This window comes from Carex rostrata, chromosome 18 (assembly GCF_964058835.1).
Source record: "Carex rostrata chromosome 18, lpCarRost1.2, whole genome shotgun sequence".
In the NCBI taxonomy this organism is placed as follows: domain Eukaryota; kingdom Viridiplantae; phylum Streptophyta; class Magnoliopsida; order Poales; family Cyperaceae; genus Carex; species Carex rostrata.
In genome coordinates, this window is record NC_135935.1 from 1,198,844 (window position 1) to 1,269,328 (window position 70,485).

At 34.2% G+C, this 70,485-nt stretch overlaps 7 protein-coding genes and 2 long non-coding RNA genes across 13 annotated transcripts; 7 read left to right on the forward strand and 2 right to left on the reverse strand.

Moving 5' to 3' along the window:
• The first annotated feature begins 2,567 nt into the window (after positions 1-2,567).
• Positions 2,568-4,031, forward strand: LOC144569456 (uncharacterized). The gene is made up of 2 exons (XM_078319813.1): positions 2,568-2,857; positions 3,542-4,031. Exons 1-2 carry the CDS (start codon positions 2,652-2,654, stop codon positions 3,747-3,749), a joined length of 414 nt encoding a protein of 137 aa, XP_078175939.1. The 5' UTR covers positions 2,568-2,651; the 3' UTR covers positions 3,750-4,031.
• A 2,088-nt stretch (positions 4,032-6,119) lies between these two features.
• LOC144569823 (putative germin-like protein 2-1) lies at positions 6,120-7,084 on the reverse strand. The gene is made up of 2 exons (XM_078320297.1): positions 6,900-7,084; positions 6,120-6,700 (listed from the first exon to the last, which is right to left on the reverse strand). The coding sequence occupies exons 1-2, from the start codon at positions 7,009-7,011 to the stop codon at positions 6,162-6,164; spliced, it is 651 nt and encodes a 216-aa protein (XP_078176423.1). The 5' UTR covers positions 7,012-7,084; the 3' UTR covers positions 6,120-6,161.
• Positions 7,085-29,658: 22,574 nt separating this feature from the next.
• Positions 29,659-36,202, forward strand: EMB2279 (pentatricopeptide (PPR) repeat-containing protein). Its single transcript, XM_078319529.1, has 9 exons — positions 29,659-31,712; positions 32,366-32,557; positions 33,156-33,237; positions 33,620-33,811; positions 34,013-34,126; positions 34,211-34,301; positions 34,603-34,760; positions 35,065-35,460; positions 35,747-36,202. Exons 1-9 carry the CDS (start codon positions 29,983-29,985, stop codon positions 36,077-36,079), a joined length of 3,288 nt encoding a protein of 1,095 aa, XP_078175655.1. The 5' UTR covers positions 29,659-29,982; the 3' UTR covers positions 36,080-36,202.
• A 582-nt stretch (positions 36,203-36,784) lies between these two features.
• Positions 36,785-37,693, forward strand: LOC144569765 (putative germin-like protein 2-1). Its single transcript, XM_078320237.1, has 2 exons — positions 36,785-36,899; positions 37,100-37,693. The coding sequence occupies exons 1-2, from the start codon at positions 36,785-36,787 to the stop codon at positions 37,648-37,650; spliced, it is 666 nt and encodes a 221-aa protein (XP_078176363.1). The 3' UTR covers positions 37,651-37,693.
• A 2,994-nt stretch (positions 37,694-40,687) lies between these two features.
• On the forward strand, positions 40,688-44,299 carry LOC144569457 (3-isopropylmalate dehydrogenase 2, chloroplastic-like). 2 transcript variants are annotated; one of them, XM_078319816.1, is made up of 11 exons: positions 40,688-40,967; positions 41,529-41,658; positions 41,734-41,845; positions 41,947-42,022; positions 42,104-42,192; positions 42,312-42,398; positions 42,508-42,624; positions 42,710-42,817; positions 42,910-42,963; positions 43,072-43,224; positions 43,916-44,299. In XM_078319816.1, exons 1-11 carry the CDS (start codon positions 40,751-40,753, stop codon positions 43,997-43,999), a joined length of 1,227 nt encoding a protein of 408 aa, XP_078175942.1. In that variant the 5' UTR covers positions 40,688-40,750; the 3' UTR covers positions 44,000-44,299. The 2 variants fall into 2 exon arrangements, with proteins under 2 accessions (XP_078175942.1, XP_078175943.1); XM_078319817.1 differs by lacking the exon at positions 40,688-40,967 and adding an exon at positions 41,005-41,180.
• A 2,271-nt stretch (positions 44,300-46,570) lies between these two features.
• Positions 46,571-47,102, forward strand: LOC144569493 (uncharacterized). The gene is made up of 2 exons (XR_013516074.1): positions 46,571-46,625; positions 46,845-47,102. It is a non-coding gene; the product is annotated as an uncharacterized LOC144569493 (long non-coding RNA).
• On the reverse strand, positions 46,970-50,928 carry GSNAP (gamma-soluble NSF attachment protein). Its single transcript, XM_078319864.1, has 9 exons — positions 50,672-50,928; positions 50,144-50,211; positions 49,972-50,056; positions 48,844-49,002; positions 48,517-48,654; positions 48,171-48,249; positions 47,991-48,070; positions 47,730-47,859; positions 46,970-47,301 (listed from the first exon to the last, which is right to left on the reverse strand). The coding sequence occupies exons 1-9, from the start codon at positions 50,716-50,718 to the stop codon at positions 47,200-47,202; spliced, it is 888 nt and encodes a 295-aa protein (XP_078175990.1). The 5' UTR covers positions 50,719-50,928; the 3' UTR covers positions 46,970-47,199.
• On the forward strand, positions 48,960-49,392 carry LOC144569492 (uncharacterized). Its single transcript, XR_013516073.1, has 2 exons — positions 48,960-49,172; positions 49,276-49,392. It is a non-coding gene; the product is annotated as an uncharacterized LOC144569492 (long non-coding RNA).
• A 5,939-nt stretch (positions 50,929-56,867) lies between the features above and the next one.
• LOC144569475 (transcription factor PHYTOCHROME INTERACTING FACTOR-LIKE 13-like) lies at positions 56,868-60,078 on the forward strand. 4 transcript variants are annotated; one of them, XM_078319845.1, is made up of 8 exons: positions 56,884-57,013; positions 57,440-57,600; positions 57,703-57,836; positions 58,323-58,427; positions 58,578-58,643; positions 58,754-58,819; positions 59,598-59,828; positions 59,926-60,078. In XM_078319845.1, exons 2-8 carry the CDS (start codon positions 57,459-57,461, stop codon positions 60,013-60,015), a joined length of 834 nt encoding a protein of 277 aa, XP_078175971.1. In that variant the 5' UTR covers positions 56,884-57,013; positions 57,440-57,458; the 3' UTR covers positions 60,016-60,078. The 4 variants fall into 4 exon arrangements, with proteins under 4 accessions (XP_078175970.1, XP_078175969.1, XP_078175971.1 ...); XM_078319846.1 differs by having other exon boundaries at positions 57,440-57,555; positions 57,664-57,836; XM_078319844.1 differs by having other exon boundaries at positions 56,868-57,013; positions 57,440-57,836; positions 59,601-59,828.
• Positions 60,079-70,485: the final 10,407 nt, after the last annotated feature.

The following is a 70,485-nucleotide window of genomic DNA, read 5'->3' on the forward strand; positions in this document are numbered from 1 at the left end:
AGATTTGGATCTGATTTTTTTCAAAAGAATTTGTCAGCCAGGGTATCGTGCATGGCTCCCCTGCAATTTTCGAGGTAGATCGAATTTCCAAACCTTGCATAAAATTTACTTTGTACTAAACATGCTAGCTTCAACTAAAATCGTTCTATATATACGATTGACTAATTAATGATCTCATAAAAAAACTAAAATTAATGTGTAACTGTTACATTGGAATTCAAAAACTCAATGCCTCGTGTATTACAGAGGAGTGTAGTTAATATGATATCAGCATCATATAATACTGATTTTGAAAACCTAATGGAGAGACTTTAAACGACGAATCAAATCGACCTAGCTACTTCATGAGTAATGCTTTTATATGCAAAATTTATAAATTTTTGAATTATTTTAGTATCAAATGAAAAATAAATGCATTAAAGTTAACTTAAGAAAACTCTACAATTGTCTGTTTGATTTGATATTAAATAAATTAATTCAAAAAGTTATAAATTTTGCATGTAACAAACCATTTATTAAGTAGATCGATTTAAATAGTTTGGATTCGTCATTTGAAGCATATTTGATTTTGAAATCAATATCATTTAAGTTCATATGAGACCGATGTCTGAGTGTGTAGTGTCCCACTAAGTATATCGTAAAATCAAAGCCCACTATTGAAACTTGGGCTGATTTATGACATGTTTTTTCTTCCTATAAGTTGACCTATGTCATTACTACGTATTATCAGCATATTATTGAATAAAGGTTTGATATAGTATATATATATACACATTATTTTCTTGTGTATAATGGAATTAGGTCATCAAACCATTTACAATACCATAGTGCTTATCCTTCGATTTTTTTTGCCATAATAGTGCTTATCCTCGGTTGAAGCAGCAGCCTAGTTGGGAACAAAGGAAGTCGGCATAACTCTTTGAAATCAATTAGAATAATAGGCGATATTTTCTATGGCAGCCACCTATGTGACTAGATGTACAGAAAATGGCTGTATAAATGTAACCCGTGAATGGTTTCTGTCATTGCTGGTGGTGAAGATATCAGGTTGTTCGAGGATGTGGAACTCTCACAAGTTGAATATTCTTTTAGTAAAAAAATTAAAAATAGAGATTTCAGACATCAGACATCAGACTTAGAATTATTTACAGGGTTAGAACCAGAGAGAAACAAAGTATACGTAAGAATTTTGTCTTTAGCGGCGGCGCCGGCTTCGGACCTAATTAACAAATAAATTCTCAGCTCCACAAGTATTATATGAATATGACCATTTATTTTGCTGTAGTAGTAGATAACTTTACATGACACGTATCGAACAGAGATTCTGCTGTAAGCCTGTAACTACGAGATACTATTTTGTAGACTCTAGTAGGGAAACTGGGAAGGGTTCCAGAAATTTTAAATTTTCTATTATTAGCAACGGGCTTAGGCCCAATTATCAAAATGGATGGAATCCACCAATGATGCCATTTTTTTTTCTTTCAAAATGGTAAATTACAGAAGCCAATGATGCCATCTTTTTTTTCTCTCTCAAAAAAATTGCATCATTGTGTTTGAAGTTCCATTGATCTGTCCTTTTAAAGAGATTCATAATAAACTGTTAACTATGTTGGCTATCATCTTGGAATGTGGTAACTTGTTTGGTAAGCCTGAAACTTGATTAATCATATATATTTTTATTCCAAAACTAATGCCTTTGGAATTGAATACAATTCACGAGAGGTCGCTCAGCTCTGCCTACTATCCTCATGCATGCAATATTGATTTGTCTGATGTCAGTCTCTAAAATTTAATTTTTATCCAGATAGATCGTTGCCTCCATATTAATTTCAATATACACACACCATTTTTTTTTTCAAAACTAAAAAATCGGGTATATCAATCTATAATAAACACAGACCGATCTATAATATAATATTCATATATATCATAGTAACCTCACTCCTAAAGCTATCAATCATTGTTGTTGGATCATACTTAACCGGTTCAAAATTTATAATTATACTTAATCACAGATACTATTCTTAATTCTTAATTAGCATGTAATTAAGCCCCAACCATAGTTATTTATTTTGTGTATATATCCTTGCAAAAAAATTATACACATAATCTGAGCAGCGTTTTGTACTAAGTTAGTGCACAAATTGCAACAAATTATATGTACAATTCGATCAACGTTTTATACTACAAATTATATGCAGAACTGAAAAAAAAATTTCAAACAATTCAAAACATAACTAAAAAATAAATTTCGGTGCACATACTAAGGATGCGCACCAAAAAGTAAAAAATAATAAAAAAAATCAAATTTGGTACGCAGTGTGCAAAATGAATATGCGCGGGTGATAAAAACTCAAATTTGAGAAATTAGATGGTAGTTATTTAATTCTGATTTATTAGAGTGCTAACTAAATTTTTTTTCGGAAATTGTGGCCGCACTGCTCGTTTATAGAGATTACAAAGTGAAATTGTGAGAGCAGGAATTTATTACAATACAAAATCTCAAAATTTAGCAGGTGAGGTCAGGTCCGTCAAGAGATAAGAAACGAATGGGCCAGAAAATTACACACTACTAAGCTATCAACCTAAAAGAGGAAACAAGTTCAGGGAAGTGAAATCTCTGTTTTATTTTGTTGGAGAGGTCGAGCCCAATGGCCAGCCCCGTTCTATCACAACGCACCTCCGCCGCTTTTGTTCTTTCCTCTTCTTCTTCGTTATACACCAAACCAAAGAACACAAGTCTGCGGTTTGTGAGAGTAAGAGCGCAAACAATGGCGACAGAGAAGCTGGGTATTATTGTCGAGAAGAACCCTCCCGAGTCTAGACTCAGCGAACTCGGCGTCAAGCAATGGCCCAAGTACATGTTCCTTTCCTTTAAGATTTTTAAAATTTTGTTCCTGCGGTTGATTGTTCATAGACGTATAACCCCATCTAAATAAAGCATAAGATTATATGCATAATCAATCGATCCTTAACTAAATGGTCTCAATTTTCTTTTAAAAATGGTTCCTGAGAAGGAAATAGGTTTATTGGTCAAGTATGAAGAAGAGAATTCTTTTAGAAATTGGTCAGTGAGTTGAAGTTGCTTTGGTCCCTGGATGGTTATAATTTATTAATGATAAATTTCCTATTACACCCCCTGTAGTGACAGAAATATTACATTATGTAATCTTGAAGTTTTGAAAGTTTTTTTGCTTATTAAGAGTGGAAAAGATACCAACCAAAATTCGTAGTGCAGTTGCATTTAACTATTTATTTTTGCTGATGAAAGGTTTATTTGCAAAGATTGACACAGAAATTGTTTTACAACTAAATGCTTCAAAGAGTGGCAAACTTTGGAACTTGTTCATTGTATATTAATTTTAATTGCTGATCTCCTACTATCCATCTAGAATAAATCTCCTTGTTACATTTCTACATTTAATTCAATACACTTATTAAGTGTAAGCCTCGAGCTTGAGTCTACATTTGGGGGCAATAGTCTATCTTTTCTTTCATGAGCTTTAAGAAAGTTGCTAATTTTAAACAACCAAACAAATAGGTGGGGATGCCCCCCGAGCAATTTTCCGTGGACATACGATGCAAAAGAGACTTGTTACCTCCTTGAAGGAAAAGTGAAGGTATATCCTGAAGGACACAACAATGAATTTGTGGAGATCAAGGCAGGAGATTTGGTGGTATTTCCTAAAGGCATGAGTTGCACCTGGGATGTATCTGTTGGTGTCAACAAGCACTACAAGTTCGAGTAGTTTTTCTTCTTTTTAGCTGGAGTTAAAAAAAAGAATAAGTCCTGCTTATGGTCTTAATATATATATATATGCAAGTGGAGTGTGGAACACACTAGTTGAGTGAATGGCCTTTATATTATATTTTGACCATTCTACCACTAGTTGCTGATGTCTGCATATTACCAGAAACATAGCATTATCCAAGCATGATGTGCTGTTGAGCAGATAATAATTCCACAAATGCTACTTCTATGCATTGTGGCATTAATCAGACAATATGGATCTGGCTTCTTAATTCTGTGAGTACGTGTTATATGTCTTTTTAATTAACGACTGAGAAAACTATCAGAAAAAAATGTACCAGTTTGCTACGAAACAATGCAATTGCATCCATCACTGTTGTCATCTAGCTAGTGTTAATTGATAATTATATTTGGTAATATTGCATAGTTTGAGCTACATGATAAATTAATAACTAATATTTTATACCTAAGTGAAGAAAAAAGCTGAAAGGGTAAAAGCACAAAGACTAAAACGGTTATACGGAGTAAATGTTGATGGATCCTAGATATTAACCTATGATGATAAAATAGTATGCTATCCTTGACACTATGATAGATATTAATCGGTAGCGCGCCTATTGTGTTCAAGTGGAACAAAGATGAGGTATTTAGTTATTAGACGTAACATCTTGTTAGTATTATACCATAATTAACACATAAAATCTAAAAAATGATTGGTTGTTTACTTCATTTGCCTTCTTGCAGACATTATTTACATAAGACTATACATATGCATGTAGAAATGCGATTGAATAATGCTGAAATAGGTGCTCTGAATAAACAGTATAACAAATGTATTATGACCACAATAACCAGTAGCCTGGATCTGGACCCTGAATATAACCAGAGAAGGCTACAAAAACCTTACAACCGTATGCACTAAAATCGGAAATTGTTCCAAGTGCCTAGCTAGCTAAAAGATGAGTGAGACAGAGTTATGCAATGAGAACAATTTTGATTTCTTTCATTGATACTGTAATCAAAATTTACATGGCTTTATATATATAGAGCAAGATTACGTTGTTTGACTGTGTCAAATCTAGCCTAATATTCGTAACTAATTATGTTGAAGACTTCTAACTAATCTTCTGTTACAGTGTGCCATTCTGGTATGAATAGAGATTGCTTGTAATATTTCTTGATCTCTCCAGTTTTTACAGCTAATATATGATCATAATAACCAGCAAGTATCCAGAATGGAATCAATAGAGGCTGAATGCCAACAAAACCAGCGACAATTAATCTTATTATATAAATACCGAGGCTAAAGAACAAAATAATAAACTAATATTATTTCACTCATGCAAACACATTTGCTTATTGACTACATAAATAGATCACACAGTAATATCTGAATTACAAAGCAATAATGATGAATATATATATATATATATATAGAGAGAGAGAGAGAGAGAGAGAGATGGGCTATGGTGCATTGCAATGCATAGAGGGGTTTGTGCATTGGACCATAAATCTAAAATTCAAAATTCGAATGGCCGATCCAAACCGTTCATCTTGTTCTCCATATTAATATGTGCTTGGAGACCAAATTTTACATTTTTCTGAATTTTTTTACTATTTATTAAGTATTTTACAAAATTATTGATCCAACGGTGGCTTAACAAAACAGTAAAATCAGCAGCCACCGTTGGATCAACAATTTTGTAAAATACTTAATAAATAGTAAAAAAATTCATAAAAAATGTAAAATTTGGTCTCCAAGCACATATTAATATGGAGAACAAGATGAACGGTTTGGATCGGCTATTTGGATTTTGAATTTTAGATTTATAGTCCAATGCACAAATCCCTCCATGCATTGCAATGCACCATAGCCCATCTATATATATATATATATACAGAGAGAGAGAGATGGGCTATGGTGCATTGCAATGCATGAACCCTCTTATGCATTGCACTATAAATCATGGATTTAAAGTCCAAACGACCAATCCGAACCGTTCATCTTGTTCTTCATATTAATATGTTCTTGGGGACCAAATTTTACATTTTTTGGAATTTTTTTACTATTTATTAAGCAATTTTGAAAGTCGCTGATCTGATGGTCCAGAAAATTTTACTGTTTTTTACTGTTCACAGCAAAACAACAATTTTCAAAAATGCTTAATAAATAGTAAAAAAATTCCAAAAAGTGTAAAATTTGGTCTCCAAGCACATTTCAATATGGATTAAACATCTAACGGTTCGGATCGGTCGTTTGGACTTTAAATCCGTGATTATAGTGCAATGCATAAGGGGGTTCATGCATTGCAATGCACCATAGCCCATCTCTCTCTCTCTCTCTCTCTATATATATATATATATATATATATATCACATGAAGATATATAATTATGAACTAGTTGCTACTTCAGAACTGAGTCTGAAGCCAGTCAACAATATTCTTATCAAGCTGGAATGCCTTGGCTAGCACATCATCTGAAATAGGTGGGTTTGATCCGAAAACCACTTTAGCAATAGTAATTAAACCTGGATTTTGGCTACTCAAACCTGCAAAAGCAATGGCCGGGTAAGCTCCAATGTTGAATTGGAAGTAGATGAGTCCCTTGGGAAAAACAAATACGTCACCCTTGTTCAACACCTTGGAAAAGAGCTTGAAGTCCGGGGCTGATGTCACAAAACCAACATAGAGAGTGCCCTCGATGACGGTGAGAACTTCAGTCGCTCTAGGGTGGGTGTGTGGTGGGTTGAGACCGTTATCGGGTGCAAAGTCAAGACGGGCAATGGAAATTCCAAGGGTGTTGAGACCGGAAATTTTTTGGACATTGACTAGTGTGACATTTGACCCTGGATTTTTACTAGTGTTGCCAGCTTTGTCAAGGCATGAGAAGTAGAAATCTTCTGGTTTCACATCATTTGGGTTCTTGCAAACTAAACCCTTCACAAAGACTATTCATGGAGAGAAAAATGACATATTAATTGCAGATTTTAATTTGTTTCAACACAGATATATGCATGTGGTGCTAAAAATTAAGGAACAATTTTATAGTTAATTAATGCAAGTGCAGGCAAAATGCTAGTTATTCTCGTATATTATCATCAGCAAATTACAATGAAAAATGCATGTAATTATAAAGGGAAGGGATACCTGTAGAGTTCTCAGCAACGCAGAAATCTTGAAGTGGACTAGGGTCAGAAGCGAATGCTTGAAAGGTGACCAAGGCAAGAAAAGTGAAGAGGAAAAGCGTATAGGTAGCCATTTCTCTATTTTTCTTATGTAATTAGCTTGTGATATACCTTCTCTTGTGTGAGCTTGTGATATGTGTAAGCAAATCACAAAGTGCTATTTGGTTGAATACATTGGCTAAAGCTTGTATGGTTATTTATAGTCGTGGGTGCTTGCAGTACATATTCCTCGCGATTTTGAAATGAAAGAAAATTTCTTGTTAAGACAGGTTTGAAATGTTTTTTATGAATTGAACAGAGAGCTAGAATTTATCTTTGCTTTGACAATTAAATTAACAAATATGGCGTCAAAATTAACAAGTCCAATCTGGGATAATGTGATCTAATTAATTAACAAAATGTTATTTTTTGTAAGACAAGATAAGAGATGTAAGAAAATAATTTATTATTGTGATCTTATTTTTAGTTTTACATGTGTCTTTATTTATAGAAGAAATTAAAAAATTAGCCTTTGCACTATTAATTACAACCACTAACCACTAATCACTAACTCCTAGTCTATTAATTACAACTAGCCGTTACAATTAAAATCTATTAGCCGTTTTTTTTAACACTCCCCCTTAAGCTAGGAATGTATATATCATAAAATCCTAGCTTGCTTGCAATTTTCTCAAATGGACTCGGATCCAAATCTTTAGTGAAGATATCTGCTAGTTAATCTTCACTTTTTACATACGGTGTTTTAAATTATTTTGCTTGAACTTTTTCTCTAATGAAATGACAATCCACTTTTATAAGCTTTGTCTGCTCATGAAACACGGGATTTGAAGCTATATGTCGTGCAAAATTGTTGTTGCAATACATTTTCATTGGAGCTTGAGTTTTAAATCTCATGTCTAATAGGAGTTGCTTAATCCATGTTAGTTTACTTGCGGTTGATGCCATTGGCATGATATTCAGCTTCGGCGTTTAATCATGCTATGTATTTTGTTTTTGTGTTTGCATACTGCTACTAGTACCACAACTCTCTTGTACTGTACTTTTTTTGTTTAATGCTAGTCTACGGATCTTTTCACCGAAAAAAAAAAATGTTAGAACTCGGTACTTGCATCCTGACCGTGGAATTACCTCGTTTACAAGTCAAATTTTTTTTTTTTTTTTTGAGCCCTATATCAGTTGAAACTTCAGTTTTTTTGTTGTCATTTTTGTTACCAAAACTCTGTAATTTATACAGATCTTAAAGCAACCATTATCATTAAATTATACATCACACCAATGCAGCACAGCTTTATACAAGCACTAAAAATTTTTAAGTTATTTTTATTTTTGAAAAAAATTCTGTATTTTTAGTTTAGTTCTTTCTCATCTCTTTCAAAAATCAGTTCGGACTTTGTGGAAATTATTATTTAAAATTCTTAGTATAGTTTAACTTGATTACATTATTTTTTACTTTTAAGAATATGCAATGGTTGTCTGTATAACATTTATTTTTTTTTTTTTATTTGCAGGGAAGAAGTATTAATATTGATTTTCTCATGAAATGAAACTTGAGTAACATATGCGTAAAATCTGTTAAAACTATTTGCTTCTTTCAATTTTCATTTGTTCGTTCAATTCATTCTTCTACATCAGCCTTTTCTTTAAATTAATTTTAGTATAATTAAATCTTTCAATATGGTAAAATAGAGAAAAGTCTACTTAGATATTTAAGGTACCTACTTCAAACTGATAATTCCCTAAAAAAACACAGTAGCTGAACTAATACAATAACATTTTCAATAAATTAAACTATGAAGGACATTACAATTATTTTTCACCGTAAAAGCAAAAGTCTGTTCTTGTTTTTTTAGGAAATATAGCAAGCAACCAGTTTCAATTTTCAAACAAGGAAAAAGAGCCGTCAATAAAAGATTTTATTTATTTTTTAGAAACGCTACTGACATTTGCTAAGTTATATTAACTCATTGTTACATCATGTTTGTTGATATATAGCTCACTGATCTTTTCTTTGGTTGCTTTCTTCACAATTAATTTTTGTGAGAAAACTGCGCGTGCACCAGCAACGACTCCACTTGCATGCAACTGCATTTGACTGTTCCAACTCTTGATGGATACGTCGTCTCAAGAAATTTCATTTGATGGAACCTGTTTTAAGTGCAGGGTTGATCCATACATCAATTAGTTGTACCAGAGTTTGTAAAGTGTTGTGTGACGAAGTTCCGAAATTTTTATTAATAGGAAAAAAATAAAATATCAATAATGGAGAAGAATTTCGTTGAAATTCAATATATAAGAAAAACGTGATAGTCTATGACGTCCAAAGGGCATCATAGACCACAACGTCCTAATTAGCGAAATCATATTACTCACTAATTAATGGAACAACGGTAGAAAAAAAAGACGGACGTTATTGTATATCACGTCCAGAGTTCTTGTATATCAAGTTTTGTGCATTACCCGATATGTTTAGTTTTTTTTTCTTTTAAGAACTCTGACATGATATACAATAATGTTTGTCCTTTTTTTTTCAATGTTTCGTTAATTAGTGAGTTATCTGATTTTGCTAATCAAGACGTTGTGGTCTATAACGTCCTTTGAATGTAAAATTTAATTTTTTTTTGTTTTACCGGTTTACAGGATTCAATGAAGCTATCTACATATTTATGTGATAAGATTTACAGAATTCAAAATAATTAAAAATAGCATCTAGAATGAGATTTGAAAAAAAAAATTGAAACAAAATTTTGAAAAAAAAAATCAAAATTTTTTTTTGTTTACATAATTTTAAAGTGGTCATGATTAGTTATTAATTTTGAAAAACTATTAGAGATCTTCTAGATGTGGTTCTGGTCAAAGGTCTAAAAGTGATCCCGGTCAAAGCAGTTAAAAATGTTAAAGTAGAGATTATTGGAGACCACACAGAAATTAATTCCTTTTATGTTTATAGGATTTAATTTTGAAATTTACCGACTTCGCTATATTAGTTTACAGGACTTCTGGAGATTTTTTAGGGATTTGAGTCCGGAGAGTAGCTGCTGCTTTAAATTAATGCTACGTACCGTTCTTTAGGTAAGGTGATCACACGTGTTGCTTTGGTCGAACCTTTGTGTAGCCTTGTACTGGTCAAAACTCGCATGATTAGGATACATATATAGTCCTAATTACCAAATAGTATTAGGGTGATACATAGAACTTAATAAATAAAAATCAACCTTATGTATGTGGAAATTTGTGATCTCCTTAGCCTGCCAATGTCATGTTAGTCAAGCTCTCTGAGAAGATGTTGGTATTCGTTTGTTGCCAGTTGTGACATGGTCTCGGACAGTTATATATCCCAGTTGCCTTGACGTATTTGCTCCCCTGATTGTGCATGTCCTTCTCAAAGGCAAAGGAGTGAAGTAGTGGAACCTGTTTTGGAGTTATGGAACACTTCTTATATTATCGTTTCATTAGTAATACGTATTATTTTTAAATAATGAAACCGATGAATATAATATTTTTTTATTATATTTTAGAGAAATGTTTTGGTTCCCGAGTCATCATACCCGAGCGCATTCCCTAAATAGTTTAACAGAAAAAAAAAACTTTCAATGTTTTCTAACTTTCATTTTCAGTGCTAATATTCATACATTTAAAGCTATGTTTATAACTTTTTGAAATGTTACTCGCAAGTATTTTAACATCTATCTGAAAACATCTATCTAGATAGTTTTAACTCTTAATTACTTTTGTCTTCAACCTCAAAAAGGAAGAATTTTTTCACCCACTCTTTTTTTATTTTTTCTCTTATCATTCTAATTCATTTTTCCGACGATCCGTGGTGAATTTTACGAATCTAAAAATACGACTATGTCTATTCTATTTTATTTTCAAATAAGATTCATGAAGAAATACTTTTGAGTAATTTTGAAGTCATTTGTTTTTTTTAAAGCAAAACTCATGAGCACATTAAATTTTCAAGTTTTTAAATCTCAGTCTACAACCATTAAAATTTTGAAGGCTTTGTACATAAGATTTATATGATTTGTACATGAGCTTTATACATGCAGCATTATTATTGAGGTTTATAAGCTTTGAAGTGTTATTGTTGAGGTTTAAATTATTTGTACATGAGGTTTATACGCTTTATTCTAGATATTTGAAGTGTTATTAATGAGGTTTATATAAAAGATTTGAAGGCTTTTAAACACAAGTTTAAATTATTTTAAAGTAAAATAAAAAATCTCATATAGATTTAAAGTGGTAAAAAAAAAACGACACAAATATAACTCGAAAGTTATTCTTTGTGAATCTCATTTGAAAGAGAAAATCGAGTAAAAAAATGTTCGTATTTTTATATTTACAAAATTCATTATGGATCGTCGGAAAAATGGACGAGAATGATCAGAGGAGAAAAAATGTGGGTAAAATGAATATTTCCTCTTTTGACTTAAAGACAAAAGTAGTTAGGAGTTAAAACTGTTGTACTAAGGGGCACCTCTAATTGCTCAAAAACTGGAATTAAATCGCAATTGATATCTCCATATTATATCTAAATTACAGCCCTGATTTACACTAAAACCTGTGTTTTAAAGCCTATAAAAGTGGACTTTGTACTTGTATTTCGATGAAATGTGGTACTGCTATGCTTTGCTTGGTATTTTGCAGGAAAAAGGGCGAAAAACTGGATCTGACTACTTTTCATACGGCCCGTATGACATTCCCTACGGCCCGTACAAGATCTGCCCAACCACAGAGAAGGTTCCACAACAGAGGCACAAAGTCTCCAAGACAAAGCACAGGTATACGGCCCGTACGGGGTCCCCTACGGCCCGTAGGACGCTAATTCGGAAAATCCAGTTGGAATCTGAAATGAGCATAATTTAAGGAGGCCGAAAAGGAAGCCTCTTGGGGAGTAATCTGAGGTATTAAATGAGATATTCCACACCATAAAAAGTGGATTTCGTGGTTGAACCTGGACAACCTTCCCTAGGGGGAGCGAGGGCTTGGCTTGGAGAACAAGTAGAGAGGAGAAAAACGAGAGTTTTGCGACGGATCTTCTTCGTTCCTCGAGCTTTGCCATGAGCTCCCTTATCATTATCTTTACTTGTTTTATTTGCTTTCTTTTCTTTTAGTTTCTAGGGCTAAGATGTAGTTTCTAGTTTGGTTTTGTTTGCATGCTACTTGGATTTTGTGTTGAATGCTTTGTTTTTACCTTGTTGTGTAGTATTTTTATTGCTTTATTTGTGGTTGCTTGAATTGATTAGTCATCCCGTTAGATGAATGCGCACATCTAAGTGTTAGGAGTCAAGTCTATGACATTTAATCCAACAGAATAAAGTATATGAAGTAGGGTGAAACCAAGGAGTACCCGAAAGGTGAAACTTTCCTTGAGACAAAAGTCCTTGGATACTTTTAGTAAACCAACAAGTAACTTGGATAAATTAGGTCAAAATGCAAAAGTTGAGGTTTAACGCATCTAAGAGGGAAGTATTTGAGTTCGGTAATTGGGTACTAGGCCAAAATGCGAAAGTTGAGGTTAGGTATCTAGATCTGGTCGATAGAAACCCTAAACATTAGTATCAACGCAGAAAACAGTAGCTGCAACATCAACTCGGGGTCCCCTACGGGCCGTACGGGAATCCGTACGGGCCGTATGCCTCGGGGCTGAACAGAAATGAAGTCTGAACCCTGGATACGCCTTTTTATTCTTATTAAACAAAACCCCAAAAATATTTATTGTTTTGAATATTATTATTTATCTTTTTAAAACACCAAAATCACATTTGCAACTTCTAGAATTTATTTAATTTAAGTAAAGTCCAGTTAAGTTTCAACCGTCCCTGTGGATCGATACCTGATAATACTACGCGATTAGGATTGTACACTTGCAATATGAGTCGAAAGTGTAATCAAGGTTAAAAGGTACAGCTTGCTGTACTGAAACTTTGTGCATACTTTTGTGTGAACAGCAATTGAAAGTAAAGAGAAGAGTTTAGAGAAATTTGACACGCGGGATGTTAACGGAGTTCGGCAAAACAAATGCCTACGTCTCCGGGGCTTCGCAACCTTGAGTGGTGCGCCTTTCTATTACCCAATACGAAAGGATTACAACTTGTGAACCGTTGAGCCCTTACACACCAAGCGGGAAGTCAAACGGCCAACTCAAAGAGATGAGAACAAGGTCTCTTAGTTCAAGCTACTCAAGAGAAACACTCAATAGATCACTCTAATCTAATCTAAGTTGAGATTAGTGAAGTGGGTTTGAGATTGTTTGAGGGATTTTGAAGTTTTAAGCTCTCACAACAATGGAGTGGGCTAAGCTCTCATAAAATCGCTTTTGAAATTATTAGGGTCGGCTAAGATGATTGGGAAGAGAACCCCACTGCTCTATTTATAGAGACAGCTCAAAACTGAGCAAATTGAGCTAAAACGTTACAACGTTTTCCAAAAACGTTACAACGTTTTAGCTTATAATGCGATTTTAGGTTTACACTTTTCTGATAGCTCAGCTAACTTATCCAAAACGTTACAACGTTTATAAAACGTTACATAACGTTTTGCTCTATAAAATCTTGATCAAAACAGGAATTGTTTGAAGCTCAGATTTAATTAAAACGTTACAACGTTTTATATTTGAATTTGGCATTGATACAGACAATCCTGAAACGTTATAACGTTTTGTAAAACGTTACAACGTTTCAGTTGTTCTGAATACCTGTGCTTCAGCCGTTTTGGCAATCCTAAAACGTTATAACGTTTTAAGTTATTTCTGAGTTTAATCAAGCTTTTACTTCAGTGTTTTTGACAGGTGTAAAACGTTACATAACGTTTTGCTCTGTAAAAACAGCCTCAAACCTACTTTACCAAGCTTCTGATTTTACAATTTTATATTCTTGATAAAGGTCTTCATGATTTCTTCTGTTCAAGCATATTACATTGCAAATCCAACTTTTCTTGAACCTACATAATCTTTAAATAGAAGAAATCGTAAAATTCAATAATTGTATGTTTTTACAAATTAGTGAAATAGACGAAAATGATTATTGTACGAACAACAATCTCCCCCTTTTGACGATTTGCAAAAACATACAATGCGAGTAAGTGCATAAATCGAAAATTATCCAATTTGGTTCACCCAATTTTGATTTTGTATGTCTAGCAATTGGTACCAATTTCTCCCCCTTTTTGAAATCGACGAAAGGGAATAGAAATTAGCACTAATTTTAAGTGCTCCCCCTCAAAATATGCACTCCCCCTCAATTTAGCAGTATAACAACGATAACTCACAAACAAAATATGATTGAGGGCATAACTCTAATATGCAAGATAATTCAATTTTAATTCAACACATCATATCATGCATATCAATATGCATAAAACCATGCAATCCAAGTAATTCAATACAACTTGTCAAGGCTCCAAGATATCTAATTGGACATATTTAAGCAATTTTGCAATATAGCCCCTAACAAGTTAGCAATTCATATACCACATTTAAAATACCTACATCTTATACATATCCACACCAAATTCCAAATATCTCAATTCAAGCAATTCATGCAATTCAACTAAATTAAACCAGTTCAAAACAAAAATTTCACCAATTCAAAACACGAATTAAACCTAGTTATAGTTCAAGTTTAAAACATGCAACAAAAACAGTAACAGTTCATGCATAGACATCAATTCATCAAGTTTGAAAATGCAAGTATGATAATTTAAAAGGTAAATCTACTGCGTGGGTGGGTTTTGAGTTGATTCATCCGCTTCTTCATCCTCCTCATCTGCCACTTCAAGATCCGGTTCTTCGTCATGATCATCTCTATCGGATAGAACCGAGCCAGACGCGACACCAAATTGCCTGATGAACCTTTTTGAGAGGTTTGCTTGGCGTTCGTCAAGCACCTTGAGGGCTTTGGTATGGGCCATCAATTGCCTTTCGATTCTTGCATTGGACAAATGTTGCTCTTGCATCCTTTGACACATCCACATCATTCGTTCATTTGGATCTTCCGGAATAGGAGGGAATGGTAGAGTGGCACCTTCTTGTGGCATTTGTTGAGGCATTGGTTGATAGTTGAATTGGGGTTGGTTTTCTGGAGAATTTTCCACCGGTGGTGCTTCATCCAACTCTTCCGGATACCAATATTGGTTTGGCAAGGCTTCTTGATGGAATATCCATGAATTTATGTCACGTATATCGGGGCCAAATGTCGGCAAACCTGAATCAGAGTATGTCTGTCTCCACCCGATCCTTGTCAGTTGATCTGCTATGTTCATTGGGTGTTTGTAGGCGAGGTTCGTGGGTAGAGTGATGCCACTCAACCGGATTAGCTTGTGGATGACATGAGCATACGGCAAACTGGCAACCGTACTTCTAAATGCGCTTTGCATATGATTGAGAATGATGAAGGGAATGCAGATTGAGACATCATCCAATTGAATGAGGTGGCGAAGGTAGTACATGGCACCGTATTCAATGTTGGTTTTGAGTTTGGACTTTGGGGTGAGGATGTTATTGATGAATACAAATAACAATCGGTGTAGAGATGGAAGAGGGGTTGCATAAATAGATGCACCGGCAACATTATTCCTATCAAACCATTTCTTCTAGGAATCGGCCGATTCTGTGGCACCACTTGGCCAATTTCTTAATAAGTAGGTTTCATCCCCATCAAGCGAGAGCCCGAGCCATTGGGCTACATTTGCTAAGGTCATGCGGATTTCTCTTCCGCAAATCCATGAGGTTACCTCAAATGGATGTTCACGGAAGGTCAGGTTTGAATAGAAGGTGCGGGTGGTAAGTTCCGCAAATGATTCCTCAATTTTGAAAAGGGGTTCCCAATTCCAATGGCTTATGTACTGAATCAGTTTGTCATTCTCACGGGGAGTAAAGGAAACTGTTGCTTGGTCAAAGTAGTAGCATTCACACAGTTTTCGGGTCTCGAATTGACCAATAAAGTTTTCAAATGCCTCTAAATCTCGAAAGAGGTACCGATTTTCATGATCTATTGCAAAGTTTGGTTCAGTGTTTCCCCTACTACCTCCGGACTCATCCCCTAAACGGGCTCTTTTCTTATCCTTTGTTACATTCACCTTTCTTGGACCCATTGATTTGAGATAAATTTGAAAGATTACCGATTGAAGAAGCAAGTAATAAATCGAGAAGAGCAAAACAAGAGAAGTGCAGGGATGAACTCGGATCGTCAATCCAACGGTCGGATCGCCGGATTTGAAGATTGGGTTTCGTCTAGGGTTTTGGAGAAGAGATGAAGGAGAGAGAGAATGGAGATTTTGATTGAAGAATTGGGTAGAGAGAAGAAAGGAGAAGAGAATGATAAGGTTTGATCTTGAAAAGATCAAGTTTTGGTGGCCGGAGTAGAGAGAGAGAAAGGAAGCGTCTGAGAGAGAGGAAGAGGCAGCTTGGAGAAGAAGAAGAAGAAGAAGAAGAAGAGGAAGGGTTGTTTTTAGCACCTTTTCGCATTAAAACGTTACAGACGTTTTCTAAAACGTTACAATGTTTTGTGAATTTACTGCGTGCTTGTTCTAAAACATTACAACGATTTCAAAACGTTACATAACGTTTTCCTCTGTCTCAAAATAACCAATTTTGCAAATTTTGAATTTGAACCATTTATTTAAATCGTTACAACGGTTTGTGAAAACGTTATAATGTTTTAAATAGGAAAACTGTTCTTGGAAATGGCTAAGTACCGGATGGAAACTGTTATGACGTTTTAGGTATTAAATCTTCCCTGAAAAAAATGTCTAAGTATCAGTTGGAAAACGTTGTAACGATTTACAAAAACGTTATAACGTTTATATTGAAAGTTATGGTTTTTGCTCAGGAAATAGCATGAAACGTTACAACGTTTATAAAACGTTACATAACGTTTTGTACTGTAAAGTTTAACATGAATTGAACTATTTTGACTACTATGAATTATTTTGAAACAAAATTTTGGTGTTGTCACACCCCGCGGCCACGGGTAGTAACAGTCCCCCGCCGTAAGCATACAACGCCGTGTATGCTTACAAGGCTAATCACAATTTAAACCAACAACACGCAATTCAAAACAAGTTTCTAATATATAATCAGAGTACACAGTCTGGACAGTAAATAATACAATATAAGTATCTCATCCGGATACTAACCACGAGGCCTACCCTAAATCTATACAACAAAACATATCTAGGGTCGTATACTGGTAAGCTACTAAGGCCTACTACTCTCGTGCCTCTCCGGAATCCATCGCACCAATACCTGTAGAATAACGGGGAAGGTGGGGGTGAGAATAAATTCTCAGTGCGAATTTTGCCACATATGAATTATTGGACTTGCAATCAAACTCTATATTCAATAATGAAACCCAAACAATAACGATGCAACAGTATATAAGAAAACATAAATAACAGAATGCCACTACTCGACAACAGTTAATCAACCTGAAACACAGTTTACGGAATTTCAATATGAGTTTCAAAACACACAACATATATTTTGGCTTAACTCGATTCCTAACTCAGTTCAATTGGGCTTGTAGCAATTACAGATGTTCTCTCGAGCTGAACCGTTATCAAACCCACATCTGTAGGGTTACAGACGCCTACAGATGGCCAACCGCTGGACCCTTTATCAGACACCCATCTGCAATTGCTGTTTGGCTTAACCATTTCCTAAGGTCCGGTTTACAAGTCACCAATACATGTCAACTTGACACAAATGCAAACACACGGAATCAAAGTTACCTATACAGGTCAACTTTGCTAAATCTCAAGCAAATATATCTCAAAGCCACACATATAGGTCAGTCTCGCAAAATCATAACAGGTCAACGCATAAGTCAGCAGCGTCACCTTATCCAGCCACCTAAACAGGTCGGTCTGGCAAATTCTAACAGGTCAACGCATAAGTCAGCAGCGTCACCTTATCCAGCCACCTAAACAGGTCGGTCTGGCAAATTCTAACAGGTCAACGCATAAGTCAGCAGCGTCACCTTATCCAGCCACCTAAACAGGTCGGTCTGGCAAATTCATAAACACAGGTCAACGGATAGGTCACCGTTACCTTATCCAGCCACCTAAACAGGTCGGCCTGGCAGATTCATTCACATCAAGAACAATTCACAGAACTAAACAATTAATAACCGTACCAACATGCAAATCAACCTTAACTAAAACAATTCAATCCTTCTCATTTATGCAAGAATCAATATGCAATATGAATTCCAAAATATGCAACAATTAATCATTCAACATGACAAACGAATAAACAGTTTAATTCCTGAAAATAAAGTATCAGACAAGTCCAAGAATCCCGCACCTTAGTAAGACGAGCGTACCGCTTAGCTACGGATCGGGCGTCTCGAATTGTCTCGTTAAGTTTTGCTCGACCGAGCCTACACCTATATTATACGTATACTTGGTTTAATTCGGGTTCAGTGGTCTATACGTTTACTTAGGGCTTGTACAGTCCTAAATCAGTTCTCATGGTTTGGTATCGATTCTTTTCGGTTCCTTCTTTCTTACCAAAATCTCACCAACCGGTACACAATTCCATCTAGGCCCTCTAGCCTTATACTATTTCACTTTGGTAACCATCAATCACCGTTTACTACTTTGGTTCTCGGTTCATTTCAATTTACCGTTTGGTTAACCCTAATTTGGTCAAAATCTCAAATCAGCCGTTAAATGTTCTAAAAATTCACGATCAGGAGGCAACCCTACCGATTACAAGTCTAATTGGTCGGGTTAAGCAAATCAAATCACAAATATGCCAACTTTCAATTTTGGCACGAAACCCTAGAAATCAGCTTTCATAAATCGGAAGAAATCGGGAAAAAGATTGACAAACAAACTAGTAAGAAGTGTAGAGGAACTAGTCCTCGAGCAATTCGAACACAAATCTCGGGTTTAAAACGAGAATCCGAGAAATCGAGAAAATTCGAGGTTTCGAAAGTAAAAAGGAGAGAAAGAAATACCAAATAGAAGGGTTCGGAGAGATCCTCGGCTGCTTTCTCGGTTCCAAACTTGATTTCTCGCAACAATCGGGAGTCTGAACGAAACGGAAACTCACGGGATCTTTTCCTTCTCTCTTAACTGAAATTCACTTAAAAATGGGGAAAATGGTGAAGTGAGAGAGAGAGAAGGTTTAATTTGGGTTTTAGGGTTAAAATTACCCTGAATGCGGATTAGCCAATCCGCACTGCGGGTTACCTAATCCGCACTCGAGACTTAGTCGGTTGTCAGCCGAATCCAGGAAAAGTCCGAGCCTACTGCGGATGAACCTGATCCGCACTGCGGTTCAACCTCATCCGCACTCACTACTTAGCCGATTTCAGGAAAATTCAGTGCAATACAGAAATTCATGAGTGCGGCTAAACTAATCCGCACTGCGGATCCCTCACCCGCACTCACTACTTAGTCATATTTTTGTCAAAATTCCAGAAAAATCCTGAGCCACTGCGGATGAGGTTGATCCGCACTGCGGTCAATCTAATCCGCACTGAGCCCATAAGGTTCCGAAATCTCGAAATTTCGACGCGGTTTCAATTCACAATTAACTTACTTATTTAGAGAAACCTTAATTAAGGTTTAAACTTCCATTTTATTAACACAATTTATCGGTTCTTCCTTTTAAATCATTTCAATTTAATTGTAAAAATTTCGTAACGTAACAGGTGTGCCTTAATCTCTCAGTTCAAGCATGCCTAATTTAAACCTTAATTCATTGTGTTGTTGAGTATTCAAGGGTTTTGTGAATATATCGGCAATTTGTTCTTTGGTGTCGATATGTATGAGTTCTATTTCACCTTTTTCAATGTGATCCCTAATAAAATGATGCATTATTTCTATGTGCTTGGTTCTAGAATGAAGAACAGGATTTTTGGATATCATTATGGCACTAGTATTGTCACACATAATCTAGTATTGTCACACATAATTGGTACGTTGCGGAAGCGAATTTCATAATCATTTAGATTTTGGATAATCCAAAGAATTTGTGTGCAACAACTACCGGCCGCTACATACTCGGCTTCCGTTGTGGAAAGGGCAACCGAGTTTGTTTGCGACTCGACCAAGATACAAGTGAACCACCAAGAAATTGGCATGTACCACTTGTGCTTTTTCTATCCATACGATCCCCGGCAAAATCGGCATATCCTATCAAGTCTAAATCTGATTGTTTGCCATACCATAATCCCAAATTTAAACTACCCTTGACATATTTAAGAATTCTTTTAACGGCTTTCAAGTGCAATTCTTTGGGATTTGCTTGATACCTAGCACATAGACATACCGCAAACATTATATCGGGTCTACTAGAAGTTAAATAAAGTAGGCTACCTATCATAGCTCGGTATTGAGTGATGTCCACCGATGTGCCATTTGGATCCGAGTCAAGATTTGCATTCGTGGCCATTGGAGTTTTGCTTGTATTGCTTTCGGTCATCCCAAACTTCTTGATCAACTCCTTTGCATACTTGGTTTGACTCACAAAGGTGCCATCCACGAGTTGCTTGATTTGGAGTCCCAAGAAGAAATTCAATTCAGCCATCATGCTCATCTCAAATTCACTACTCATAAGAGAAGAAAATTCCTCAGCAAGTGCCGCATTAGGTGAACCAAAAATTATATCATCTACATAAATTTGCACCACCAAAAGTGATCCATCCCTTTTCTTGGTGAATAGAGTTGTATCATTTTTGCCTCTAATGAATTCATTGTCAATTAGAAAAGAACTTAGTCTATCATACCATGCCCTAGGGGCTTGTTTGAGTCCATAGAGTGCTTTGGTGAGTCTATACACATGGTTAGGAAATGTTGGATCGACAAAGCCTTGAGGTTGATTAACATATACCTCCTCATCTATGAATCCATTCAAAAATGCACTTTTAACATCCATTTGAAATAGTTTGAAATTTTTATTTGAGGCATATGTTAAAAGCATTCTAATGGATTCAAGACGAGCTACGGGTGCAAAGGTTTCTTCAAAATCAATACCCTCTTGTTGTTTGTACCCTTGAGCTACCAACCTAGCTTTGTTACGAATTACATTTTCATCTTCATCATTTTTATTTCTAAAGACCCATTTGGTTCCAATAATCATTCTATCATTTGGCTTAGGTACAAGTTCCCAAACTTTGTTCCTTTCAAATTGAGCAAGTTCTTCTTGCATGGCACAAATCTAATTTGAGTCTACATTTGCATCTTTGAAATTCTTGGGTTCAATATGAGATACAAATGCACAATGACCAATCATTTGATTTAATTCGGATCTTGTTTTAACCCTTTGTCTAGGATCACCAATTACATTAGAAAGAGGATGAGAGGATACTTCCCTTAGGTCTTGAAGAATTTGGTACTCAATCCGTGAAGGTTGTATCTCTTCGGTTTGCGTCCATCAACTATTGGATCTGTCCCATTATTGGTTTCTTCCTCAATTCTTTGATCCGTCTCGGTACTTGTTGCATCTACTTCGGGTTGAGTTTCCTCGGGTTGATTCTCAACCGTGTCGGATGTCGTCTCGACTTCATCTTGATCAAGAATTGGCATTTCAACACCTACAATCTCAATACCTTTCTCGACCTTTTAATTAGCATTTTCATCAAATTTAACATGCACGGATTCAATTACAATTCTTTCAGATGGAATGTAAATTCTATAGGCTTTACTTGAATTTGAGTACCCTACAAACATTCCCTCAATTGATTTAGAATCAAATTTAGTCACTTTGGGAGATTCATCGAGAACAAAACATTTTGAACCAAATACTCTAAAATGAGATATCTTAGGCTTGTAACCTTTCCATAGTTCATATGGTGTTTTATTCAATATGGTTCTTATGCTTACGCGATTTACCACGTAGCATGCCGTATTTACCGCCTCGGCCCACAAGTGTTTAGGTAAGGAGTATTCGTTTAGCAGGGTTCGGGCAAGCTCAACTAAGGTTCGGTTCTTCCTCTCAACTACCCCATTTTGTTGAGGTGTGCGAGGAGCCTAATACTCATGTTTGTATCCCCTTTTAGAGCAAAGTTGATCAAATTTTGCATTTTCAAATTCCCCCCCATGGTCGCTTCTAATCCTAATGATTTTTGATCCATTTTCATTTTCAACACGTTTGCAAAATTCAATGAAGTTGCTAATTGCTTCGTCCTTGTGTTGTAGGAATAAAATCCAAGTAAAGCAACTATAGTCATCTACAATTACATATGTGTATTTCTTTTTGGCCAAACTTGGTACACTAATTGGTCCATTATATGGTTCTAAGAATTTAAAATTAGATTTGTCACCGGTCATATGATGTGAGCATCCACTATCAATGATCCAAGCTGTTACATTCCGAAATTTTAAACATGGTTAAATTTCTAAATCGATCATTTGGCTTAAATAAAAAGTTTTAATTAACTTAACGATCGTTCAGAAATTTTCTGACTGACTAAAACGAAACTAAAATTTCGTAATATAAATAATGTATGAAATTATGTATAATAAAATTTAGAGATTTAGAAATAAAATAAATTATATAGCACTAGGAATAAAATTATAATTATTCGGTAAATTAGAAACTCTGAAAATCCGTTACAATTCCTTTGAATTTTTCGGAAAGAAGAAATTGATTTAATTGGATTCGTGTGAATAAATAAGTAATTGAATTCCAAATAAGAGTATAATTATACGAAATTATCCGTACGAGATAAATTATATAAAGTTACCAATTTCGTTTATTTGAGAATTTTAAGGATTTGATTTGATATTTATATATATAGACATAGATACTATCCGATATCGATTTATTCGAATTCAAAAAAATTGAATATATACAATTATATAAAAGGAAAATCAAATTATTCGAATCTTAAATTGAGAAATAAATATACGAATTATATGTACAAATATAGTTACAAAAATATTATGAAACTTCGACTCGAATTCATAAAAGAAACGGACCATAAATCAATTAAATGAGACTATACTTGAATTTCAGAATTTTTGAACCCTTAGATTTATTTCAGCACGGATCTTAAATATTGTAATTTAAATGTTGGAATTATATCAACCTCTCATCTCATCCAGCACGAATCTTAAAGCAGCCCATTTAACACCCCCACTCGTCTCCTTCTCTCTTTCTCTCCTTTCCCTCTCTACCCGTGAGACCCCCCCACAGCCCCTCCCCCCCCTTTCCTCTCCTCTCCGCCAAATCAGAGAGGGCTCTGCCCTCCCCTCTTCCGTCGCCGGCGAACCCCACCGGACCCGCCTCTGATCTCTCATCTCTTACTCTCTGCCCGTGAGAGCCACAGCCGCCCCCCCCTCTCTCTCGGTTTCTGCCCCCCCCCTCCCCTCCCATGAAACCCTAGTTTCTAGGGTTGAGGATGTGTGCTGCCTCGGTGCTCGATTGGTGCTATCTTGGGGTGCTATGGTGATTGCTAGTGCTTGAGTGAGATGGCCGCGAAGCGAGGCGAAACCCTCGGAATCGGCCGCTTCTTTTAATCTTTTCTATTTCGAGTAATTTCCAAAATAACTTCTAAACTTCTGGATTTGTGTCGTGATGGATTGATTAATGTCGTAGGATGCGAATTTGTTAGTTTGCGAGTACGGGTTGTTGATTTTCCCGACTCGATCGATTTGCTCGAATAAATTAAGTATAAGGGGTTATATTGCAAAATGATTTTTATTAATGGTCGGAATTGTAAAATATATGACCATTGTGATTTGTATTAATTAAAGGGAATTGTAGTTAATTTCACCTTTGCTCGGGTTGTTGATTTTCCCGACAAATGGTGCTGACTTGAGGCTTGAGTTGTTGTTGATTTCTGGTGTGTCTATTCTGATCTGACCTGTGACTTGTTCTGTTTTGCTGGTTCTGTGGTGATGTTGTAGTGGTAAATTTCGACTAGTACATCCATGTTGTTGTTGTGTATGTGCTGCTGGTACCAGTCGGTACTGGCCCAGTGATACCACTGGTATTGTGCTAAATTTTTGTGTGTATACCAGCCTTTGAACTGGCAGGGACCATATCGCAAACTAATTATATTTAGGGGTCTGAATTGTAAAATATAAGGCCTTATGTAGAGTAATATAAATTAATAGCCTAAATGTGAAAATGTGAGGTTTTGAATAAATGGCCGGCCTATGCATTAGAAATGTTATAAATGGACTTGGAATAAATTGTGAATTGTTAATTAGAGGCGTAAACCTTTGCTAAATTATGGGCCTTTAATTAAATTGAATTGGAATAAAATAATTGATACGTAAATGGGCCAAAGTGAAATAATTGAGTAAATTGGGCCTTTGAATGTTTAATTGGATAAATAAGGTGAATTAGACTTGTAATTTCATAAGCCTTGTAATATTGAAATGAATATGACATGATGTGTATATGTAAATTTGGAATTGGACTTGAATTAAATGATTATAAATGAGCCGAAAGGTATAAAAGAATTGACGAATTAAAAGACGGCTTTTGAAATTTAAGTTTTGATAATGTAACCGAACTAAACCAAGTAAACGTATAATATAGGTGTAGGCTCAGTCGAGCAAGATTTCGCGAGGCAATTCGAGACGCCTGATCTTTAAATTAAGCGGTACGCTCGTCATACTAAGGTGCGGGATTCTTGGACTTGTTTGATACTTTATTTTCAGGAATTAAATTGTGTTTTCGTTTGTCATGTTGAATATCATTGATTGCATCATTGAATTGTGTATAGTATTTGCATAGCCCAATCAAATTAAACTCGAATTGATGTGACTTGAGTGATTTGCATGCTGGTATGGTTGTAGGTTGTGTCGATCTATTATGATCTGATTTGATTGAAAGTCACCACGATTTGATTTGATATGTATGTGAATGGATTTACGAAGTTAAGCACTTGGATCCAATGAATTTGCCAAGTCGGGTTGTATGCTGACTTGGATTCCCAGGATCCTAATGGCCTTAGGTGAACGGCCCTCGATGTTCCCAGTACCGGTTGGGACGAGGGAGGGTGATTATGTTATGAGATGTGATTTGAGATCGTGGGTGACTTGTGTAACGTCTATGGCTCGGTGGCATTCTCCTACGTGTTAATGCATTTGGAAGGTCAATTGACTATTACGACTATTGGAATGATTCCAAGGAGGATTTTCTTTATATGATTCGAACCAGACCTTAATAAACTGTTAAGCCAAGCGATTGCAGATGGGTGTCAGATAAAGGGTCCAGCGGTTGGCCATCTGTAGGTGTCAATAACCCTACAGATGTGGGTTTGATAAAGGGTTCAGCTCGAAAGAACATCTGCAATTGCTACAAGTCCTAATTGATGGAGTTAAGCCAAAGATATGTTGTGTTTGAAATTCATCTTGGAAATTCCGTGAACTGTGTTTCAGGTTGATAAATTGTTGTCGAGCACTGGCATTCTGTTATTTATGTTTATATATATATATATATATCTGTTTGCATTGTTATTGTTTGGGTTTCATTTTTGAATATAGAGTTTGATTACAAGTCCAATAATCTAAACTGTGGCAAATTTCGCACTGAGAATTTATTCTCACCCCCACCCTCCCGATTATTTTCAGGTCTATTATGCGGATCCAACAGATGAGGATATTGGCAATGCATATAAAAAGATCCACTGCCTTGCGTGTATATGTGACACCTGATAGATACACACGGCAGGCTGTCAGACCCTGGGGATTTGGGGTGTGACACAAGCACTTTCCTTTTGAGATGAAATCAAACACACCTACAAAGTATATATTAGTTATTATTGAGTTAGTAACTAACATATACCTTGTTTTTAATCTCCCCTTTATGTTTGGCAATTATAATACTTTTAGGGGAGATCAAGTGTGAACCTAAGCTAGTATAGCTTTAGGAACCCAAACAACACTATGTTTGTTGTTTACATTCCTAAATCTACATTCTAAGGAAGTGTGACCAAGTTTGCAACAATAGTTGCACATTGTAGTTGATTGCTTTTGAGTAGTAGAACCTTGTTTGAAAATGGATTGGTACTTCACTTCATGCACATTACTCTTATGGCTGACATGTGACCTATTTGCAACTTTAGATGCAATGCTCTTGGTTTTGTTAGAATCAAATCTATTGTGATGTTGGGGAACATCTCTAGCTAAACCATTTCTTTGAGTTTGGTTTTGTAAAGCAATTTTATTTTTGAATTCATAAAACCATCCATCGGGTCCTTTGAAATAAGTTTTGTTTGACTCTTTTGGATTAAAAGTGTTCCTATCACTATCTTTAAAAGCATTTTTGTTCTTAAAATTTCTTTTATTGTACTTGTACCTAAATGCATAGTTTGATGACTTTTGATCTTGTTTAGCATTTGAGGCATGAAAAGACTTCAATTTTGATGATTCCTTGTTCAAGGGAGTTAAACCCTTTTTAGTAAAAAATTGATAAGTTGAATATTGTTCACAATTAAACTTTAGTTTGGCATTTGGAATACTTGAAGTTTGAGAATGTTCCCCTTTTCCTTTAGGGCCTTGCATGTGATTGGATTTAAATGAGGATTTACCCTTCTCAAATCTAAGACCAACTCTATCATTTTTATGATAGGATTGATTATGTATCAAATTGCTTACATAGTAGGGATCTAGACTAGTGACATTTGAAAATTCACTAGGAGATCTCAATGCCCGAATTTCGGTCTCTAAGGTTTGAACTTTAACTTTTAAAATGTCTATTTCACCTAAGTGTGATGCTTTTAACTTTTTATTTTCAAGTTCTAACATGTCATTTTTAGCAATTAATTTTTGAATAATACCTTTCTTCTCAACCAAGGTTCTATTGGACTCATCAAGGAGTGATTTCAACCTAGATTCATTATCATCGTGCATTAGAATTTCATTTGTGAAAATGCTCGCATCATTGGTGTCTAACCGATTGGTACACAAGTCATTATTGGTCTCATTTGTGATTATACAATTTTCAATATCAATTTCACCACTATATTCTTCACCACCTTCATTTATAAATTCAAGTTCGGTCTCATAACCATCAAGACTAAGTGTTGAGTGTACCTCATTAGCAAAGTGTTGAGTGTACCAAAAATTAGGGGTTCCTTCACGGATCTATAGGGTGTCATTTGTCAAGTTGATCTAATCTCCAACTAAGTGTGTCTTAATTCGAGTAACTTGCTCTGATACGACTTTGTTGTACTAAGGGGCACCTCTAATTGCTCAAAAACTGGAATTAAATCGCAATTGAAAGTAAAGAGAAGAGTTTAGAGAAATTTGACACGCGGGATGTTAACGGAGTTCGGTAAAACAAAGGCCTACGTCTCCGGGGCTTCGCAACCTTGAGTGGTGCGCCTTTCTATTACCCAATACGAAAGGATTACAACTTGTGAACCGTTGAGCCCTTACACACCAAGCGGGAAGTCAAACGGCCAACTCAAAGAGATGAGAACAAGGTCTCTTAGTTCAAGCTACTCAAGATAAACACTCAATAGATCACTCTAATCTAATCTAAGTTGAGATTAGTGAAGTGGGTTTGAGGTTGTTTGAGGGATTTTGAAGTTTTAAGCTCTCACAACAATAGAGTAGGCTAAGCTCTCAGAAAATCGCTTTTGAAATTATTAGGGTCGGCTAAGATGATTGGGAAGAGAACCCTACTGCTCTATTTATAGAGACAGCTCAAAACTGAGCAAATTGAGCTAAAACGTTACAACGTTTTCCAAAAACGTTACAACGTTTTAGCTTATAATGCGATTTTAGGTTTTCACTTTTCTGATAGCTCAGCTAACTTATCCAAAACGTTACAACGTTTATAAAACGTTACATAACGTTTTGCTCTGTAAAATCTTGATCAAAATAGGAATTGTTTGAAGCTCAGATTTAATTAAAACGTTACAACGTTTTATATTTGAATTTGGCATTGATACAGACAATCCTGAAACGTTATAACGTTTTGTAAAACGTTACAACGTTTCAGTTGTTCTGAATACCTGTGCTTCAGCCGTTTTGGCAATCCTAAAACGTTATAACGTTTTAAGTTATTTCTGAGTTTAATCAAGCTTTTACTTCAGTGCTTTTGACAGGTTTAAAACGTTATAACGTTTTATAAACGTTACCAACGTTTTTCCTCTGTAAACACAGCCTCAAACTTACTTTACCAAGCTTTTGATTTTACAATTTATATTCTTGATAAAGGTCTTCATGATTTCTTCTGTCCAAGGATATTACATTGCAATTCCAACTCTTCTTGAACCTTCATAATCTTAAAATAGAAGAAATCGTAAAATTCAATAATTGTATGTTTTTACAAATTAGTCAAATAGACGAAAATGATTATTGTACGAACAACAAAAACTATATAAATTTAGAATTTAAATTATTTCAGAGGTTTAAATGCTTGCGAGTAACATTTTAAAATGTTATAAACAAAACTTTAAATGTTTAGATATTAGTGCTGAAAATAAAAGTTAGACATTGGAATTTTTTTCTGTTAAACTACTTTGGAGACGTGCATGAAGATTTTGTTTGAAGTACAATTATCAGGCTCTATTTTATTAAGCTAGATACATGTTGTGGTAACACATATATATAGTATTATAATTTATTCACTATAATTTTAAGAGTATAAATCATTGCTTTTACATTATTTTGGACTAGGTTATGTACAAATCATTGTTTTTATATGAATGAACTATACCAGCACTTTACGTTAAAATCTCAACTTTGAAATCTGAATGACTGATCTAAGCCACTCGATGTGATCTACATATTAAAATTTTAATTTGAACCACATTTATAAATTTGTATATATTTTTTCTTTTACTTTGTACTAATTAGAAAGAAATTGTCCATAAAAAATTTCTTATTTTATTGAAATTGTCCATAAGATGAGGTGATCGCATATGTCATATGTTGCTTTGGTCGAACCTTATTAGTGGGTACTGTGTAGCCTTGTATTAGTTAAACACGTATTACTGTGTTGAGATTTTAAAGTTGAGATTTCAAATTAACATTTTAAATGTGTAAATGTGTAGACCACATCGAGTGGCTTAGATCAGTCAATCAGATTTAAAACACAAGAATATTGTTTTTTAATGCTCCCATTTTAATAAATAACAAGGTGAATGTTATAAAAACTGAAACAAAAAAGAGAGAAAAACACAGTTTTTTTTTTGTCTAATTTAAAAACACAAGAATATTGTTTGTTATCTGTTGTCTAATTAAATGAATAAAAACTAAGAGTGAGTCTATGGTACTATGCATATTACGATTTGGCACCGTGCTACGGCTCTATATTTGAGTTTTCAAATCCTAATGGTCGATCTGAACCGTTCATCTTGTTCTCCATATTAATATGTGTTTGGAGACCAAATTTGACATTTTTTGAAATTTTTTTACTATTTTTTTAGATTTATTAAAAATCACTGTTTTTGGATGGTCCAGAATTTTCAGATCAAGTGATTTTCTAAATATCTAAAAAAAATAGTAAAAAAATTTCAAAAAATGTAAAATTTGGTCTCCAAACACATATTAATATGGAGAACAAGATGAACGGTTCGGATCGACCGTTAGGATTTGAAAACTCGAATATAGAGCTGTAGCACGGTAACAACCCGTGATATGCATAGTACCATAGACTCACTCAAAAACTAATAGTTGGTCCAACACAAACTCTAAACATACAGCCCGGCCCAAAAGAAAATTTCTCTCTTAGCAGCCAGGCCTACTTATTAATCATGATGAGCCCCCTCTGACCCGCCATCAGACCCATATCTTCTTGCTCCTCCTCTTTCTTATTAACGAAACATAATTCCCGCTATCCCCAAATATCTCTTCCCAATCAGTGTACTGAAAACCAAAACCTGTGAGTCGGCGTAGCTCGGACGGTATCTCTTCCGATTTAAGGGTTTTTCGCCCAAATCGCGGCAATTGGGTTGATCATGGGCTGCCGATAGATTCCAAACCATGATAGAGGGACTATTCTTGCTATGGTAGCAGATGCTAATTTTAAGGTGAGGTACTTGTCAAACAAACAAACAATAGGCAGAACCTGAGCCCCTGCTGGCCACCCCTTGCTCTGTCTCTGGAACTACGCAAGTTGAATAATGGCATTTGTGTTTGGAAATTGTAATTTGACCTTCTCTCCCAATTCCTGGTCGAAACCTTCAGTATCTATTCATGGAATTCGAACTTGTAGGAATGCCACTACGGGAACCCATTTCAGTAGTTTTTTATTGAACAAAAGTTTTAGTTTTGGTAGAGGATTGAACGATATTAGAATAACTGTGAGTGGTTTAGCAAATGGAGAGGTCAAAGTAGGTTCCAGAGAAATTTCTTCCATTGAGCAGGAGCTAAATTTTAGCCCCACTTTTTCTGATTATGTGAAGTTTATGGAGTCAGTTAAACTGGATAGAAGCAATATAGTTGATGGAAGTTTCGATGATAATAAAAGTTCGAAGAGAACTAAGAAACAAACTAATCTGAAGAAGCCATCATTTAAGACCAATGATGATAATTATAAGGAGAAAGTGAGACCGGCAGCAATAAAAGGGAAAAATGGGGGGTGGAGCCAAGTGGAAAGCATTTTGCTGGACGAAAAATCGAATAATCGTGATAAATTTGAAAATGAGAAATCTAAATCTAACTCAAATGTAAAATACAAAAGAAAAACTGATTCTTTTGGTAAAATTGGTGGCACCATCGGTGAAAGTGTAGCAAATAAGAGTGCAACAGAGAAGTTTGCAGGACAAAAGGCCTATGATAATGGTCAACAAGAGAGGCTTTATCAAGAAAAGGAGACCAAAATGGGAAACTCTGGGACTGTTTCTATGCGTGAAATATCAAAAGAAAAATACAATAGAGTTGTAAGAAGAGAGCATGAGAAGTACAAAAGTGAATTTTTTGGTAAAATTTGTGGTACCATTGGTCAAAGTGTGAGAAATGATAATGCAAAGGAGAAATTTGCACAACAAAAGAACTATGATAGTGGTCAACAAGAGAGGTTTTATCAGGAAAAAGAGACCAAATTGGGAAATGAGAAACCTAAATTTAACTCAAATGAGAAATACAAAAGAAAAAGTGAATATTTTGGTAAAATTGGTGTTACCATCGGTGAAAGTGTAACAAATAAGAGTGCAACGGAGAAGTTTGCAGGACAGAAGACCTATGATAATGGTCAACAAGAGAGGCTTTATCAGGACAAAGAGACCAAAATGGGAAACTCTGGGACTGTTGCAATGCGTGAAATATCAAAAGAAAAATACAGTAGAGTTGTAAGAAGAGAACATGAGAAGTACAAAAGTGAATTTTCTGGTAAAATTGGTGGTACCATTGGTCAAAGTGTGAGAAATAATAATTCAAAGGAGAAGTTTGCACAACAAAAGACCTATGATAATGGTCAACAAGAGATGTTTTATCAGGAAAAAGAGACCAAATTGGGAAATTTTGGGATTCCTGCAATGCATGAAAAATCAAAAGAAAAGTATGGTGGAGTTGTAAGGAGAGAGCATTACGCAGTTAAACATGGAAAGGACAATTCTGTGATTGAACCAATGGGTTCTCAGAAGTATAACAAGCTAGAGGGGGGATATGAAATTGGTCGAGTGGGACAGAGATCTTATCAAAAAACTGATGCCAAATTTGAAAGATATGGAGCTGTGGATATGCAGGAGAAGGCTAAACAACAACGTGATGTAGTTCTGAGGAAAGAGATGAGTGGCAAAGATATTGATGAAAGAGCTGCATTTAAGACCTTTGAAGTGTTTACCGACATAAGAAATCGGCCAAGAGTTCTTAGAATGGAGCTGGAAGAGAGGATTAAAAAATTAGCTATCTGGTAAAATTCTTGACCCTACTCAACATTTGAGTTAGATTGATTTTATTTTTCCTAGTTATTCAATTGTTGTGTGTTGCATGTGTTTTCATTGGTGACCTGTCTTTTTGAGGCTATTATGAATTGGGAGGATAGTTCATACCAGTATATTACTGATCTTGATCTGTACCCACATAGTACTGAGTCTGCATCTGCTGTTATTCTGGAATCCGATCACAGGACTTTGCTTCCAATCTGCACTTTCAATTGTAAAACCAACAGGCCTGATGAACACACTGGCATCACCTAGGGTGGGTTTTTTATGATGTCAGCAAATTGAGCTTATGCTTTTGTTTTAGATCAGACAGTAGGGAGCAGAAAAAGCAGGGTCCTGCAACATCTGAGTCCAGAATAACGGTGGAAACAAAGGCATACAGTAAGAAGTTACCATATTTTATTCTAATGGTGAATTCACACTGCAAATTAAACCAGTCATTTTGCAGTGTCGGTGGATAGAACACAATATATAATTTATGCTCCAACTAACCCAGGTTTTTTGAAGTATTGCACGTAACACACAACCATTAGATTAATTTGATCATGCATTCTATTACATGTTGATAGGGAGGCCCGAATAATACAATACTGACAGTTTATTATTATCATTTTGTGTGAAGCTTAAATGCATCAGATGTGAATATTCCGGAGTGGAAGTTTTCAAAACTAATGCACGGTGCAAAGATTCGGTTCTCTGATCATACCATACTAAGAGTGGTACAGTTTTTAGGTGATTATGGCAACTGGAAACGTGCCTTACAGGTTGTTCAGTGGCTCAAATCCCGAGAAAGATTCAAGTCTTTAAAAAGCAGGTGAACATAACTACAATTCTTGTGTTTATTATGGAAATAATTCACGTGTAAACTTACAAATCATTAACATGTCATGTATAACCCCTGAATTGTCAATCAGTCCTCGTACGAAATGAGAGATCGCCAGTAGCCCTCATGTTTTCCTTTCTTCAGGTTTTAGAGAGTTTTATTATACCTCCTTTTATGTTGATATAAGCATTAAAGTTACAAAGAGGTCATTTGGGCAACCACAGCAATTAGTATTGCTCCTATTTTAGACATGAGGATGATATTTCATGCATTTTTTGCAGAACCAGCTTATTTGACAACTTTGACAGCTGATGTCAAATTTCATTGTATTAAAAGAGTTGAAACCATAGCTGTATTTTTTATCATTCATTCAAATCTTATAGAAAAATTTAGTGTAATTTGTGAATCATTTGATAGCCCTTCTAAAGCTATTGAAAATAAAAGGTTAAATTTTTTTTGTGGATGACCAAGAGACTTTGAAATTGCACCAAATCGAACATGGCTAAACAAATTGCTAAGCAATCTTGTATCACCGTTATGCATTTTAAAAACTTTTATTCATCTTACTCTGCGATGTTTGGTTCTATAGGTACATGTACACTACTGTACTAGATGTGCTTGGTAAGGCAAAGAGGCCCTTTGAAGCGCTCAATGTGTTCCATTCAATGAGGGTATTGCTTCTTATATATGATCCTAGATTGTTGAAATTTGCAAGTATGCATCAAATATGTTCCACTTTATTGAAGCACTTGTGGATGCCATTTTATTTACTTTATTTGAGGTTCTTGTGCATGTACAGTTTTTCAATCATGTGAATCTAATAGAGTAATAGTATGAGTTCTGTGAGTATCTTAGAGGATATCATTGGCTGTCAGGTGTCTGAGAAATGTTCAGTGTTATTTTCTAGCATACTAAAATATTTGTGTTACCTGAAAAAGATCCATTGTTACTTTTATTCCAAGACCCTTCTCTTGTAATGTCTCTTTTTCTAGATGTAATATTTTATTTTTCATCTTTTTCTATTTCTTATTCATGATGTAATATCTATTATAGGAAGAATTGGCATCATATCCTGACCTAGCAGCATACCACTGTATCGCGGTTACACTTGGTCGGGCTGGTCTCATGAAAGAACTATTTGATGTGATTGATTGCATGAGGACTCTTCCAGAGAAGAAGTTTAAACTGGGGCCTCTTCAGAAATGGGACCCCCGGCTTGAACCTGACCTTGTGGTTTATAATGCGGTATTACTTAATTTTAAATTAGAGGTACCATGCTTGGAAAATATGGGTTCAACAAGCCTTATCCAGCTTATTGAGAAATACTGGGAAAAGTTATTGGACTTAGTTTAAAACTGTAATTTTGAGAAGTTATTGGACTGAGTTTGAAACTGTAATTTTATTTCTATCTGACAAAAAAGATAATTTGTTTGATTTTGGTTTTAGGTGCTAAATGCTTGTGTGCAACAAAAGCAATGGGAGGGGGCATTTTGGGTTTTGCAACAGTTAGATCAAAAAGGCATACGCCCAACAAGTACAACATATGGGCTTGTGATGGAGGTAATGCAGTAATATTATGGAAAGCAGGGTAGGAAACACATATTTTTTCATTGTGTTAATTATTTCCCTGTGGTTTTGGTTCAGGTGATGCTTGCATGTGGCAAGTACAACTTGGTGTATGAATTCTACAACAAAGTCAAGAGATCATATATACCGAGTGCTTTAAACTATAAAGGTTTGCTACTTTTTTGTACTAGAATAATAGTGTTTCAAAGGAGCATTACATGATGAAGTTTACCAGTCTTTTGGTTTTACATTTTTTTTTTGTTAGCTTTATTTCCTGTTTAGTTGCGCATTTGAGGCTAACTTTGGTCAATGAGATCTTTTCTGATGCTTATCTTATTATGACAAGTAGGGTCTGTGAAGTCAGATTGGTTAACTTAAGGCTCAATCCAGCCGAATTGAGACTTCGGGATACAGTTAAATTAACAATTTCTTTTTTTTGCTAATAAAATTGAAATTTTAATTGTACCCAGTGCTGGTAAATGCATTATGGAGAGAAGGGAAAACAGAGGAGGCAGTACTAGCAGTAAAAGATATGGAGCAGCATGGTGTTGTAGGAACTGCCAGTCTCTATTATGACCTTGCACGATGCCTTTGTACTGCTGGCCGGTGTGAAGAAGCTATTCTCCAGGTACAGTTGCTTTACATAACATTGCTTTATTTAACACTGTAAACTTTGTTTTCAATTATGCCCTCCAAATTTACTTTTTATGGAAGGATGGCATACTCCTTAGAAATAAGATAGAAGCTAGTACAAGGACATACCGGCCAAGTACAATAAGAAGTATTTTGCAATATACTGTTAAAAAGCTATATATCAAGCATTATAAATTTTTGGTTAAAATGGAGATGGAGAGTATATTTGTAGGAAACCACTTCATCATGAATTAATACCTCACAGATTGATTGTTTTTTTTTATTTTTTTATTTGGCAGATTGATAAAATATGTAAAGTTGCAAAGAAGCCCTTGGTTGTGACATACACGGGTCTAATACAAACATGTATTGATTCTAATAACATAGAAAATGCAAGATATATTTTTAATCAAATGCAGAACTTCTGTGCACCAAATTTAGTTACATACAACATTCTGCTAAAATCATACAAACAAGAAAAAATGTTTGATGATGCTAAAGGACTTTTTAATGAGATTATAAATGGGAAGGTTTTTCCCAATAAATTTACTTTTAATACTATGATGGAGGCTTGTGTCGAGAATGGGAAATTTGAAGATTTTGAAAGGGTATTTTTGCAAATGCTACGTCATGGCCACCATTTTGATGAACGGAAACACTTAAAGATGGTGATGGATGCCTTTAAGGCTGGAAAGGTACTTTCTTTTTGATATTTTTTTTCTCTCTCATTTAGATTTTGGAATATTCCTATTTTGTATATGCTATTTATAGCATCAATCATTATGATAGCATGTTTGCTATTTAGAATTGGGTATTAGGGGTAAATATAAGAACAGTTATCTTACCAAAATGTTATAATACTTCAAGCAGCCGTAACAAGAGATGCACTTTTGCAACATTAGTTATAGAATATGTGGTTTCTCAAATGTTGGAAGTATGAGTTAAGTTGCTCATATACCTCGATTACTAATTTCTCTACAGGATGGGGTGCTCGAGGCAGCATGGCAACACTTAGTTTATTTCGGCAGAGTCCCACCAGTTCCTCTAATAATGGAAAGATTCTATCTGAAACTAAAACAAGGGCACATTCCATCAGCTGTCTCTTGCATCAAAAACTTTGAGGGAAGTGGATTACAAAATATTTCTCCAAAATCTTGGTATAATCTTTTGTTGAACAATTCAAATCACTTGGAGGAGAAACATGTAGCCAAGTTAATTGAAGAGATAAATTGCCTGGTTGGGTCGAGTAAACATAATATTGTCTATGAGAATATTTTGAGTGGTTGCAAACGTTTTCTTTCTGACAGTGGGTAACCATGCCAATCAAGAATTATTAATTAAACAGGGCTCTGTCCTAGTATTATTTCATTGATTATTAATCATATAAAGGAAAAATTAATAATACACCATTGATCCGTCGCATTTCTCTTTATCTCATATGAATTGTCTTGGGGTATTTGTGAAGTTGCTCTATAATGCTGACTTGTTTTTTACTCTTCTGTATGTTGCTTTCAACAACCTCGATATGCCTAAAATTAGATACCTAGTTTTTACTAAAGTGATTCAGATTTTTAGAAAGAGAACCTTCAATTGGATTTTCCTTTGTGGAGAAGATATTTATCCTGTTTTCACCATGTGCGCCTACATGAATAAATCTAAATCAAGCTAAGAGGTAAATGATCCATTGCAAGTACCGCTGTCAATTGTTAAAAATATAACATATCTATTATTACAGCAACGATAACAATAACAACAGTGGCAGCAACGATATAACAAATTATTACAAGAACAGTAACAATTGGTTTTTTAAAAGTCAAATCGTTTATTAGTTTCAACAGTTATCAAACGTCATTCTATAGTAGTAACCCGTCTTCTTACCTATTCTTGATTTCTTGGAGAACCTTTCCAAGCGCCAACTGAAACCTCAAATCGTTTCCAACTTTCCTGAAAATAAGATTTTTTTTTTTTTTTTTTTTTTTTAAGCTGTATACATGCAATCAATACAACTATAGGAGAAAGATGACTTTTTACTTACTTTTCATCTTTGTTTTGCTTGCCTTGGTATCCTCTTTAGCAATTGCCTCTGACCCGAGCCCTCTCCACAACTTTTGTGTTGCTACCAAGAAATCTCAATGTACAATTTTCTCTTATCATGCATCTTTCTTTGCTGTATACATAAACGTCAAGTTAATTTGCTATCGACTATTTTAGCTTGTAAATCATCTGTTGGTATATTTTTGTTTGCTAAAGCATAACATTAAATGTTAGAACTTCTATAAATGCAATAAAATCCTAAAATTTTTATTAATTGCCTTGTTGTGTCTGTGCATACAGTGCTTGTGAATGGTTTAACATGCAAGGATCCAGATAATGTGAATCCAGAAGATTTCTTCTTTGCCGGCCTCGACAAGTCAGGCAACAGACGTAACTATCCCTGGTCTAACATGACCATTGTGAACGCTCACATCATACCTGGTCTCCACACGCTTGGCATCTCCATTGCTCGTCTTGACTTTGCACCAAACGGAGGACTCAACCCTCCACATACCCACCCTAGAGCAACTGAAGTGTTAGCTGTTATGCAAGGCAGTCTTTATGTGGGATTTGTGACTACAGCCCCAAACTTCAAGCTCGTCGCAACGATATTGAACAAGGGTGATGTGTTTGTTTTTCCTGAGGGACTCGTTCACTTCCAATATAACATCGGTCGAACACCTGCAATTGCATATGCATATCTGAGCAGCCAAAATCCAGATGTGGTTCCCGTGGCAAAGACAGTTTTTGGATCGAACCAACCAATTTCAGATGATGTGCTCGAGAACACATTCCACCTTAATATGGAAACTGTTGAAAGACTCGAGGATCTGTTCTGGAGCAGCAACTAATATATCTTTTTAGAACTGCATGAGTACATTTTTAATTCATAATGCGTCAAGACTAATTAATTGGTTCAATACAGAACATATCTCAGACCTACACACCGGATAAATTCTCAATTTAGAGTTACATTGTCCCGGTAATTTCCTTTCCTCCCTAAACAGTCTTTGTGAACATTCCAAGAAAGTACTGAAGGCTAAAGCTAGCTTTGGAGCGTCTCCAATTAAGCAACAACAATTTGACTTATTTTTTTCTTTCCGATGTATTTTTCTCAGTTAACATAACATATTTGCTAATAAGACCCTACGTATCCCAGTATTACCGACTTTAGAGAGATCCGCAACTAGCACCCACCCGCTCCCTTAGCATAATGTGTTATAGGTTTAGTCTGTTGTCCAATGTTTTAATGTTGGTCAGTGTCCCTTAAGAACTGCAGCATCTGATTATTTACTAAGAAAAACATAACTCAGTTTGGGCTAAGACAAATTTAATAGTTTAATTTCATGTTTCGATGAACTTGTAATGATGAATTGGATGAGTTGATAAGAAAAGGTCACGGCTCATTTTGTCATTTCTGTTCAAACTAACCTTGTTATAAACGGTTGGTTTATTTGTATATAGACCAAAAATTTGGGTTTAGTTACATACATAAAGAGTACATTTGGTGTTATTGGCAGAAAAAGTTAAATATATAGTAAATTTGCAAATACAATAAATTAGAAAACAATTACTATTTATTGCTAAAGTGAAAACAAAAATTTACACTCTGAGGACATTAACATCAGTGACTGAATTCTCACAGGGAATACAATAAGAAAAAGAAAACAATCAGCACACAAAAAGCTCAATATAAAACCCATGGAGCCAACGCACAACTGAATTAACCCTTCTTAACAAAGCTGGATTTCTCAGCAGAACCATGCCGAGAAAGATGAGTGCAAAACCAATCACTAAACCAAAATACACTGTCAAAAGATGCATTGCCACTGCAGTATAATTATTGGTAGAATAAAGCATTTCTGCAACTGAGAAAAGCACCATGAGGAACCCAATTCTTATAAGCAACTCAGTTTGGTTTGGGTTGAGTTCGTGAACCCGTCTAAATGCCAGGACAGGAGGATCCATGCGGGTTTTCGGGTTGATGATTCTTGATTTTACGAGAAGAAATTTAATTGTTAGAGAGTACATGGAAAAAATGGAGCGTGGATGTAATCTTATATATAAAGAGAGGAATATTCCAAGAGAATTTCCCGAAGATTTGCCAAGTAATTTATCCCTTTTGAATTTTTTGGTAATTTCAATCATAGGATCCTTCGTTGCTGCCTGCGGGTGCTTGGTGACAATATTTTATAATTTTTGAAGAAGTTTGAGCATGCAAAAAATTGGACTTTAAAAATTCTGTCACGAGTTAAATTTCTAATATAAGTTCGGCTGATCAAATCTAGAGTGATAATTTTAAATTTTAAGTGTAAATACAGCTGAAAAAATTACGCCGAACTTCGAAAGTGTGTGTTTAAAATATAAATTCTAAATTCTGAACTTTTGAAGTTTGTTTCTTTATTTTCAGATTTTGTCAATTTCAGTTCTTAAATGATTATTCTGAATTGAAAGGAATTTTCGTATCAATTTTTCTTTTGATAAATCACAATGATTATTTAGAAAATTCTACAGCAATTTCTTATCAATCAAATATAATAAAAAAGGTAAACAAATAAATAATTAATTAAATTTCATTCAATTTAAATATTATTTCATAATGAATTAAGAATTGTTAATTTAGAAATCGTATGTAATTACTAAACAAATAAATAATTAATTAAATTACTAAACATTATCTTCTTCAATTTTATAGAAATCGTATGTAGATTGTAGTTATATAGATCACGTTAGATTTTTAATTTAAATTTTATTTTTAAAAATGATCAAATATATAATATAAGTAATCTCTTCCACGATAATAAAATACGAGTTAGATAATCTGACTTAAATGTGTTTTTTATCGCCTCTTAGGGCATGTTCCACAAAACTACCGCGTAGAGGAAAGGAATAGAAGGAGAAGGAAGGAATCGGTAGCCGTTTCCTCTCCTCTACACTCCGATTCGGAAGTAACAAAATTCGGAACTTTTCTATAGCGTGTTCTTCCTTTCTCCCTTCCGCTCCCCTCCGCTCCTCTGATTTTCCTCTTCTGAAGCATGATAACGGCTTCGATCAAATTCAATCACTTGGCTTTTTCCCTCCTCTCCCGTTCCCTTTCACCTTGTTTGGATGGAGAGTATAGAAAGGGAGGGAATGGAAAGGAACAAAAAAAATTCGTTGAATCGTGTTTGGTTGATAAAATTATATCGGAGGTGAATGATACATGAGGTGAAAGGTTTAATCTTCTATCATTATAATTAATAGAATCAGTTTCTCTCTCAAATTGGAGTGATGAAAAGAAATTTTGTTACAAATATTTTTAGAAAAAATGATACAAATGTCCAACATATATCTTACATATATAATTCTCATAAAATATTTTTTTCCCAAACCTACAATAGTTACCGAATTTTTCATTAACCTCCTAAATTTTAATTAATTAAACTAAAAATAAGATGAAAAAAAAGTTAAATTTATTTTCTCTCATTAATCATCCAAACACAATTTTTTATTTTTTTTATTTTAGATACTGATAGAAGCTATCAGTGACAACAACAACAAAAAAAAAGAAGTTAAATATATTAATATTTCTTTCTATTCCATTCTATTGCCTTCTGTTCTTTACCTCCGGTTCCTTTCTCTACTCTCCATCCAAACAGGGTGTTAATGCGCGTTGTTTCCTCTCAACTGGAGCCTCAGGGGAAATCCGGGCGCAACCGGAATTCACATACTCCCCACCCCGGTACCGTAAAAGGAATCTTTTAGAATTACTAATCTGGACCGTTCTTTTAACTTTGCACGCATATTAAAGCCCAAATAATACTGCCCCTGCGCTAGCTCGAATCTCAAAGCTTGTGACAGTAAATCTCAAACCGTAAAGTGCAGGGAATCTTTTACACATATTGGAGAGGATACTCTTCCGGCACAGCTGAGCTGAGGGCACTCACTAGTCACTATCTTGTTTAAGAAAACATGGCGGCTTTACAAGCTACTCCACGTCCACTCAAAGACCTAACTATTGGTCGCTGGAGACCTTCTCCGTCGCTGAACCCGACGAGATTGAGGTGTTCCGCCTTCGGAAAATCGGCGGAGCGTAGCTACAGCGTGACTCTTCTCCCCGGCGATGGGATAGGACCGGAGGTTGTGGCGGTGGCCAAGGATGTGCTCTCTCTCGCTGGTTCCCTCGAAGGCAAGTCTCTCTCAATCTCTGATAATTTTCGATTTAAGTAGGGTATCGGGTTTTGTCATGCTGAACATTGACCCCTTTCCTTGTTTTGTTTGGTTGAAGGCTGTCAATGTAACGAAAAATGTTTCAATGGGTTGGTGAAGGGACAAATTCAGTATGTACATTATTTGTGGGAGCATTTGAGGGGATGCAGAAATTAAACTACTGTAGCTAAAAGTAATGCCTCTGATACTTTGATGATAGATTCTAGAAAGTTGCAGTTATTTATGTAATTTAATTGCTCATCAGGTGAATTTTTCCTTATCTTTTTTTTTCCGGGTATTTGTACTAGGAAAGGCTCTCATTATGAAAATTAGCGAAGTATCTTTTTTTTTGTTTGTATGATTATCTTGATACTATGCAGAAAGGATATATGTAATGCATCAAGAATAGTCTCCCTTACAATAGATCTAATATTGGCTAGCTTTTCTAGCAGAGCTGTGCATCCATGAAAACTGTGGGGACTATCTGAGCAATTGTGTTGTCAATTGCATTTTATTTTATTTTTTATTTTTTTGGATATAGGGATAAAGTTTCAATTCAAGGAAATGCCAATTGGTGGTTCGGCACTGGATGCAGTGGGGGTCCCACTTCCTGACGAGACACTGGATACTGCAAAGAGTTCGGATGCAGTTCTTTTAGGAGCCATTGGAGGGTTTGTTTGTTCATTAAGTTATATTAGCAAATTGAAACCTTGGAAGGATTTTTTGTGACAAATGAATAATTTTAGGTATAAGTGGGACAAGAACGAGAAGCATCTCAAGCCTGAAACTGGACTTCTCCAGATTCGAGCTGGGCTTGGTGTATTTGCTAATCTCCGTCCAGCTGTTGTGTTGCCACAGGTATTTTTGTGTTCAACTATACCAATTGTTTGATTAATTTTTATTTCTTTAAGCAAACTTCATTCTTACTGGTTTTCAATTATTTGAATGGTTTTATCTAGCTGGTAGATGCATCAACTTTGAAAAAGGAGGTTGCTGAAGGAGTTGATCTCATGGTTGTAAGAGAACTTACTGGAGGTTAGTGTATCTTACAATTGATTTTCTTGTTTTTGCTACGATTGCTAAATTTTCATTTAATCTAAATCATCTAATTTATAGGAATATACTTCGGTAAACCAAGAGGTTTTGGAACCAATGATAATAATGAAGATATTGGTTTTAACACTGAAGTATATTCTGTTTCTGAGGTAATTACAGTATAGAATTACTAAATAAAAATTCCTTCTGTTTGGAGTATTTTGTCCAACTGTATTATTGTTTCTATTAATATTTGTTTCTTATTGAATAAATTTAATCAATTGCTCAGATTGACCGAATCGCACGTGTGGCATTTGAAGTTGCAAGAAAACGAAATGGCAAGCTCTGTTCAGTTGATAAGGCCAATGTGCTTGAGGTGTGTGTGTGTGTGTGTGTGTGTCTATGTGTATTTTATTTCTGCATTCCTTGTAATCTTGTTACTGTGGTTAATCTTGGTGTTTTCTTTCTAAATTTGAAATTAGTAGGCATCGATGCTATGGAGAAAAAGAGTTACTATACTTGCATCAGAGTATCCTGATGTAGAGTTAACACATATGTATGTAGATAATGCGGCTATGCAACTCATTAGAGATCCAAAACAGGTTATATGCTATTTTGTTATTATTATGACTTAAAAGTTTTGTAATTCAATTGTCTATTAACAAATAAAACTTGTACTTTTTACAGTTTGATACGATTGTAACAAATAACATTTTTGGTGACATACTGTCTGATGAGGCGTCCATGCTTACTGGAAGTATCGGCATGCTTCCTTCTGCAAGTATTGGTGAATCGGTATGTAAAAAATGACTGCCATTCATTGTCCCAAATTTATTTAACAATGAGGCAAGCATGCAGCTTGATGTCATTTTATCCATTTTATTCAGGGACCTGGTCTTTTTGAACCTATCCATGGCTCTGCACCTGATATTGCTGGACAGGTTAATTTTAAGATGCTATATTTTTTAATGCAAAAAAAAAAATTTAAAGTAATACCATGAAATACATCTTAGTTTTATTTATTTTGGTTAATAAATTATGACATATAGGATAAGGCAAATCCCTTGGCAACGGTGCTAAGTGCAGCTATGCTATTAAAATATGGCCTTGGTGAAGAAAGTGCAGCAACAAGGATTGAGGCTGCTGTTATAGAAACTTTAAACGGAGGGTTCCGGACAGGCGACATCTTCTCGTCTGGAACGGTATTCTCTTCTTTTTCTTTTTCAATCTTCTTGTTGACCTCATGAATGTAGCACAGATTCTCCAAAAAATTCATTTATGGGATGTTCACCTGTTAATTTGACACGTGGGTAATGAAACACCATTTATGTCATTGTTAATTCATGCCTCACAGATTCTTGTGATTAGAACTTTTTTTATGAAACTCGCTAGCAGAATTACGAAGACAATCAACTGATAGCCTCTATCAGTTCTTTCAAAAAAAAAGAATTACAAAGACAAATTTAAGTCCAGTATAACAAGCTCTAATAGTAATACAATTACAAACTTTGCAATAATAGCACAGCCTATTCTAGAATCCTTGTATTTATGTGATTGAAATACTATAAAATTATGTTAGGGAGAGGATTCATTATTTCATTGAATATCATTTGATTTTCTATCAAATGTCCTTAAGCATGAACCTTTCTAAATTTCAAGTCATTTGATGAATGGTGAAACTCGCATGAAATTTTATCATTTTTCATGTGCTTGAAGTGTATAAAGTGGAGATTACATTTCAAGTGCTGGGTTTCGAAAAAAGTTATTTTTGACGACTGTCAATTGCTAAGTTAATTACTTGTTAATGGCTTTCCACCCGTAATGTTATTTTCTTCTGTTGATGGTACTGGCACTAATATTGCTGCTGCTTTTGCTCCTATTCTTTTACTGCAGACATTGGTTGGTTGCAAAAGGATGGGAGAGGAAGTATTGAAATGTGTTGATTTGCAAAAGCCAGCTGCTGTTTTAACCCTTTAATTTGCAAATAAAAAGGCAAGGATGCTAGAGAAATTTGGGTTCTACAGCACTGGTGGCTATGTAGAGTTCAACGGTGGTTACCTTATTGATGCATAATAAGAGTAATTTTACTTATTGGTTATCATGGATTTTTTTTTAAGGTATTGGGATTGGAAAGAGTTCTGCATATGTTCATTCGATGATAACATTAAAAAAATTTGCAAGAATTTATGTCTCGTTCATCATGGGGGAATTTTGGGATTCAAGGGAAAAAATTTCTGAAGTGACTTTAAATCTTGTTGGTTGATTATGCTGATGCGGCTATTCTCTGATGAGTTGTTTTAGTTGATATACTGTTAGCTATTATGAGTTTGGTTGGAGAGAATTGCCTTTAATTAAAGAAGGCTCATAAACGTCCTTTGTTCCTAGAGGAATTTACGCCCTTTGTCTGCTTGCGCACAAATTCAAAGCGAACCCGGCTGTAAACGATCAGGTAAAGTTTGAACTCGGTTTGTGCATAGTTGAGCTTGATTTAATCCAGCTAATTATGAGCCGAATCAAATCAGCTTATTGACGGTATGAGTTGCCAGCATAAATTACGAGCCAAAAAAATAATTTATTTTCTTTTTACACAAGATTTATCATTTCATGATGGACAGAAAAAGTAAAAGAGTCGAGCTCAGTCAAGCTTGAACTTGTTAATGATGAATTGAGCCAACTCGAACGACTACAAGTTTTTTGAAGCCAATCTCGAATGAGCCATGAGCAATGAATTATTTTGCCTACCCGATGGGTACCCACTACCCTCGGTTGTTTGTAAGATACAGCATAGAATAGGCTCGGTCGCAAGATCAGATCAGATCTATGATAGATGCTGCATAATACTTTCAATGTCATATTGTCCCCCCAAACCAGGAAAGCACACCGAACTTACCTCTCAATTCTTCAACAACTAATTTTCAAATTCTATTTCCTTTTTTTTTTGGGAAAAACCCGTGGGTAATTTTATTTCCCGTTAACTGCAGTTTGATTTCGCACGCCCACCTTTTGTATTCGTGTCATCTCTTCGGAGTTTCAACTCGAAAGAAATAAAAGCAAATCAAAATCTTAAAAGAGCAGCAGCCTCTAGTTGCTAGGCCTCAGAATTTTGTGCTGGGCCAATACAAAAGTCTAAAAAAGTAAGAATTACGAGGAGAAGCCCTTTAGAATAGTAGGTGATTGCCAACTACTACAGAAGAAAAAGAAAAAAAAAAAAAAAAAAAAAAAAAAAAAAAAAAGGGAGGAGAAGAAGAAGAAGAGAAGCCCACAGTGCGTGAGGGCAGAAAGGATCTGGATGGGTGCTTCTAATCTAGTTTTGCCCAGTCTTTATCTAGGAACTAGATTACCTAAATGTTGGTTTAGTGTAGTTATTTTGACTGCTTTATATACAAGGTAACAAGGAAACAAATAATCTTTTATTATTGATAACTTAACATTTACCGTCATAGATTAATAAATTGTTCCCCCCATTTGCAATGTTTGGACAGTTGACCGCGGGTGTAGAGTCGGAAAATGCCACGGGACAGCACAAGACGGCACGGCATACTCATGTGTTCTGTGCTGTGACTCACGTGTTCTGTGCCATAACTATTTTTAGAAAATTTGGCATGGTATGACATGTCACATGAAAGATGTAGTCATGACATGGCATGTGGTTACGCGAGTTATGTGTAATTAGGACCGTTAGATCTTGATCAAATGGTGAATCTTGAATATACTAACTAAATTATGATCAAATGGTCATGCGAGTCACGCGAGTCGCAGCATGTTTGGACACGGCATGACTCGTGTAGCGTGACTATTCATGTGCCGTGATCACTCCTACATTTCGATCAGACGCGACAAGATTCGTAAAAAAAATAACTTGATCACGGTACGGAACGGCGTGTTATTCACGTTTTTTCCACTCTATAAGTGTGCTCCACAAACTTAAATTTAGAGGGAAAGAAGGAAATGATATGAATGGGACAAGGATGGGAGCTATCCCAATTTAATTGGGAGTAGCAACCGGAAGGAAATGACATTCATTTTTTTGCTTTAGTTCCTTTTTTCATTTCCTTGATTTCAAGGGCGGACTCAAGATTTTCATCAGGACGGACTCAAGATTTTTATCGGGAGGGGGGGCAAAAAAATATCGAATCGGATTTAAACCCATTAACTAATTAGGTATTCAATAAAAAAAAAAATTTTGACTTATATTTTTCAATACTCTTGACTTAAAATTTTTAATCCTATAACTAATAATTAATATTACCAATCATAATTCAAAAAATTTATTTTGATTTTAATTCTAAATTTAACCCGAATTACAAATCAAACATTCAGAGGGGGACAAAAAAAATTTCAGAAAGAAACAAAGTTAATCGGTACCAATAGATTACCACTAAAACTCGAAATCCAGAGAATTGCTACAGTAGATCCACCCCTGCTTGACTCCCATCCAAAATTTAAGTTATTAAAGCAAGTAAACTTGTTTTTGGACAATTCAGTCAACACTTCACTTCACTTCCCTCCCCTCTTCTCTCCTTTTATGGAACACACCTAAAGAAAGAAAAAAAAAACATATCGGCAAACTCATTATAACTATATAACTATAAAAACGGCATAGGTCGTGTGTTTGTTTGGATCAGTTGTAAATAACGATATGCAATTATCAAACAGATAAGGTATTGTCAAGCGATTAATCAGAGATAATCGTTCATAATTAAAATAATCGACCAATTAATTGGCCTAAACGGACGTTTTTTACAACACTGGTTTGGACAATTGACAAGGAAAAGAAAAGAAAACCATGTCTACATAAAACAATATAACTAAAGTGGCGTAGGTTTTGTGTTTGTTGGCACTAGATAGCCCAAGATGGAAGTATCTTTTCGTTTATTCAGTACATTTTTCAAACCCAAGTACTAGAATGCGTTTCTTCTTTAAGACCTTCAAGAGCAGCCACAAATAAACAGATCTTAATGAAATGTACAAGCTTGTGTTCTTTACAAAAGTGTATAAACAAAGACAATCAAATCCACTATCCATAAAAGATAATAGTTATACATATTTTAATGCAAATCTGGTACGATCCCCCACCCCACCAATAGAACCCAGCAAAGAGTCATAAAAATCCTCAAAGCAAACAAATTCACCATGCATGGTTGCATATATTTATGCAACTGTTTTTAAAAGATGATTTAGGTGAGGTCATCCTCATCTAATGTGGCAGCACTTGCTTCTTCTCCCTTCTTTAAACCACTCAAGTCACCAGTTGGCAGTTTCTTTGCTAGCCTTATCACCTGCAAAATTGTGCATACATATAAGTAACAGTTTATTTGAATTATAAACTACATGCAAAAAAAAAAGTGGACTCTATAACTGCTTACTGATTACTACAGTCGTATCAGATATCAATGAATTTCAATGGTCCTGAACCAGTAATACAAAGTTTAAAACAAATCAAATGCACGCATAATGCACAAAAGTAGAACCATTCACTTGCGTGTTAAAGGAACTAGAATATCACACCAGTAGGTATCGACGGTACAAAAACAACAAAGAGAACATGCAAATTGAAGAAAAAATGGCCTACTTTTAAGGATGAAAATATGCAAATTATACAAACTATTTTCCGAAGAAACTGAGATAAACAAATTAAAGTTACAGTTATGCTGCTGTCTGATACTTGAGATAGTAAACTAATACTGAAACAGCAAGTAGAACATACCGAGTGATCAAGGTGCTTAATGGTGCTGGAGTTAGCTGCCCGTTTGATTTCTTCAGCATCTCCTTCTTCGTATGCAGAAAGAAGCTTCATTGCACAAAGATTTTGGTCGCTATTTAGAAATGCATCAACTCTGACATGAAGCAAGAAATTAAAGCAAAAAAAAAAAAAAAAAGTTCAAATTCCGATATGCAGTCCTCAATAGTATGCAAGCAAATGAATGTTAGACCAAATAAAGATATTGCAATGTGTAGAGATGTTTACTGGGAGCAGTCGTTATAGCATGTCTGCGCCTGTCCAAAATCATGCGCATAGAGATAAACAATGATGGCACTCAAGTAAGCCTGGACCAAAATAAACAGTTTCATATATTTCAGTAAATAAATCACGGAAATAATAGACTAATATAAAAATATATAGGTATAACCAAAACAAAAACACAACCTTGCATTGACTATTGACTGCATTGCACTTATCAGCAGCTACTCCCAATCTCAGGAAAAATGTTGCAGCATCTGTATACCTGAAAGATATGAACTAATAATTTACAATTTGCAGGTATGAAATCCTACATGCTCCCACAAACATATAAAATATATTATGTATACAGAATACCCTATGAAGATACCTAGACAACCCTCCCACTGTTTCACTGGTACATAAAATGAAGAATAAAAGAGGGGTAACTGAGGTACTTGAAAAAGAATTAAAAAAAAAAAAAAACACACACACACAAGGAGAGAAAGGGTATTCCTCATTGCGCAGGGGAACAATTTTGGTTCTCTTTTACCTTTGGGTTTTGATATACATAGCAGCAATATTTCGGTACAAGTCAAAAGCCATCTGCTCCTTCTTATCCTCCTCCAAAATCACACATGCATCGGTGTACATTTTAATTGCTTCATCTGGCATCCCTTCTTCCAGTGCACTAACCAACCACATCATAAAAGGAATCAAAATGCATCTCCACAACGATAAAAAATTGTTTATTGTTTTGTATTCTTCAGTCAGTTGTCTGGGTGAGAATTATAAGGGCTTACATGAGCTAACTAAACAGAGAGCAAAGAAAAGGCCTAATAAAACTGCAATAGATGGCAATATTGAGCAGGAGTCTTACCTGGCACCCTTTGCCAGGGCATCTGAGGCAGGTTGGGAACGGCCTGCTTCCATGTAGAACTCGGAAGCTCTTCTATAATGTTCGGCAACTTCATTTAAATGCCCCAATTCCTTTGCTAATGTTGCTGCCGTCTCCAAGTGTTTAGCTGCATCCCATGGTCTGGCAAATTTTTGTGTCATATTCTATTATAAAATATGACTTTAAGAATTCTTTCACAGAACTTTATTAAGTATATTACGCATTGAAGTATTGAGAGAAAAATAATCATTCGAAGATGTCACAAAAAATTTCACACAATGGAAGTACACACAAAAGCAGAATGATTATAGGTACTATAAGTTCCCCTCTAATATTATTTTTACATTTTTAGCATCACATATGAATGATTCTTGTTGCTTTAAGAGTTAGACTCAAAAGACAGAATGGTTATAGGTACTAGAAGTTTCCCTCTAATATTCTTCCCACTGTTTTATCATTGCATATGAATGATTCTTGTTGCTTTGAAAGTTAGACAGGCTAATGGAATTTTGTTTGGCAGTTAGAATGAGATTGGAAAATTTTATAAAGGTAAAAAGGTGAAGTTATTAGATGCATAATCATACAGAAACCCACTTATTTATACAGAAATAGTGAAATACAGAAAGTTAAACAGGCTAATGGAATTTTGTTTGGCAGTTAAAATGAGATTGGAAAATTTTATAAAGGTAAAAAGGTGAAGTTATTAGATGCATAATCATACAGAAACCCACTTATTTATACAGAATTAGTGAAATACAGAAAGTTAAACAGGCTAATGGAATTTTGTTTGGCAGTTAAAATGAGATTGGAAAATTTTATAAAGGTAAAAAGGGGAAGTTATTAGATGCATAATCATACAGAAACCCACTTATTTATACAGAATTAGTGAAATACAGAAGAAAAAAAAATATAAACTAATTAAAACATTATCCACCATTTTTCACACTTTAACTTGATTGCACCAGAATATTGAATATGATAATTGGAAAGTGGAGATGTGCATATAAATTGCATTTTAGAGTTTGGACAATTGGATCTTACCCCGTAGAGAAAAACTTTTTTCAGAACAAAAATAATGAAAGTGGTAACTATCAAAATAGAGGCACCTACGATGAGATCATTTCTTGTCCTTTGGAGGCCTTCTCAAATGCTTCCTTTGCTTTCTCATTGTCTTTCTTAAACCTATATGCAACAGCTTCAATAGAATAACAGGTTCTATCAATAATTACCTAGTTACAGAAAAAAATAAAAATACAAAGCCAATTCTATAGTGGTGATATACCAGCTTGTTCATATAGTGAGGTAGCAGTTTTCCAATCTGTACTCCATCTTGTAAAACTGAGCTTTGTTCTGTAAAATTGAAAGAAAATTTTACACAACAAGGAGGTGGTTAATGATACTGTATTTGTTAAGACTGTCTAGCAATTTGGTTCAAGCTAATTTGTCCAAGGTAATAGTACAGTAGAAGGAATGGGCACGGGTTATGTTAGTTATCAGTCATCTCATAATGCCTCTAAGATACACCACTTCTAGTTATCAGTCTTTATATAATGTCTCTAAAACACACCAAATCTCAGCAAACAGATCCAAAATGAGGTCCTGGTAACTTTAAGCACAGCTACAATGGGCAGAGACGGACAAACTTAGAACTTTCTACGATCCATAAATTTCATGAAATTCATTAAGATTCCAAATATTATCTACTGGAAAGGTCGATCATAGGGAGACAAAGAATTACACAGGCGCACACACAAGAACATGCATAAAAAGTTGTAAGAAAAACAAGAGCTAAACTGAAAGAGGTACTAACAGCTTGTCGGCTTTAGCCATCAGCTTGTCGGCATCGGAGTTCGCCATGGCTGAGATCGGTCGTATCGATCACCTCTTCTCTGAGCTCCAAGCCTCTTTTTGTAAATCTCTCTTTTGGGGAAAGGTATAAAATAGTAATTTGCTTATTTTACTTGATAGACCTATCTTTTGAAGTCTTTACAAGTTAGTCCCTAGATTCCACATTCCAGGTTGGTTTTACTCAGCGAATTCTGTCGCCTCATCACTTCGTTGTTCGTACGCGTAAGAATTTAACTACTGCTCCAGCCTCCGGGAATGGGAGAATCTAATTGATCTGACTTCTGAGGCATTAAATTTTCGGAACGAGATCACCTTCCTCTAGGGGCAGAAAATTCCTGCGTCTCTAAATTTTCAACCATGAAGTGCAAAGTCCATATCGTTACTCAAATTTTGAGTTTGGATTTGGATCGTCTGATTAAGAATCCGATCCGAAATGAAACAATGAGAACTTCCAAAAATAAAGATTGTGTTATAAAATATATTTATGTGGATGTTCATTCTATAACTTTCAATATTAATTATCATTTCGTTGCCCACTACCTCCACTATCTCCACTACCATGGACATTTATTTTCTCCTTTATTATTGTAACATCTCTTTCTAGCCTATAAATAGAGGCTTTGTAAATAGAGAATGTGAGACACATATATTATACACAATAGTGGAGAATACAATTCTATTATTGTTCTCTCTATATCTCTTGTTATTTACTTATTTTTATTGCAACTTTATTTTAATTTTATAACACGTTATCAGCACGAATTGCTTGGAAGAAGTTGCAAAGTAATCATGAAAATGACTGACGCAATGATAAGTAATGAAGATCCATGTCTGGTAGACAGTGGAACAACTAATACCATATTGAAAAAGTAAGAAATACTTTTCACAATTGTATCTTGGTGAGACTAATATTCACACTATATCTGGCACACGTAATTTAATAGAAGGCTCCGGAAGAACTTGTATTTTGTTACCTGAAGGAACAAAATTAATAATAGATGATGCATTATATTCAAGTAGATCCAGAAGAAATCTACTAAGCTTTAAAGATATTCGAAAGAATGGTTATCATATTGAAACTATGAATGAGAAAAATTGTGAGTATCTTCATATCACATCTATTAAGAATGGCCAGAAGATCATAATTAAAAAGATGCAAGCAATGTCATATGGATTATATATTACTTATATAAGTAAAATAGAATCAAATATGGTTGCTAACCCGAAGTTAGCCGTTACTAACCAGAAGTTAGTTGATCCAAAATTATTTACATTATGGCATGACAGATTGGGTCATCCAGGAAATATAATGATGAGGAGAATAATTGAAAGTGCAAATGGGCATCCCCTAAAGGACCTGAAGATTCTATTATCAAAAGATATGACATGCGAAGCATGCTCTCTTGGAAAACTAATTATTAGGCCATCTCCAAATAAAGTTGGACCTGAAGCTCCTTCATTTTTAGAAAGAATTCAAGGTGATATATGTGGACCTATTACACCTCCATGTGGACCGTTTAGATATTTTATGGTGTTAATTGATGCATCAACACGCTGGTCACATGTGAGTTTGTTAGCAACAAGAAATGTTGCATTTGCTAGACTATTAGCACAAATTATTCAATTGAGAGCTAATTTTCCGGATTATCAAATCAGAAGAATCCGGCTTGATAATGCAGGTGAGTTCACTTCTCAAACTTTTAATGATTATTGCATGTCTATTGGAATTACGGTAGAACATCCAGTGGCCCATGTTCATACACAAAACGGTCTGGCAGAATCGTTGATTAAAATATTATAATTAATTGCTAGACCATTACTCATGAGGTCTAGTTTACCGTCTTCCGCATGGGGACATGCCATATTACATGCCGCTGCACTAATTAGATTAAGACCAACTGCTTATCATAAATATTCCCCATTACAATTGGTCTCCGGAAGAGAACCAAATTTGTCCCATCTAAAGGTATTTGGTTGTGCAGTATATGTTCCAATTTCTCCTCCACAACGCACAAAAATGGGACCTCAAAAAAGGTTGAGAATTTATATTGGTTTTAACTCTTCTTCTATTATTAGATATTTAGAACCATTAACAGGAGATGTTTTTACAGCAAGATTTGCTGATTGTCATTTTAATGAATCAATATTCCCAAATTTAGGGGAAGAAAAATAAAAACTGGATAAACAAGTAACTTGGAATTCATTGTTATCTTATCTTGACCCCCGAAGTGGTCAATGTGAACTCGAAGTTCAAAAGATCATAAATATACAAAGAATTACAAATGAATTGCCTGGTGCATTCATAGATATGAATAGAGTTACTAAATCACATATTCCAGCTATAAACGCACCTGCTTGAATTGACATTACAAAAATATCTAATGAATCTAATGTGCGTAGAAAACGTGGAAGACCACTTGGTTCTAAGGATGTAAATTCACGTAAAAGGAAAGAGCAGAATAAAGCAGTTGGTCCAACCCCAGAAGAGGTTGATGGTAAAACTCCTGCAGAAGTCAATAAAACCCCAGAAGAGGTTGATAGTAAAACTCCTGAAGAAGTATATAAAATCCCAGAAGAGATTAATGGTAGAACTCATGAAGAAGTTGATAAAAACCCAAAAGAGGTTGATGAAGTTCCAGAAGAAACTCAAGTACCAAATGATTATGAGATTTCTATAAATTATGTAATAAATGGTACTATATTAAATAGAAATAAAACACATGTTGATGAAATCTTTGCATTCGCTATAGCAAGCGATGTTATAAATGAAGAAGATAATGTGCCAAAAACTCTAGAAGAGTGTAGACATATAAATGATTGGCCTAAATGGAAATATACCATACAAGCAGAATTAAGTTCATTAGAAAAGCGGCAAGTATTTGGACCTGTAGTCCAAACGCCCAAAGATGTTAACCCTGTAGGTTGCAAATGGGTATTTGTCATAAAAAGAAATGAGAAAAATGAGATTGTGAGATATAAAGCAAGGCTAGTGGCACAAGGCTTTACACAAATACTTGGAGTTGATTATGAAGAAACGTATTCATCTGTAGTGGATGCGATAACTCTCAGATTTTTAATAAGTCTCACAGTTGCAGAAAATCTAAAAACGCGACTTATGGATGTTGTAACAGCCTATTTATATGGTTCACTTGACAGTAATATATACATGAAAGTCCCAGAAGGATTGAAAATGCCTGAAGCATATAAGTCAAAACCTAGAGAGATGTACTCTATAAAATTAAGAAGATCTTTATACGGACTAAAACAATCTGGTCGAATGTGGTATAATCGACTAAGTGAGTACCTTCTAAAAGAAGGATATAAAAATAATATAATTAGTCTGTGTGTTTTTATTAAAAGATCAAATTTAGGTTTCACAATCATTGCAGTGTATGTTGATGATTTGAATATTATTGGATCTCCTGAAGAGATTGAGAATACTGCAAAATTAATGAAGAATGAATTTGAGATGAAAGACCTTGGTGTAACAAAATTTTGTCTCGGCCTGCAGATCGAACATCTAAAGAATGGAATATTTATCCATCAATTAAATTATGTTGAAAAAATATTAAAGAGATTCAATATGGATAAAGCTCATCCTTTGAGCACACCAATGGTTGTATGATCGCTAAATGCAGAAAATGATCCTTTTCGCCCACAAGAAAATAATGAAAAAGTGCTTGGTCCTGAAGTACCATACTTAAGTGCAATCGGGGCATTATTATATCTTGCAAATAATACGAGACCCGATATCTCATTTGCAGTAAATGTGTTAGCAAGATATAGTTCCAAACCAATCAGAAGACATTGGAATGGAATTAAACAAGTATTTCGGTATCTCTGCGGAACTAGAGATATGGGGTTATACTATAAAAATGATACAAAATCCAATTTAGTTGGATATGCAGATACGAGATATTTATCGGATCCACATAAAGCACGATCTCAATCAGGATATGTATTCACCTATTGTGGAGCTGCAATTTCATGGCGATCGACAAAACAAACTCTTACGGCTACATCTTCAAATCACGCTGAACTGGTCGCCTTATACGAGGTGGGTCGAGAATGTGTTTGGTTACGGTCAATGATTCAAAATATTCAAGAAGAATGCGGACTTGTAAACATCAAGGTAAATCCTACTCCGCTATATGAAGATAATGCAGCATGCATTGCACAAATCAAAGAAGGATATATCAAAGGAGACCGAACTAAACATATTGCACCAAAGTTCTTTTCGACACATGACCTACAAAAGGAAGGCGTAATAGATGTTTGCCAAGTCCGATCAATCGACAATCTAGCAGACCTATTCACAAAATCTTTACCGACAAAGATTTTTGTACAACTCACAAAGAAGATAGGTCTACATCGATTGAAGGATATTCGATGATATAAAAATGAGGGGAAGCATTATACGCACTGTACTCTTTTTTCCTTAACCAAGTTTTTATCCCAATGGGTTTTTCTTGGTAAGGTTTTTAATGAGGCAGTACATGGTCCTGAAGTATCATGTTGATCCTGAAGTATCATGTTAATATCGATCCCTAAGTATCATATTAACAGCGTATAATGAAAGATGAACATCCAAGGGGAAGTGTTATAAAATATATTTATGTGGATGTTCATTCTATAACTTCCAATATTAATTATCATTTCGTTGCCCACTACCTCCACTATCTCCACTACCATGGACATTTATTTTCTCCTTTATTATTGTAACATCTCTTTCTAGCCTATAAATAGAGGCTTTGTAAATAGAGAATGTGAGACACATATATTATACACAATAGTGGAGAATACAATTCTATTATTGTTCTCTCTATATCTCTTGCTATTTACTTATTTTTATTGCAACTTTATTTTAATTTTATAACAGATTGGAAGAGTTCTTTTAACTTTGCACGAATCTTAAATAGAATCCCACAAACAAAGAGGCGCTATATTGAGTTAAACTTGGTTGGAAGTTAATTTTGACCGTAAAATAGTGGGTCTCATTGTCCAATATCTAAAAGGATAATTGTCCGTACAAACAATAGGATCAATTGACTTCATTTAATTTCAAAATTTTATACTTGTGCCTTTATTCTATATAATTGATTTATCCATATCTGACTTTCATAGCTTCAAAATCTAGCACCGTCGCTTCTGAATATGATGGATCGATCGGATCTAAACTCAAATCAGATGATGTGAATTCAAAGTGCACGACCTAATTAAAACCTTTAGAAAAGAGAATTATGCTCTTGCGATACTACGCCGAGTTGAAGCATACCATTGTAGATATTGGTAGTAAGAGATATATATATCCATGGACGGAACTAGAAAATTTTAATATGAACGACTGAAAATTAAAATGCACAATTGTAATTAGTGGAATTTGAACTCAAAATCTCTCAACCACAAAATAAAACTTTAACCACTGGACTACAACTAAACATTTATCATTTATTGTGAGTGGCTAGACTGTATAAAGAGTTTAAAAAAAAATCAATTAAATTTATATATATATATATATATATATAATTAAAATTTTAAAATGATGACTTAGTCACCTTTGGCTAAACTTTAGATACCCATATAAATATATAATATTTGGGAGTAAGAGATCCATACTAAATTTAATATAACTGACAATAAAATGGTTTAGGGAAAGTCGTATGAACCGAGTGAAATAGAAAAAGGAATTGCATTATGTTGAGAATTTGGAAAAAGAAATTATGATAAATTTTGGGACATGTGATTATTGTTTTTTCTAGATTTTAAAAGAAACATAAGAAATGGCCTTGTTAGTGGACTTTCTTCATCTCTATTTGTTTCTTTTTAGCGAGAATGAAAATATTCAGCCTTTATCTTAAAATTTGCAAATACAAAGAACGGCCCATTAGAAACTTCACAATTGGAGATGACAAGCCCGCATTCCGGGCCCAATTTTAATTTCATATTTTGATCATAATTTTATTTGTAGATTCAACATTTTAGTAATAATAAAGCAAGACCTTGTCGACTGGCCGCACGGCATGTATGTACATTACAAGCCTCATAGAATCTGAATTCAGTGATTAAAAAAAAAAAAATCTTTATATCTTATCTACCAAGTACCAATTAATGATGTCATGCGACTTCCCGACTATACATATGTTGTGCATGCCATTTGAGGAAAGTCCATTCCATACATCAGCCTCAGATCTTTATAAAACAGTACATCTTGGTACCGCTGTAGTCTAATTACTGTGAAACTTGTAAAGAAGCATACTTCCGTGTGAAACTGAGAGTCTGAGAGAACGATTACAAGTGGAAAAAGGTGTGTGAGAGATCTGTTATTATTTTCGCAAAATAATTCTAGAACTTTTTCTTCTCTTTTTTTTGACAATCAGAGGTTCAATTATCTAGTTTTTCTTATAGAATTCTCTGTACCTTTTTTTTTTTTTTTTGACTTCTGCTTTAAAAATATGAAACTGTTTTGTGTTATTTCTCTACATGTGTTAATTTCTGTTAACACTAATTTTATCTGTCTTAGCACCATTATATAGATCATATATAGTTCATGTGCTTTTTTACTTTATCAAACATATTTCTACAAAATTCAGCATGTTACCATGCATCTGTTTTTTTTTTTTTCAAGTTTTAAGAATATAAGATATAGATTTCAGAACAGTAAAGAAATATTCTTTGGTACTCTTTCAATCATACAGAACTTTTATAAGCTTATTTCATTTACACTTTTCAGATCTGGTTATATATATTTCATGGAGAGAGAATTCTTTTCCCAATTCTACTTTGGAAACATCAATGGTGAAGCAATCAGAGAAGGCAAGAAGCTCCAACCAAATGAACCTCAATTTGGTGATTTTAACTTCGCAACTACCAAACAAGATGTAACTATAGCTGGTATCCCCCAAAGAGAAGAAAACAACACTATGGTGGTCAATTTCTCACACCTGCCAAGATCAGTCAATTCTATTGATGTCCCATTTAATAAGGCTAATTTAGGAAGTGGTGAATCCTCTACTTCAGTGGACTCAATGGGGTTTCAAGCAAAAGAGAAGGGCATTTTTGAAAATGAGCAGAGTAAAACAAACAAAAGAAAAGGAAGAGATGCATCAGAATTTGACGCCCAAAGCAAGGTGTGTGAATATTTTTCGTAAATCATTATGAAACTTTGTAACTTCTTTCAGTTGCGCACTAAATATAATTAATTGGTGCTATTTCACAGTTCTGCACTTTCTTTACCACGCGGTGCTTGTTATAATTTGTGCGAGCTTAATTATAAAATTTATGGTTTTGCCTTTCAACGATAAATTCAAATCGTTAGATTGATTTATTTTCTGATATATATGTTATAAACAAACTTATTAGGTTTAGAGATCATTTCGTATAAAGTCAAATTAGAAGTTTTTTTGATAGGTTTAATTTATATTATTTTTAATCACTTGACTTTATATTAATAATGTTAAATATGGCACTCATAAAATAGAACAGTCTTAACAATTTAATATAATGTTAAAACTTAAAAGTCAATACAGTAAATTTTGAAATTAAACTTGTGAACTATCTTCTCAATAATTAATTAATATAGATATCTCAGCAACAAAATATTATCTGTCATGTAGAGATATGAAGATGAAGAAAATGGATCTGATGCAAGAAAGTCTGATCAGCGCATCACATCATCCCGAAGAAGCCGACCGGCTGAAATGCACAATCTTTCAGAAAGGGTACATTTTCTTATTAAAATTTCTTTAATTTTATTTGAAATTTTTAGTATTCGGAGGGGAATAAGCTTGAACATAACTTTCTAATTCATTTTCTTATCTTGAATTACAAATTAACATTAATTAATATTTTTAACCTAATTAATAATGTAGAGGAGAAGGGATAGAATAAATGAGAGATTGAAGGCTTTGCAAGAGTTATTGCCGCATTGCACCAAGGTAACCCAAAATTCAAATTTTATAGACCAATCTCATGTTCAAAATTGTATTCTAAATTGCATTAAGTCACTATCTAGATATAATTCTAATTTGTCAATTTTTTTAATTAGACCGACAAAGCATCAATGTTAGACGAGGCAATTGAGTACTTGAAATCTCTACAAATCCAGCTTCAGGTACTATAAATTTAGTAATGCACAGTATCTTCCAAAATTTTTAAATATACCATTCAAAAAAGAAAAGTTAAACCAAATAATTATAATTTGACCAGAATTTTATTTTGACATGAACGCAACTTGAAATTACAGATAAAAATTAAATGTTCGCAGTGTGAACAATAACCTTTTTTTCTACTCACAACCGTTTTTTCTTAGATTTTCTGGGCCCTGAATTTCTTTAGCCAATCAAAACACATTGAAAACAAGATTTCGGTCAAAGTTGTTAAAAAAAAAAAGTTGTTGTTCGCAACGTGAAGTTGCGAACACTCAATTTATGTCTGCAATTTCACGTTGTGACCATGTCAAAAATTGAATTTCTCAAGATTCTGTGATTATTTAGTTTACTTTTTTTTTTTAAATGATAAAAATAAAAATTTCGGCAGTATCTTTTTAATGAAATAACACATAATTAAAACGGTGTATACCTACCTACCTTTTAAATCATCAATGGACTCCTTTTTCCAATGTGTGATCAATTAAGTTATACTAAACTGGTATATACATATTCCTCCTCTTCAGAAAAAAAAAATATGAAAATTAAAAGGTATCCCCTTCTGCATGTAGCATTTAGGGGTACATAGTACATACAAAACTTGAGTTGTTGTTGGTAGTTGGTATCAGTATCCCCAATGAGAATACATAAGCCAGACAATGGAATTTAGGCCATACCATGCATTATAATATTGAAAAAATAATAATAATAATAATAACATATTCAATGATTGCTGTAATGTAGCAGATGATGTGGATAGAAAGCGGCATGGTACCCATGATATTCCCGGAGAGCCATCAATACATATCCATCACGGCCACGGATTATCATCATGTGAATTCCTTGCCTTATAATCCTAGAATTACAAGGTCTCTTTTTGATGATCAATTGAAATCAAGGGACCTAAATGCAAACCAACCTGTAACAACTACTGCTCAGACTGACAATCTCTACTTGCATAAATTTTCGCTGCAGGTTTGTCTCAATTTGTAGACGCATATTTTGTTTTGTAATTTATTCGCTTTATTTTGGAGCGAAATTCTTATGAATATCATGTTTTATATTAATTTAGGGAACTAACCAAAGAGAATTTGGAGCAGGAACGGTGCAAGAACCGCATTTTGCCGATGGATTGGTCATAGATGGAAGTTCCTTCTTGTAAATTGAAGTTTTGTGATATTAATTATTATGTAACATCTTTAATGGTTTTATTGTGCTAATTAATTATATAAAAACATTTGCAGAAGAGGTTTTCCGTTAGTTTATTGTATTTTTCTGATGCATCATGTAATTTTGTGATATCATCATGTGTGCAACCCAAAAAAGGTTACAAATTACACTTTTTAATCAAGTATACTTCCTAATTAAATAAATATTTTTACTATAACCTTTTTATGACAATACTTTTTTATGTTAATATAAATAAAGGAGGGATCCAATGCTCGTGATGGTCGGTGTCAAATGGTTTTAATATTTTTTATCGATAATTAAATTAACAAGCTGAAATTGTTATATATATTTTAATTTATCTTAATTTACATGCATACCAATATGAATCGTTAGATATATTTTAAATTAACAAATATAAATCATCTTATATTAACAAACACAAACTGCTAGAAATATTTTTATCATCTTAGTTACATGCATATAAAAAATTATGAGATCTTGGCTACATTGTGATAGCCAGCAAGAGACGGGATAAATCCCCAATAATTGATCCGTTGATTTGTTAGCTCTTGATGCATATAAAAAAAAAAAAAAAAAAAAAAAAATAGAAATGATGTAATTTCTTCGTATACACATATCTAATCAATTAGTTTTTTATTTATTTTAAAGTTGAAAATATAAATATTTGAGATATAATTTTATTGGCACCGATTTGACACTATGATCCGCATTGAATTTCTCCTCATATAATAATTGAGTAGCTTTATAATCGGAGATATATTTTACTAATTGCAAATACATTTTTGCTATAGTGCATATTTTTTTTCTTTCAGTTTTATTTTATTTCGAGCAGTTTTATATTACACCCATTTTTATGGCACACATATCTGAGATCTTTAATAAAAATAATCCAAATAAAAAAAATATTAATGTAGTAGATGTACTTTCAATCATTTAAAATATAACGTGTTCCAATATGGTCAAATTTAAAAGACTGGTAACTCATCAAATGATTTGAAATTTCCCATTATTTATTTTTTATATTTTTTCATAGACAGTCAAACAATTTCCTAATTAGATAAAATTTAATAACTTATATACACCATAATCAAATAATTTAAGTACGTACATCTGTACATATCTGATGCCGTAATGTTAATTGTTATGAGTTATGACACCACACCATCATAATTTTATGTACCGCCCAATCAAATCAAATGACCAAAATTAATGCTTTAGTTTTATAGAGGATTATTTTATCTGATACCAACCATCAAAATTTAACAGGACGTACAGCCTACGATGAAAAAATTAATGTATTATTGGCATTGCCATCGCTACATTTGAACATTTAAATTGTGATCGTTATAAAAAAAATACTAGGTGCATATATATAAGTGGAGTTAGGCTGGGGTGCTATGGATAGCATAGTGGCCTCTATGCTACGGCTCAATATTCGAGTTTTCAAAATCCAAACGGTCGATCCGAACCGTTCATCTTATTCTCCATATTAATATCTGCTTGGAGACCAAATTTTATAATTTTCTGAATTTTTTTACTATTTATTAAGCCACTTTGAAAATCGCTAATCCAACGGTTTTACTGTTTTGTGCAGCCACCGTTGGATCAACAATTTTGTAAAATACTTAATAAATAGTAAAAAAATTCAGAAAAATGTAAAATTTGGTCTCCAAGCAGATATTAATATGGAGAATAAGATGAACGGTTCGGATCGACCGTTTGGATTTTGAAAACTCGAATATTGAGCCGTAGCATAGAGGCCACTATGCTATCCATAGCACCCCAGCCTAGTGGTTTGCTAAACCCCTAACGGGTTCAACCCGTTTTGCCCGGCCCGTACCCGTTGCCCGGGTACAAACGGGTAGACGGGTAATAAACGGACCGGACAACCTAATTTGAAAAAAAACCCGTTATACCCGTACCCGTCTACCCGCCTACCCGTACCCATCTACCCGTACCCGACCCGTTTCACTTCAAAAAAAATTGAATTTTTTGAAAAAAACAGAAAAAAAAAAAACCGGGCGGACCGGACCCGTACCCGGATACCCGGATCCGTACCCGCGGTACCCGTACCCGTCAACCCGCAACGGGTACGGATAATAAACGGACCGGATAGAGGTTTTGGAAAAATTACCCGTCTACCCGTTACGGGTTTTACCCGTACCCGACCTACCCCTTTACCCGTCCTACCCGTTACCCCTAACGGGTAACTCAGAACGGGTCACGGGTAACCCGTTAGCAAACCACTACCCCAGCCTAACTCTATATAAGTGCCATAGATTTACCTTTTATCAGTACCACCTCCGTATTTTGGTACGGATACCAAAATAAAATTATTGATCAAGCTACAAAACAAATTGCAGATGTATTCGTCACTATTTAAATTTGGAATGTGTGAAATAAAGTTGTGGTAATTTGAAAGTCATTTAGCTAAAATAATATAAAATATTTCGACAATCGAGATTTGACAGTTAGCTGATTAATTAAATTGTAAATAACTTAAAAACCTAAACCCTAAACCCCATAATTAATACATACATATATATATATATATATATAGAGAGAGAGAGATGGGCTATGGTGCATTGCAATGCATGAACCCTTTTATGCATTGCACTATTAATTATGGATTTAAAGTTCAAACGACCAATCTGAACCGTTCATCTTGTTCTTCATATTAATATGTGCTTGGGGACCAAATTTTACATTTTTTAGAATTTTTTTACTATTTATTAAGCCACTTTGAAAATCGCTGATCCAACGGTGGCTTCTGATTTTACTGTTCCAAACAGTCACCGTTGGATCAGCGATTTTCAAAGTGGCTTAATAAATAGTAAAAAAATTCCAAAAAATGTAAATTTTGGTCTCCAAGCACATATTAATATGGAGAACAAGATGAACGATTTGGATCGGTCATTTGGACTTTGAATCGGTGATTTATGGTCCAATGCACACCATAGCCTATGCATTGCAATGCACCATAGTCCATCTCTCTCTCTCTCTCTATATATATATATATAGAGAGAGTTAGGTTGTGGTGCTATGGATAGCATAGTGGCCTCTATGCTACGGCTCAATATTCGAGTTTTCAAAATCCAAACGGTCGATCCGAACCGTTCATCTTATTCTCCATATTAATATCTGCTTGGAGACCAAATTTTACATTTTTCTGAATTTTTTTACTATTTATTAAGTATTTTACAAAATTGTTGATCCAACGGTGGCTGCACAAAACAGTAAAACCGTTGGATTAGCAATTTTCAAAGTGGCTTAATAAATAGTAAACAAATTCAGAAAATTATAAAATTTGGTCTCCAAGCAGATATTAATATGGAGAATAAGATGAACGGTTCGGATCGATCGTTTGGATTTTGAAAACTCGAATATTGAGCCGTAGCATAGAGGCCACTATGCTATCCATAGCACCTCAGCCTAACTATATATATATATATATTTTTTTTATTTATTTAAATATTACTATAAATAATCTATTGTAGAATTATTTTATGGAACAGGGTTAAAATTATTTTCATGTCTCGCATCCTTATCTTCATTTTTAAAAATTCAAATAATCGATCCGAACTGCTCAATATTATATTCATATTAAAGTGTGTTTGACAACCAAATTTTATATTTCTTTGAAAATGTTTTACTATTTTTTTTAGTTAGTATAAAACTATTGTTTTTTATGGTTCGAAATTTTCCGAAAAAAAGCTATGATTTTGCACCTAACTAAAAGAATAGTATTTTTTTAAAAATAAAATTTGACATTCAAAAATATTTTAATATAGGAGTCAAGTTCAACGATTCAGATTAACTGCTTGGATTCTGAAAACGAAATAAAAATATGAAACGTGGTTAAGACATAAAACACACTATGCATTTCAACCTGAACTCGTATCCTATCTTCCTCAAAATAAAAATAAAATAAAAAAATAACTCTATCTTCCTCAAAATAAAAATGACAAAAAAGACTTTATCCTATTCTATTCACGTTGATTTTGCCTTAAAAGGCGCAAGATAAGCTCAGGGTTTTCGTGATTACATAAAAGTCGGTCCCCTTGCTAGCGCCTAAATTGGCCGTTGCGGCGTTGCCTCTTTCTGACAAGGTCCCAAGGCATGTGTTGAGATATCATCCGTGTCATTCATATCAATAAATCTTATATAATTATTTTTTCAACAGCTTTAATATCCAGGGTTTTCGTGAAGATAAGGATTTATATATTTATTTATTTATTTATAAAGCACTCGTTGGGACTTGGGAGGAGCGGGGAGCCCACTGTATGGGCCTATACTCCTCTTTAGATTATAGATAAGATTTACATTTATCACCGTTTGAGCATTAGAGTTGGGAATTCGGATCCTCCCCGGTACCGGTACCGGTACCAGTACCAGTACCGTCAAAAGGGAATTTTTTAGATTTAGTGGATCCGAATCGTTCTTATAACTTTGCAATTACAAATAATACTGGCCCCCGTTATTCCGAATAACTGAGACGGAGCTAATAACAACGTACGTGGTTAATTGATCTTCGTTTATTTTCAAAATATTTATATTTATATATAATATTTTTCTATACAGTTTAGAGTAAAATACTATGGGCACTGTAAAATTGACTTCATTCACGGTATTAATATTTTATATGATTGTTCATTTATGTTTAGTCTCTATAATTTAAAGGAAACTGTTCATCTGAGTTAGATATCTGTGGAGGTGCAGAATCTACCTAGACATCAATCAACTCAGACAGAATATGCTGGTTACTAAATAACCATAAGGATATGTAAAAAAATTACTCGTTTATTGGCGTGTTCATGGTTTTTTTGGTGTTATAATCTGTTCTGTTTTCTTGTTGACTACTTGTTTTGGTTATGCTATGTTGTAATAGGTTTCTATATATTGTCTTGCTTTGTTGGTATATTGTCCCAAGCCGATTGATACTAGTTGGATATTGTATGATTTTCGATTATATGAAAATCGGTGGCTAAGCCACTTCTTTCAAAAAAAAAAATATATATATTTAATAACTATGTTAATAAGAGAGTTGGAACTTGAGATACGACGAATGTCAAAATGTTGATATATTTTAAATAAAGAAATAAATATTGTTCAAAAGAAGACATGTCTATATTGTAAAATATGTAGTTAACAAAAAAAAATATAAATGATAAAATTTGAGATTTTATATTTTATTTTAATGGTACATATTCAAATACATGTCCTAATAAATATGTTATAAATTAATTGTATGATAGCTAAGGTTTAAAATTTATTCAAGATAAGTCTCAAAATTAAACCATAAAAAAAAAAAACACGTTTCCATGTTACGGTGTTTTTTTTTGGTTGAATTGATTGTGCTGTGAAATTCATGTTTTCTAATGATTTAAATTACTTTCATCAGAAGGCATTATATGATGTGTTAGTAGCTGTGTGATTAACATGAACCTCAAAATCAATTGTATTTTATCCTTTATAATATGGAATTTATAGATATGGGATCCCGATAGTCATATTTTGAGTGAAAATAAAATAAAACATTAACTGTGGCACAAATTGCATAAAAATATGAACAATTATACAGGAACATATTCAGAATTTTCGTCAGATAGTAAAAAAAATAGTGTATTAGATTTAAATAACTAATCGAATTTAAACCCATTAACTAATCAGGTACTAGATAATAAAATGCTTCAACTTAAAATTTTCAATAGTCTGACTTATAATTCTAATTATCAAATATAATTAAAAAATTTATTTTTATTTTAACTCTAATTTAACCAAATTACAAATCAGAATTTCGGGAACAAAAAAAATGTTCAAGAAAAATAATTTAAAATTCAAGGGACAACTGCCTCTCCCTTTCTCTGGGTCCAATGTAGATCTTCCCCTGCAAACATGAACAAAAGCATTTTAAATTTACTACAGCTAAATTTAGCGAATAATATTTGGTTCATCTGTTTGATTTTATATCACATCAAATTACATGCAGCTTAGATGTTTATCCGTACAAAATTTATAATACTTTTGTGTGTTTTTGTCATATTTTTATGCAACTTAGACCGCAATTTTAAAGAATTTTCCTCTATAAATATCTATCGCGACGATAGACATGTTGCAAGTCGTGGATCAACGATCGGTTTCGTTTCTAATTGATTCCTAGACAGATCAGGTCTCTGTAGTTATCAAGAGCTGGACATTCGGACCGTTGATTTCAATTTATTTAAAACGAATGGAGAGAAGAAAAGATTGTGATTTTCTGACCCAAATAAAATTTATAATTACGAATCAGGGCCTAGTTGTGTGCTTTGTTCAAATAAAATCAATTCAATTAAGCTTAAGGAGGAAGTTCATCTCTTGGGCCCATGATCAGATACTTTTCATTAGCAGGCCTATAATTTGGGCCAAGGCCTATAATTTTTTTTACAATTTACATTAAAATGGATCGGAACCGATAAATTGGGAAACCCGTTACCGCATTTTCGTTGTTAAGATTGTTTTAGAGAGGATTTTACCTTCTTTGTCGGAATTATCGATTTCAGAAAATTTTAAAAAGTAGGAAAAATGCAAGACAACATGAATATACAAACACAGTACCCACTAATGAATTAGATATATTATGCAATTTTGATTTTAAACAGAATCACGGAATTTGTTCTCCAGGAATTGTGTTGAACATAATATCTCGTTTACACTTTATGTGGAGCAACCAAGACTTTCATGCTATAAGAATAAAAAACATATTAGATATCAATTATCTAAAATTTTCATACTAAGTATGGATGTCAACTTTATATATATCATAATATTTTGTTTGAAACTATATAAAAAAAAATGTACAAGTATAGAAATTTTGAAAATAAAAAATATAAATCAATTGACCATATTCACTCCACATAGATCTGTCCTGCACTTTATCTTACATAAATAAATTATTTTTTCAACCACAACAAGTCTAATAAAAAAATTCTATTTGAATTTGTAAGTTGCTGGTTACAAAAAGTTTGTAAAGGATTACAAGAAGAGAAAATAATAAAATGGCTAATTTCATTATTCAGTTGTCGTATATTGAAGAAAGATAAATCAATTGACTATATTCACTCCTCGTAAATCTGTTCCAGCACTTTATCTTACATAAATAAATTATTTTTTCAACCGCAATAAGTTTAATAATAAAACTCTACTTGAATTTGGTTACAGAAAGTTTGAAAAAAGTTACAGAAAAAAAACAATAAGATAGCTAATTTGATTATTCAATTGTTATATATTGAAGAAAGTTATTTTTTCTTCAAAAATAAACAAATCAACTCCTCGTAAGCTCCGCTATCCTTCTTGTAAGCTCCGCTTCAGACAGTTAGGAGATTTTGAAGATGAAGTTGTGAGAGTCGTCCGTCCACTTCGTTCTTTTGCCTCACCACCTTTATCCCTTGTTCTTCTGGTTCATTTTGACTCGCTCTATTCGAGCAGATGATTTTATCGCCGCTCAACGCTCTGTCTCACTATGTTCAAATAGGTGCTCCCATCCAACGGATCTGATCACTACTCACTGGTCCATCTCATTTCACTCCAATTGAGCAGGTGCTTCTGTTTAATAGATCTAGCCACCACTTTTCGCTTTGTCTCGACTCTCCAGGTTCGACTGAGGGTATTGTGAATTTGCTCCACTCGCTGTGTTGTTGTGGTTATGTTTGGTGATGATGATGATGTGTTTTCTTCTTTCCTCTTTCCTCCCCTCTTATTCTCTTTTTGTCTCTTTTCACAATTGTGATCCATTGTGAGGTGATTATCTTGTTCCGGTCGACTCAACTCCCGGTTTGGTTTGATTTGTGCCTCTTCGGTTGAGTGGTGTTGTCCTGGTCCGGTTAATTCAATTCCCTGTCCGATTTGATTTAGTGCCTCCTCGGCTGAAGTGGTGATTGTTCTGGTCCTATTGGTTCAGATCAGTACTCCTAGGCGGTGTTGACACAGTCACACTCGCTCTACTGCTATGTTTACATATCAAGAGAAGAGAATGATCATGCCTATTTACTTGCTAATTTGGTGTGAACTGAACATTTCGCAACTACTTATTTTACTTTTATTTTTTCCTTTAATTTTTAGTAGTAAGATATTTTACAAGTAGTTTAGTGTATATAATACTAAGAATATCTATATTGGAACAGACTTATAATTTACTCTGATATTTAATAAAATTCGCCTAAAGACTTGCCACCAAAACAAACTTTTCTTCTTTTTGCTAGTTTTCCTTTAACTATTAGAATGTTATTATAAGTACTTATTTTATCTTATTATACACTACGAAAATATATTTTTTATTAACCAACATCTTATTTCATTCACGACCACTCTCTCGTTTACTTTTTGAAACAAATACTCTCTTTAAAATGATCGCGTCAATGAACAAGAGCAGAACAGAAAATCATAATAAGAAATGTTGAAATTAAAATGCCATATAATTAATGTGAGATTTAAACTCAATTTTCATAACCACAAAGAAGAGCAATAATCACTAAATTACAAGTAAATATTTAATATTTTATAAGAAAAATTTGACTATATAAAACATTTAAAAAAATTGTATTATATTTTAGTATACATAATTAAAATTTTAAAATTATAAAGATAGCTAAGCAACTCTATGAATGTACGCAGATCCGTCCTTGTGCCTACCGTTTGTTCAAAGCATGTCATGTGCTGCAAAAACGCTTGCTTCTTTTATTTGCAATGTTAATATATCATGTGTACTGGTTCTCTATTAATTAATTATTTCCAACATAACGTTAAAGATTAATGTCATATGTTATATAACATTTTATTAATACAAATCATGACCTATTTGGCATGTTTCAATGCGTCCTCTTAACCCGTGACTTGTGCAGGCCGGTTCAGACAACATTTATTGACCTGTGACAGATTGTACTCGGTGTTATTCATTTACAGTTTATTAAAATAATGTAGACCATATTCGAGCTCTGTCTAATTCATTAATATTTACTGGCGCAGGTTCACACCTCGTTTGATAATTAATGAGACCGAATCGTCTGCCCTCTTGGGGGTAGGAAATTCCTGTTCCCAGAGTCACTGAAGAGTGGACCCCTAGTAAACAGTAACCAGTTAACTTTAACTCTTTAACAGTAATCGGGCCCACCCTGCAGTGACTCTGGGGGCAGGAGATCTGATCTCATAATTAATATACATCTATCAATATAGCATAATAATGGGTGTCCTACTGTCCTAGCTTCAACCATGTCTACATTTATTATAAAATGATTTAGTATGAATGGTATAGCAAGTAACTTTCACACAGAAAATTGTGTTCAAATTTCAGCGTATGTTACTAAATGATTGAAAATTTTAACTCTCATTTTGTAATGTTAAGAAAAAAAAAATTACAATTTTTTTTTTTGAGTAAAAGTTGAAGGGCAAATTACTCAATTATTTAATATTTACAAATGATTGCTTTTTTCGGATTTCGAACCTAGCTATGATCTCTCACACAGAGAGCATTGTCTTTGCCACTAAATTAGAAGCTGGTTCTCTACAATTAATTAAATTTATTCTATAGAATATAATTTGGATTTACTTTTAAATTTTTAAATTTATGCGAGTGTGTGTATTATATACACACGCACCTTACAATATACGATTTCTTTATTAAATTAACACCTTTTTTTTGCTTGTTTAAAATTAAGAAGAAATGGTTCCTCATCCTGACGAAAAGTATCTCTGTTTATCTGATTTTATTCACCGACCAATGACAACATCCTAATCTGTGACCTTGTCCTCTCTAACGATTGATGAATAAGAACATAAATTATGTTCATACTGGACATACAAATTGTCAATCTGTGACCTTATCGCTCGAAACAAATAATATCAATATTTATGTTTAGATCACAATTGTCCAATCAGAATGCAGAATGCGGAAGCATGAGTGTATGGGGCCACTTTTATAGTTGTGTAGATTCTGATGGGACGATCCAAATCTAAGCATAAATATTTTGTTACCTTAGGTGATATGAATTCGAAAAAATAACATTGGATCATCACGGTCAATAGAAGTTACTAGAAAGCAAAAAAAAAAGCGATTAAAAAGCAATATATTTTTTCTAAAGATAGAAAAATTAAAATTAAAAAAGTAAAATTAGCTCCCGTTGACAGTTTTTTTTATATATTTCGACGTGTCTATCTCTGCTTCTTCACCAGAACTTAATTAATTAATCTTTCCTTAGAGCCAGAAGAGTCAAAATCAAACTTTTGTCCAACTAATAGAGAACAAAGTGCGTGCTTCATTACTATTTCTCATGTATAATATATCGAATTTATTTATTTTTTAATTACTTAATTTCTCACTCATTTTTCCTTCTCAATATTCTGGAGTTTGATTTAATTACCCATTGCTGCATTACTTAACTTGTAAAGATGTTTGCGATGTATGTAAAAG

Excerpts from the sequence above, each read along its gene's own strand:
- LOC144569456 (XM_078319813.1), top strand. The coding sequence starts at position 2,652 with ATGGCCAGCCCCGTTCTATCACAACGCACCTCCGCCGCTTTTGTTCTT. Across the intron at positions 2,858-3,541 it reads GGCGTCAAGCAATGGCCCAA|GTGGGGATGCCCCCCGAGCA; the intron begins GTACATGTTCCT and ends CCAAACAAATAG.
- EMB2279 (XM_078319529.1), top strand. The coding sequence starts at position 29,983 with ATGGCATTTGTGTTTGGAAATTGTAATTTGACCTTCTCTCCCAATTCC. Across the intron at positions 32,558-33,155 it reads TTCAAGTCTTTAAAAAGCAG|GTACATGTACACTACTGTAC; the intron begins GTGAACATAACT and ends TTGGTTCTATAG. Across the intron at positions 34,127-34,210 it reads CATATGGGCTTGTGATGGAG|GTGATGCTTGCATGTGGCAA; the intron begins GTAATGCAGTAA and ends GTTTTGGTTCAG.
- LOC144569765 (XM_078320237.1), top strand. The coding sequence starts at position 36,785 with ATGACTTTTTACTTACTTTTCATCTTTGTTTTGCTTGCCTTGGTATCC. Across the intron at positions 36,900-37,099 it reads TGCTACCAAGAAATCTCAAT|TGCTTGTGAATGGTTTAACA; the intron begins GTACAATTTTCT and ends CTGTGCATACAG.
- LOC144569823 (XM_078320297.1), bottom strand. The coding sequence starts at position 7,011 with ATGGCTACCTATACGCTTTTCCTCTTCACTTTTCTTGCCTTGGTCACC. Across the intron at positions 6,701-6,899 it reads CGTTGCTGAGAACTCTACAG|TCTTTGTGAAGGGTTTAGTT; the intron begins GTATCCCTTCCC and ends CTCCATGAATAG.
- GSNAP (XM_078319864.1), bottom strand. The coding sequence starts at position 50,718 with ATGGCGAACTCCGATGCCGACAAGCTGATGGCTAAAGCCGACAAGCT. Across the intron at positions 48,071-48,170 it reads CAGTCAATAGTCAATGCAAG|GCTTACTTGAGTGCCATCAT; the intron begins GTTGTGTTTTTG and ends ATTTTGGTCCAG. Across the intron at positions 47,860-47,990 it reads TGCTATAACGACTGCTCCCA|AGTTGATGCATTTCTAAATA; the intron begins GTAAACATCTCT and ends GCTTCATGTCAG.
- LOC144569457 (XM_078319816.1), top strand. The coding sequence starts at position 40,751 with ATGGCGGCTTTACAAGCTACTCCACGTCCACTCAAAGACCTAACTATT. Across the intron at positions 41,846-41,946 it reads CAGCTGTTGTGTTGCCACAG|CTGGTAGATGCATCAACTTT; the intron begins GTATTTTTGTGT and ends GGTTTTATCTAG. Across the intron at positions 42,964-43,071 it reads CACCTGATATTGCTGGACAG|GATAAGGCAAATCCCTTGGC; the intron begins GTTAATTTTAAG and ends TATGACATATAG.
- LOC144569475 (XM_078319843.1), top strand. The coding sequence starts at position 57,459 with ATGGAGAGAGAATTCTTTTCCCAATTCTACTTTGGAAACATCAATGGT. Across the intron at positions 58,428-58,577 it reads TGCACAATCTTTCAGAAAGG|AGGAGAAGGGATAGAATAAA; the intron begins GTACATTTTCTT and ends TTAATAATGTAG. Across the intron at positions 58,820-59,597 it reads CTCTACAAATCCAGCTTCAG|CAGATGATGTGGATAGAAAG; the intron begins GTACTATAAATT and ends GCTGTAATGTAG.